General features: G+C 35.1%; 7 protein-coding genes across 10 annotated transcripts; 4 read left to right on the forward strand and 3 right to left on the reverse strand.

Moving 5' to 3' along the window:
- The first annotated feature begins 16,163 nt into the window (after positions 1-16,163).
- Positions 16,164-17,342, forward strand: LOC145090063 (putative L-type lectin-domain containing receptor kinase S.7). Its single transcript, XM_079028414.1, has one exon. The coding sequence runs from the start codon at positions 16,164-16,166 to the stop codon at positions 17,340-17,342; it is 1,179 nt and encodes a 392-aa protein (XP_078884540.1).
- Positions 17,343-23,184: 5,842 nt separating this feature from the next.
- LOC145088534 (proline transporter 3-like) lies at positions 23,185-26,420 on the forward strand. Its single transcript, XM_079026901.1, has 7 exons — positions 23,185-23,692; positions 23,968-24,192; positions 24,272-24,366; positions 24,485-24,674; positions 24,889-25,013; positions 25,105-25,320; positions 25,993-26,420. The coding sequence occupies exons 1-7, from the start codon at positions 23,587-23,589 to the stop codon at positions 26,368-26,370; spliced, it is 1,335 nt and encodes a 444-aa protein (XP_078883027.1). The 5' UTR covers positions 23,185-23,586; the 3' UTR covers positions 26,371-26,420.
- A 53-nt stretch (positions 26,421-26,473) lies between these two features.
- On the reverse strand, positions 26,474-27,683 carry LOC145088535 (uncharacterized). The gene is made up of 2 exons (XM_079026902.1): positions 27,528-27,683; positions 26,474-26,944 (listed from the first exon to the last, which is right to left on the reverse strand). Exon 2 carries the CDS (start codon positions 26,939-26,941, stop codon positions 26,708-26,710), a length of 234 nt encoding a protein of 77 aa, XP_078883028.1. The 5' UTR covers positions 26,942-26,944; positions 27,528-27,683; the 3' UTR covers positions 26,474-26,707.
- A 1,175-nt stretch (positions 27,684-28,858) lies between these two features.
- LOC145090064 (O-fucosyltransferase 19-like) lies at positions 28,859-32,378 on the reverse strand. Its single transcript, XM_079028415.1, has 8 exons — positions 32,253-32,378; positions 32,089-32,161; positions 31,926-31,999; positions 31,738-31,826; positions 31,520-31,652; positions 31,201-31,433; positions 30,592-31,068; positions 28,859-29,206 (listed from the first exon to the last, which is right to left on the reverse strand). Exons 1-8 carry the CDS (start codon positions 32,376-32,378, stop codon positions 29,005-29,007), a joined length of 1,407 nt encoding a protein of 468 aa, XP_078884541.1. The 3' UTR covers positions 28,859-29,004.
- A 20,077-nt stretch (positions 32,379-52,455) lies between these two features.
- LOC145088538 (large ribosomal subunit protein eL33y) lies at positions 52,456-53,945 on the forward strand. The gene is made up of 5 exons (XM_079026909.1): positions 52,456-52,602; positions 52,697-52,732; positions 52,834-53,062; positions 53,163-53,205; positions 53,669-53,945. The coding sequence occupies exons 1-4, from the start codon at positions 52,571-52,573 to the stop codon at positions 53,202-53,204; spliced, it is 339 nt and encodes a 112-aa protein (XP_078883035.1). The 5' UTR covers positions 52,456-52,570; the 3' UTR covers position 53,205; positions 53,669-53,945.
- An 8,614-nt stretch (positions 53,946-62,559) lies between these two features.
- LOC145088536 (putative sugar phosphate/phosphate translocator At3g11320) lies at positions 62,560-64,243 on the forward strand. The gene is made up of 4 exons (XM_079026904.1): positions 62,560-63,263; positions 63,367-63,470; positions 63,566-63,794; positions 63,874-64,243. Exons 1-4 carry the CDS (start codon positions 62,808-62,810, stop codon positions 64,021-64,023), a joined length of 939 nt encoding a protein of 312 aa, XP_078883030.1. The 5' UTR covers positions 62,560-62,807; the 3' UTR covers positions 64,024-64,243.
- A 197-nt stretch (positions 64,244-64,440) lies between these two features.
- On the reverse strand, positions 64,441-66,880 carry LOC145088537 (LIM domain-containing protein WLIM2b-like). 4 transcript variants are annotated; one of them, XM_079026908.1, is made up of 6 exons: positions 66,670-66,880; positions 65,953-66,137; positions 65,370-65,469; positions 65,243-65,277; positions 65,033-65,122; positions 64,441-64,882 (listed from the first exon to the last, which is right to left on the reverse strand). In XM_079026908.1, the coding sequence occupies exons 2-6, from the start codon at positions 66,085-66,087 to the stop codon at positions 64,640-64,642; spliced, it is 603 nt and encodes a 200-aa protein (XP_078883034.1). In that variant the 5' UTR covers positions 66,088-66,137; positions 66,670-66,880; the 3' UTR covers positions 64,441-64,639. The 4 variants fall into 4 exon arrangements, with proteins under 4 accessions (XP_078883034.1, XP_078883033.1, XP_078883031.1 ...); XM_079026907.1 differs by having other exon boundaries at positions 65,953-66,140; XM_079026905.1 differs by having other exon boundaries at positions 65,953-66,207.
- Between the last annotated feature and the right edge of the window lie 5,209 nt (positions 66,881-72,089).

The following is a 72,089-nucleotide window of genomic DNA, read 5'->3' on the forward strand; positions in this document are numbered from 1 at the left end:
CAAATTATTTATTTTATAATTATAATAATTTTAAAATATAAAAACTAATTTTCAAATTAATTTGAGTAAATATGTTAGTTTGAACGTTTATCAATGATATATATAAATTAGACTTGTTAAATATGATATTTTGATGTTTAAAAAAGATATATATGAAATACTCTTTACGATAAATTAAATTGCTTCTACCTTTTGTTCCTACCCATATAAGGTATTGACATGTAAAATATATTAATTCCTTATTCTAATCATCTCTTTTGATAAGAGAAATTAAATTATCTCCTATTTTTTTATGCCTACAAATATTCCTACCACTAACATTATGAAACGTGTCATCATTTCACCATTAAATTAAATTTGATTTGATATATTCCTATTATACTCTTAATGAGATAGTTAAAAAAATATGGAATTGTGACACTTGTAATAATGTAAGTGGATAGAAATATTTGTAGTCATAAAATGTAGGAAACAATTTAATTTTTCTTTTGATAATTAAGATTTATCAGTGGTTCTAAGTCATTATATTGATTGATTTATTTACGTGAGTGATGTTTAGGCTGTATTTAATGAGGTGTTTAAAGTAAGATTTACAAACAGTATACTATATATATATATATATATATATATATATATATATATATATATATATATATATATATATATACCAAACGGACACATACATCCGATATGATCCTACCTCATTATTCCTTACTTGATAGATCTTGATGTAGACATTAAGATTGTTGAGGAATCTGGACTATTAATATATAGTCGACAGAATATTAAAAGTAGACTAAGGTGTTGTTTGTTTTTTCTGAGGCTAAATGTATGCAGTCTGCGGACTACATCTGTAGACCTCTACAGTAGAAGAGGTGGACCAAACGTTTGCAGTCTGAAAAAAGAAGACTGTTTGTTTTTCTAATATCTGTGGGCTACTAAAATAAACTGAAATCTAAATAAACTGATTTTTTTTAAACTTCAAAGTGATTTTTTAATATTTTTATGACTTTGTTATAAATAATTAACGAATCTAGATCAACTTTTATATATTATTGTATAATAAATAAAAATAAAAATGATAACTTTGGTTGCAATGTTATAACTAAACATTATAATTAGTGATCAAATAATTTGATACATAAATTGATGGAAATAAACTTCGATTTTTTCAATTAAATCCATTAAAAATGTACCATAAATATTTTCCCGAGAAATTGACGATATTGTATTAAATAATGTTTTACAAAATTTGACAAAAAAATATAAGAATATATTATGACTTTTTTTTAATATTTAGATAAACAACTTCAACGACTATTATTGTAATAACTCTTTATTTATAAATTTGTCAAAAATATCATGTTTGTATCGTCGAACGTTTTTTTAAGTTTTGTAATTTTTTTTTCAAATTGTTTATCATTAATAAAGTTGGAAAAAATATAAATTTAAAAAAAACTTAAAAATAATAAAGATATATATGTTTTTTTAGGCTAAAAGATGTCTGAATATGTTAGAAGACTCTGGTCCATATCTACGCCAAGAAGAGGACGCGCAGACATTTTTAGGTCTATAGTCTTCAAAAAAACAAACAGTCTGCGAAGGTTAATGTATGTGTGTGGTCTGCGCGGCGCAGACAGAAGAGGTCACGCAGATCTGCAGACAAAAAACAAACACTAATTAAGAGGTTGTTTGTTTTTTTTGTTGCAGATCTGCGAAATCAGTTTTGTCTGCGTCGCGCAGACATAGGTCCTCGCAGTGTGTTTGTTTTTTCGAAGTGGGCAGACCCAAAAACGTCTGCGTGAGGTCTTCACCACACAAACATGGACTAACATCTTCTAAGTGATGGGTTTTAGTCCTAAGAACATCCTATGTGCTCATACAAACCCTAATGCTTGGATCTAGATTTCTCTATTGTACATGCAAGTTATCCAAGACTATAAACCCTAATTCTAGCATACAAGTAATCACATTAACATGAGAATAGGTTTATAATATTACCTTGATTGTTATGTAGCAATAACAATCCCAAATCTCCTTGTATTGACTTTAGAAGGCTTAGAGTCATAAGTGTCACTCCTCTAATGGTTCACAAACACCATCAGCAAGAGGATGAAGAGGAGAGAGGTTAGAGGCTGCCCAAAAACATGTGAAACCCTAGAAGGTTGCTTGTCCACGTTTTTGGTCCTTAAGGGGTCTATATATAGTGAGGCAATTAGGGTTATCTAACAAAGAAACCCTAATTTGGTTGCTTAAGCCCTAAGCAACCCATGGAGCCCTTTCCTTAAGGCATTGGACGATTTCATATGGGCTTCCCCATAGAATTCGTCCACCTTATAATAAAAGGCAATCCATGGCCGAAATTGCAATTATCTTATAATTACAATTCCAGTCCCTTAAGTTTAATCAATCTCTTTTAGTCACAAAACTAATTACCAATTAATTATTGACTAATATTAATTAAACAATATGATTTCTCCTTTAATATATTATTCCCATAATATATTAATAAATCATATTTAATCCTTTTTCTCCATAATTCATCCTATCAAGTTGCATTGGTGAAGGCAACCCAAAAGGACCATGCACCATCGGGTCAAGTACATACCAAAATAGTTATGGACTTAGACACTAATCCAACAGTCTCCCACTTGGATAAGTCTAATAACTATTATGCGTATGACTTCAGATCCTGATATGCAATCGTAGCTTTCCAAAGCCGCTGTCAACTCTGATCCTATCAGATACGCGTGTCCTTTAGATAAGGGATCATATATTCCTCCATTCTAGATATTGTATGAGATATGATTTCAAATCATTCTCTTTGTACTATATCTCGATTTCCGATTTATGACGACTGACTAATTGAACAAATCAAATTAGCCCTAGCCCGGCCGAGCATTTACGTTTGTCATCACTAAATCATCGAGGGGCCCAAAGATATCGCTTTTATCCTACTTTGGATAAAAGGAATGGATAAACTTTGATACAATGCTCGCTTGCACTCACTCACCGAATCACACAGAACAATATGTTTTATAACACCAAGTTACTAGTGCGTTTACATATTATCAATGTGCAACCGACTCGCAAGATACAACTCACACATCTCGGTTTCAAGAATATAAGATGTTATCGTCTCACCAATTACTCGTGATACAATTCACGGAGTGATCCAAGTGAGCGTGGGTTTAATCCAACGCTCAAATCATATTCATAAGCACTCATGAACGTTGCAGCAAACATTTGCTTATGTCTAATACTCTTTTAGACAATCCACACACCAATTCACGACAGTCTTCATTCATATCTACTTCCAACATATGAACGACTGTGGCCCGTTCGAATAATTCGATTATTCTTAATAAATTCAATTATTCTGGAAGTCAAAACATGCAAATGTTAAACACAAGAATAATACTAATCCCATATGGCCTCAAACCTTTGAGTATAAATAAAACACCTTTTATTTATCACCATATCGATTACTCATTATTTGTCGTTTCGGATAATCAACTTCTTACTTGAATTACAACACTTGTCCCATGCTCCTAACATGTACACAATGTTTACCTATGGTTCTCACTTTGTGAAATAGATTGCATTGAACACATTTCCAATCATACTCATTTCACAACTCCAAATCCTTTTCCATAAGTGAAAGAATATCAAATTCTTGCTACTTATAGAATATGCTAGATTCTAACATTTTATGCAATGATCCTTTCATAATGTCACTGCACCAAAGTCACAAAGACTATTGCCAATGATATTACAAAGTCCTCTAACGGAGATTGTTACAAGACAATTCCTTAGATATGATGTCTCTCACTCAAAGTACATTCCTTTGAACATCTTTTGCATAAAAGTTTCTAATCTAGACATAGATTTTCAATATTCAATTCCCAATATGGATACATTTCCATATTTTCCATATGAAAACTTATTCTTAATAGAATCTTGTCTATTCATAATAATGTCGATATGGTCCATCCAATATGGAAACATTTCCACATTTTCCATATGACAACTCATTCTTAATAGAATCTTTTCTATTCATAATAATGTTCATATGGTCCATTCAATACCATGCTTCCAACTACTCACAAGCGACCAATCCTTGTCAAACTTTGGATTGTCCTTTGATAGTTGTTAATTATTTTAGTCAAAACCAATTCTAATCCCTTTTCCCTCTAAATGTGCTCGACATTTGGAAAATTTTAGAATGGTCAAACATTAAAGCATTTGCAATCGATCCTATACTCGAAGCGTATGGGACATGACGCATAATGTTTTATTTGCTATGTTCTCAAAATTCGAATTGTGAAGAGGAATGCCGTAATCATAATCGAAATTTTAAGAACACACTATGTACCCTTGACTAAATTTATTAACATTTCTCAACCTAATCCTTTAGATTTGAAATGAAGCATAATATTCTCTCCCTTAATTATAGCAAAACAACCTTTCAACTCTTACAACTTTGCAAAGTATGACTCTTGTTTTCTATAATTAATATTGCTAACCTTGCAATACTTTCCTTAATAATCATTCAATCATAACATTTATGCTCCCACTATCATGATGATTATTATAAACATAACACTTATGCTCCCACTAGCTTCGACATGTATTCAGAAACAATTTAACTTTCAGAAAAACAATGCTTATTGAATTTCTTAAGTTCATCTTTCTAATGCTTAGTGCTTTGATAATCTTTTATCAAGGCTTCTTGAACTTATACACCTTTGCCTTAGATAGTTCATATGTGTGTCTAAACAATTGCCAAACCTCACAATTCAAATTATGGAAAGGGATACCGTAACCATAATCGAATTCGAGAATGCAATTTTACAATCACTATCTTCTTAAAATCTTTCTTAGTGAAAGCATTTCATCACAATCATTTTCATGAAGGAGGAAATCTTATGACACTTAGATTTAAATGGTGTATTTGTTTCTATCCATGTGAATTTGTCAAAACCAAAGTTTACAACAAATTCAAACTCATATGGATCGAACTTTCTTAATCTCGATTTCTTGCCTTATGGTAGCATAGCTGCCCACCACATCTTCCAAGTAGTTAAGCAGCTCACCTTTTCTTATCAATGTACTTTCCATTGATCAAGGTCCTTGCCTTTTATGCATTCAAATGAGAACTCATAGAATTCACATGCATAATTAACTTAATTGGAACAGCACAGAAACAAAATAATGTCAACACGATAGGTTGTAAACCTCAACTCGTGTGCTAGTGATGATCGGTAAGGTTTATTTGATTTGTTCTTGAAACCTTTCAAGACCATTAAGACTCCCACTGACTCCTTGACATATAAGATTCTCTTGTCAATAACCATTTCTTGACAAACAAATATTCAAGAGTTAGTGTAGCTTTTATCAAAACTCTTCATAAATTGGTCCTAGTTGGTCTTTGTCTTATCCAAGACATCACAACTTTCCACATTTGATGAATGTTACAAACCTTCTTAATACTTTTCACTCAATGTCACAATCTTAACTGTAACGCCCGCAAATCTGGGCTAGACAAATTTGAGGCAATAGGGGTCGAAAACGACTTTTCGACAAAAGATTATTTAGAATACATAATCTTAACCAAGTTGTAGAGTATGTTACAAGGTTTTCGTACATATAAAGAACGCCGAAAACCGAGTTATAACGAAGAAGTTATGACCCGTTGAAGTTTCGCGACGGAACCGACACGATACCGGGAAACGTAAATAGTGAATTTATGATAGAGCGAGATTTAGCCTTAGCGATCTAAACGAAAGTCGTAGAATATGTTAAACTAAGAACATCAATAAAAAGAACGCCCAAATCTGACTTCGTATGAGGAAGTTATGATTGTTCTAAGATTTAGCATAGCAGTGCACAGCCCGAAATCTGAATTTTAGATCGGTCAATTTTTAGCCGACGGGATCTAAATGAAAGTTGTAGTACTCGTAAATACCAACGCGTGGATATAAAGAACGTCGATAATAGAGCTCGTATGCAAAAGTTATGGATGAAGCTTAGTCCCTACTTTTCGAGCGCGGCGAATTCGATACAGTTTCGTAAATACGAGATAAAATGAGAATTAGCCAACGAGGTCTAAATGAGAGTTGAAGATCTCGTTAATAGGAACTCAACGGTAAAAAGACAGACAAAAATGGAGCTCGTATGCGAAAGTTATGGACGAAGCTTAGTCCCTACTTTTCGAGCGCGGCGAATTCGATACAGTTTTGTAAATCCGAGATAGAATGAGAATTAGCCAACGAGGTCTAAATGAAAGTTGAAGATCTCATTAATAGGAACTCAACGGTAAAAAGACAGACAAAAACGGAGCTCGTATGCAAAAGTTACGGACGAAGCTTAGAGACTACTTTACTATAAAACTCCTATAAATACAAGGGTAAACTCCTCATATTTTCTTCACACCATAAGCCTCTCTTTCTCTCTCTAACTTCTCTCTAGCCTCCCTAAACCCCTCCCAAGTCTACGGAACCTCCCTAGCACGAGAAGAAAGCCCCGGAGCGCCCGACGGCTCCGAGAAGAAAAGCTTTCGGCTTGGAAACGCTGCTCCAGCGAAGCCCGGTTTTTAATAAAAACTCGCTGTAAGTGAGCTACGCCTATACTATATTTAATATAGATTTTATTTAATTATAGTAACATTATTAGGACCTTAAAATAATTATTTGGGCTATTATTATGAGTTATATTGAGTGTTATTTAACGCTTATATAATAGTAATAATAGCTAGACTATTAATTAGTCGTGGTTAACGTTAAAAACTAAACCCTAGTGGTATTGATACTAGGTTTTGTCGAGGAAAATTGTTTTGAGATAACGAAGTGCTGTCTGAGTTCGGAATCACCACCTAATCAGGTGAGTGCATGGTCTCTTTCATCTTACACAAAGATATGAAGTATTTTAATATAAATTACGTGTTATGTGTGCATATTGTCTGAATACTTGTTGTCTATGCTGGTGAAAGATTTTTATACATGTTTTAAATGATGTAAACTGTATAAAGTATTTTATATCTACAAAATATGTTGGGTAAAACATGGGTAGATGAATGATGATGGATAAAAGCTGAAATAGAGGAACATTAGTAGTACGGACCTAGTGCCCTATAGGTATACATTGGCAGCAGTGGACCTAGTACCCTATAGATGAGCACTGGCAGCTGCGCCACAACCCGTAGATGATTTAGATCTACGGTAAACGTCCTAGCAGCTGCGCTATAAGGATAGTATCGGCAGCTGCGCCTAATAGGGAGCCTTATGACCATGACATTAGTGTTTAAAGGTCAATACCGGCAGAAGCGCCTCATAGAAAATGTCCTAATTCTGGCAGCTGAGCCTAAGTGACAATATTAGCAGCTGCGCTTGACCAATGTGTCATTGGCAACAATGGACTTCATGTTGTTTCCTTAGGATGATCCTTAGGAATGAATGAATGAGAAATAGCTGATTCTTAGGGTAGATCCTTAAGAATAAAGAAGATAATGGGGATGGGTAATTGGGTTGATTGTTTGATTGTTTAAACATAATAATTATATTATTGTGGGTTGAAAACCCTATGTACTCACCAGGTTTCCCAACCTAACCCACTCAGTTTATTTATATCACAGGTGTTGATATGAAGTGACATTACACTGAGAGATTTAAAGAGATGTAGATCACTAGTGTAAATAATTGTAAGTTCTGTTTATGCTTATGTTTCTGTATTAACGATGACATCCCAAACGTTTTAAAATGAAATAAATACGTTTCTTCGAAAATGTTTTAATAACGTATTTACCATGTTTTTCTGGGAACAAATTCCGCAACATTTTTATAAAATGAAGTACTCTGATTTTTATAAAGCATAAACAACATCGGTCTTTTCTGGCCGTGAAAATGGGGATGTCACATTAACTTTAAGACTTGTTATTGGAACGAAGTATGATTGACTTCTTGATTTAACCATTTCTTCAATCCTTGATTCCTCTTCTTAAACATACAATTGTACTAAGACTCACTTAGAGGATCAATTGAGATATGGTTCTTAATCATTAAGACCTATCATAAAGCATAAAAGGTACTCTCCCTTCTTCTTAGAATGGAGAAACTTTTATCTTTCTGCCTACTTGATTCTTCTTATTCGTTCTACTATTGATTTAAACATTTTCAATCAATTCAGAATTACACTTAATCTTGTAAGTATAATCATATTTACTAAACCTTTAGTAAATCATGACAAATATCTTTGTTACTCTTATGGTGGACTTGATCAACACGCGACTTTGTGTATTCGATCTCCAAGTCCTTCACTTGACACTTTGTCAATGAATTGGTCTAATTTCCAAATATAAAATTTCTCATTCATCGTGCAACCAAGTTGCATGATTCCAAGTTTCTGTCCAATTGAAACTTGGGCGATGAGAAACTCTCCCTATTTGGTAAATTCCCGACTTTCCATAAATAACATAATAAGAACCAAATCCATTATCAATTTTTTATATACGCCATTGCAAGGATAAATAAATAATATAAAATCAAAATTTATTTTATTGCGGAAAAATTTGTCCTTAAAATGCAATTTATTGAAAAACTATGCTAATACATCTTTCTTAGCAATCTAATTCTAACTCTAAGTAGTAGCTCAAGAATCTAATCTTCGAGAAATGTGATCGAAATCCATTCCTTCACGGTTAGATTTTGCTCACTTCTTCCCTTAAGCTTCCTTTCTTTTCTTCGATCTTACAAAACATCAATTGTAATCTTATCACATTATGTATTAAGAATCTAGAATAGAAGCTTAAAAGAGTTAGTTAATGGATTTTACCTATATTAGAGCCATACGTTTCGACTCTCCCATCTCTTAGATCTCTTAGGTAAATAGGGCAGCTTCGTCTCCAATGCCCTTTCTCTTGGCAATAAAAGCAGATTGACTCTCTTGGAACAGGACATGGAACTACTTCAGACATTGCCTTTCTCTTATGATCAAACTTTTCGATCATATCATGTCTTTCGTTGCCATTGTCTATATCCATAGAGGTCTTGAAGACAGATTCACCAATCAACTTTGCTTTTCTATTGCGCCAAACCATTGTTGATTCAGCAGCAATAAGCATATAGGTGAGATCTATAAGGGTCACGTCGCGGTTCATCATATAGTACTCTCTTACGAACTCACTATATGAGTTAGGAAGTGACTGAAGAACCCAATCAACAGCCATTTCCTCACAGACAACGGATCCCAACATTCTTAACCTATCAATGTGTGACTTCATCCCTAGGACGTGTGCACACACCGACTTTCCTTCTTTATGTTTACTTGCCAAAAGGTCTTGAGTGATCTTGAACTTTTCAAGCCTTTGAACTTGTGGGTTAGGGAGAATAATTTGAGGAGGATGAGGAAGTGAAGTATGATCTCTTGTTCCTCGATCGAATCGTGGAATATCATCTTCATGTGGAATGCTTGTTCCACGGGATTTGGGAAAACCATAGTTGTCGAACTTTGACATCTACAATACGGGAGAAAATGAATTCAAGTTAGTTGATTGAATGAGTCCTTAGCAAATCACCCAAATGAGATACTAAGGCTAGGACCCAACACAATATTCTACAACTCGGGAGAGGGATGCCGTAACCCAAATTGCAGAACATTTGAAAGTAAGTGAATAACGATTCACTAATTTCCACCACGAAAAACGAAAAAGAATTTAAGTTTTAAATCTATGAAAACTCCTAGATCCTTTGAGATTCATTGAACTTTCAATGGCATGTTTAAATCTCGATATGCCCATCTTTCCCTCTATCTTATTTTTATGATGTTATGTTATTGATATGTGCTCTATATGTATATGTATGCATTAGGATCGTTCCATGTGAACGGCCTCCCAGTTTAGGTGTTATTTGATTCGGGTGCATCCCGATCATTCGTTTCCCTTGCGCTTAGCAAGAAGTTTCATGAGCCATCAGGCGAGTTAGGTTGCCCTTTGGAGGTGGAGATTGCTGATGATCGATCGGTGCGGGCATCGATGGTATTTCGAGACTGCGTGCTGCGTTTGTTCGAGGAGCGCTACTTGGTAGATTTGGTTCCCATACCGTTGCGTGGGAACAAGGTGATTATAGGCATGGATTGGCTGAGCCCTAATGGGGCTGTGATAGATTGCGCGCAGCAGCTAGTGCGGGTCAGGACCCCAAGCGGGGGAGAGTTAGTGATTCATGGTGAGAGGCCCCAGTATGGACCCGTTGTATGTTCAGCAGCGAGGGCTAGGCACTACCTTCAGCACGGATGCGCAGGATATGTCGCGTATATGATGGATACCCGGGAGGTGGGTAAGGCGACAGTGAGCGAGGTTCCGGTGGTCCGAGACTTTGCAGATGTTTTCCCAGAGGAGCTTCCTAGGATACCTCCGGAGCGACAGGTGGAGTTCAGGATTGACCTTGTTCCTGGTGCGGCTCCGACAGTGAGCGAGGTTCCGGTGGCCCGAGCAGCAGGCTGCATTTGAGACGCTGAGACAGAGATTGTGCGAGGCGCCAATCTTAGCCCTGCCAGAGGGCGTGGAGGATTTTGTGGTTTATTGTGATGCATCCATTTCTGGGTTGGGCGCGGTACTGATGCAGAGGGGGCATGTTATTGCCTACGCTTCGAGGCAGATCAAGGCTCACGAGGCGAACTACCCGACGCATGATTTGGAGTTGGGGGCGGTGGTTTTTGCCCTCAAGATTTGGCGACATTACCTCTACGGGGTTCGATGTACCATCTACACGGACCACACGAGTTTGAGGTGCCTCATGGATCAGCCAAATCTGAACATGAGGCAGCGTCGGTGGTTGGATGTGGTGAAGGATTATGATTGCGAGATCCTTTACCACCCGGGGAAGGCCAACGTGGTGGCCGATGTGCTCAGCCGCAAGGCGGCGCCAATCAGGGACGTCTGCTTGAGGATGACCGTGGTGACTCCCCTGTTGGAGCAAATTCGGGAGGCTCAGCAGAAGGCTATCAAGGAGGAACATCGGAAGAGCGAGCGTGTGGTGGGTCAGGTTTCCTCCTTTGACTATGATAGCCGAGGATTATTGACTTTACACCGTAGGGTATGGGTGCCGTATCACGGGGGTGTGCGCCAGACTTTGATGGAGGAGGCGCACAAGTCCCGATTCTCTATTCATCCCGGGGCGACGAAGATGTATAGGGATCTTCGTCTGGATTACTGGTGGCCCTGCATGAAGCGGGATGTGGCATGGTACGTCGAACGGTGTTTGACCTGCAGGAAGGTCAAGGCCGAACATCAGAGACCGCATGGCAAGATGCAGCCGTTGGATATTCCACTGTGGAAATGGGAAGATCTCACGATGGATTTTATCACGAAGCTTCCCAGGACCGCACATGGAGTGGATTCGATTTGGGTCATCGTGGATAGATTGACCAAGAGTGCTCATTTTATTCCGATTCAAGAGAGCATATCGGCCGAGAAATTGGCCGACATCTATATCAGGGAGATTGTGGCACGACATGGGGTGCCAGTATCGGTGATCTCGGACAGGGATGTGCGTTTTACTTCCAGATTTTGGAAGAGATTCCATGACGAGTTGGGCACTCGTCTGCATTTTAGCACTGCCTTTCACCCGCAGACGGATGGTCAGAGCGAGCGGACCATCCAGACTCTGGAGGATATGCTGCGGGCGTGCGTGCTAGACTTCGGTGGTAGCTGGGATACCTATCTTCCCCTGGCCGAGTTCTCCTACAACAACAGTTATCACGCGAGTATCGACCGCTCTCCCTTCGAGATGTTGTACGGACGGAGGTGCATGACCCCGATATGCTGGGGTGAAGTTGGCCAGAGGGTCATGGGGAGCACCGAAGTGGTGCTCAAGACGACCGAGAGGATCCAGCAGGTCCGGAGCAGGCTTCAGACTGCTCAGAGTCGGCAGAAAAGTTACGCCGACAAGCGTCGATCCGACTTGGAGTTTCGAGTCGGGGATATGGTTCTCCTGAAGGTGTCGCCTTGGAAAGGCGTCATCCGATTCAGGAAGCGGGGCAAGTTGGGCCCGAGGTTCATCGGACCGTTCAGGGTTGTAGCCCGGGTGGGCAAGGTGGCGTATAGGTTGGATCTGCCAGCCGAGCTCAGCCAGATCCACAGCACTTTCCATGTCTCTCAGCTGCGAAAGTGCTTAGTGGACGATTCAGCAGTAGTGCCGTTGGAGGATATTCAGGTTGATGACAGCCTGAATTACATCGAGCGCCCAGTCGCAATCCTCGACAGGAAGTCGAAGGATTTAAGGAACAAGAGGGTGGAGCTAGTGAAGGTGCAATGTCAGCTCCGCAAGGGTTCGGAGTGGACTTGGGAGCCGGTGGACGAGATGATGGAGCACTATCCCGAGCTGTTTCAGGATCGAGCAGCAGACTTCGAGGACGAAGTCTAAAATAAGTGGGGGAGATTTGTAGCACCTGATTCCTGGTATGTATTCGTGATTATTAAATCTCTTTATTTTGCACAATTAGCCTTGGACTCGGCGAGTTGAGGGACTGACTCGCCGAGTAGAAGCGGGACTAGACGCGGGATCTACTCGGTCTTCTCGGCGAGTAGGTCCGATGGACTCGGCGAGTAGACCCTGTTTGGACTTAAACCCTAACCCGGTGTTTGCACCCTATTTAATCGATCTAACCCAGCCTCCACTTCCCTTAGCACTCCCAAAGACCTGTAGAACGAAACCCTAGCCTCCTTTGTGTCCTTATGGGTGATTGTTAACATTTTGAAGGTGATTTGGGGCTTAGGAGAAGAAGTAGAAGATTGAAGAGTGCAAGAAGGGAAGGAGATCCGGAATCTACTCTGTGAAAGGCCTCCATTCAGGTAGAAAAGACCCTAACTTGATCTTTAGCTCGTTAGTCCCCTTTTGTCCCTAAGAAAAGAGGTTTTAAGCCCTAAAAACCTAAATCTCTATGTGTTTATGGCTAATGTTCTGCAAGAACTTCGGATGTGGACCTTTTGGACTTCATAGTAGCATAAAGTCTGTGTGGTTGAGGTAGTGGAAGTCCCCAATGAGCATATGACCTCTTGTATAGCTTGGAAGTGCATGTTTGAGCTCATAGGGCCATGCATGCACGTAAAGTTTACAACTTTACGTGGTAAATGAACCCTAGGACCATGGATCTGTGGTCTGGAAGTGTTGCATGTCCTAGATCTGGCCTACTCAGGAAGTGGATCGAAGGACTCGGCGAGTTCTATGAAGATGGTCGTCGACTCGGCGAGTTGGATGAACAAACTCGGCGAGTCCTATGAAGATTGCCTGGAACTCGCCGAGTAGTTCTTCAAACTCGGCGAGTAATATGAACATCCACAGAACATGAGGGGTTTAAGCGTCAAAGGCTCAACCCTTCGTACCTGTGCATGGAATTAACTGTATAACGTAGTCCCGAAACCCCCAAACCCTCGAATGGGGTGTTTTGGTGTGGATTGGAAGCAAGCAGAGGACCTGCTCGAGGAACTCGGCGAGTTGCTCGCAGGACTCGGCGAGTTGGTACTCGAGTCGGCCCCAAAGTCCCGGATAGCGAGTCAGGGGTGACTCAGTGAGTGAAAGAGGGACCTGGTGAGTGGGACTGGATCAGCGAGAGATGGACTCGGCGAGTTGCTCTTTGGACTCGGCAAGTCCAGTCAACTGGAAGTTGACTTTGACCCGGTCTTTGACTTGGTGAGGGGTAGAAGGGTCATTTTACCCTAAGAACATCTAGCGTGTTTGACTGATCGTTTTGTGGGAATTACAGTCGAGGGACGTTAGCAGCAGCAGCAGTAGACAGCCAGTTCCCACACCGACCAACAGCCTATTCGAGGTGAGCTACCTTCCAGTAGCGGTGGGTCTAAGGCCACAATGCCGACCCACCAGTAGGAGACGTATGATAGATGATTGTCTTTGTGATATCATCTAGGTTGCTACTACCTGATATGTTATATGCTAGCATGATATGTTGTATGTGATAGTAGTCGAGTTCGGTTGTTAGGACCGAAGGGTAGTCAGACACCCCAGATACGTCTGACAGTATGTGATGATATGTTTGCATGCTGGCTTGTTATGTTATATGCGATAGAGGTAGTATGAGGGGACCAGTCCCTGTGTTCGGTTGTCAGGACCGAAGGGTAGTTCAGGCACCCCAGATATGTCTGATAGTATGTTTATGATATGATATATGTGATAGTAGCAGTAGGGGGTGGAATAGTCCCCGAGGGTCGGTTGTTAGGACCGACGGGTGGTCAGCACCCCAGAATGGCTTGACATGGGTAGTCAGCACCCCAGAATGGCTTGACACGGGTAGGACGGCACCCCAGAACGGCCGTACCGGGTAGTCAGGCACCCCAGAATAGCCTGGCAGTATGCGTGTTAATTGTTTGTATGATATGTGGTACGATGGGGGAACTCACTAAGCTTTGTGCTTACAGTTTATAGTTTTGGTTTCAGGTACCTCTTCGTCGAAGGGGAAGGAGCCGGCGCGGTAACGGCACATCATGCACACACACGGATTTCCGCACTTACGAGATTCTCTGGGATTTATACTCTGATATTATGATGATTGTATGATTTGATTTTTAGACATGGCTTACGTTTTGTTATGGTTTGATCAAACAATGTTTTTAACAATTAATGTTTCTCTAAAGTAATGTTTTTAAAATGAAATTTTTGGACGTGAAATTTGGGTCGTTACAATCGACACTCCTGCCTCGCTCCAACATCGTCTTCATCGTTCATCTTCTCCCATCAGCACCGCCGTCCGCCGCCGCCTCCTCTATGATCGCAGGCAACAGAAAACGCCTCCTCTCCCATCGCAGACGAACAACAACGCAGCGAACAAGTTTGCTTTCTTTTTTCTTCGTTTTTTTCCCGGTTCTAACATCAAATTGATGATTAATCTTGCTTGAAAACTCTCTAATGTACTGAAATATGTGGTTTAATTTTGCTGAAATTGCTTCTTGTTGTATGAATTTGTTGTTGGATATTGGAAATCCGAAAATATAGTTGAAAATAGATTTTCCTATGTAAACTTCTTATTAAATGTTGCTGGAAATCATATTCCTTGTGTATTTTGCTGGAAATTTCATGAGATTGCTGAAAATCAAGTTTTTTTGTTGCTAAAAATCAAGTTTTTTGTTGTTGAAAATATGAAAATAGTGCTGAAAATCATATTCCTTGTATATTTTGCAAGTAGTTTCATAAGATTGCTGAAAATCAAGTTTTTTGTTACTGAAAATCAAATTTGTTGTTGCTGAAAATAAGAATATAGTACTGAAAATGTGAAAATAATTTCTAGAAATTCCATAACATTGCTGAAAATTTCAATTTTGATGTTGAAAGACCCTTTTAAGTTGCAAATTGTGAATGTTGTTTATTCTTGCTGAAAAGTCTATAATCTAGTCAAATTTGTTGATTCTTTTTGCTGAAAATTGTTGTTTTTTCTTAAATTTGATGTTAGATGTTGCAGAAAATGTTGTGAATTGTTGTTTAATATTGCTGTGAAAATTGTTGTTGAAATCAAGTTTTTTTCTTGATTAAAATATGAAAAATTGTGCTGGAAATATGAAATATTGCTGTGAATGTTGTGATTTTTGTTGAAAATACTTTTTACAATACCTTATAAAATCTTATTTGTCTATGATATATTGGTTATTGTAAAACCATTTTTTTATTGTATGACTAATTTAATTGAATGCATTTTATTTTCAGTGTTGTATGATTATTATTATTAAAATTTTGTTGTTGAAAAATCATTTGAAGTTTGTAAAATAATTTTATTTAAAATTCAGTTTATTTTAGCAGCTTGCAAACGTTAAAAAACAAACAGTGTTCTTATTGTAGACTGCAGACGTTTGGTTCACCTCTTCTGCTGCAGAGGTTTGCAGATGTGGCCCGCAGACTGCATACATTTTAGCTTAAGAAAAACAAACAGCACCTAAGACTTAGTGTTTTATACGTTTAGGTCTTTTAGAAATGCTAAGGCGAAGTGTTGTCATAACTCTGAATCACTCATTTTTGTCAGGTGAGTATATATTTACTTTCAATAAAATAAAATCAACTCTTGTATTGATCTAATAAATCTGAAAATATATAGAAAAAAAAAGGTAGAAATGTCCCTAAATAAGAGATCCAAACTTTATTAAAACTAGAAAAATAAGACCAAACAACATGGACAAAATGTATAAGATACTCTTTTATTACCCATATACACGCCGTTCTAAAATAAATTACCAATACACAAAATATTGTGAGAATAACCCCAGTGCACTTTTCGATGCGAAGGGTACAACATACTCGTCTTTCTCAAAAATTAAGAATTCAGCTCTTCTCGGTATACTTTACCAATTTCAGAAGAGGAACAAGGAGAAGACCGAGAGATTCTTTGCAAAATCGCCATTGATGATGACTTGGTTTTCATTTTTAATCGTCTGTCTAATAATTCTGCATGCAGATCCTACTTTCTCGATCTCACTCCGATTTTTCAGTTCCAACTTACCAGCCGAAACCGGACATTCGCTATTAGGCGACGCTCACTTCGTCGATGGTGGACATGCTGTTCAACTCAGTCGAACAACGCCTCTAAGCTTTGGTATTATGTTACACAGCACGCCTTACAAATTCAGTTCTTCGACGTCGTTTTCCTCAAACTTCACGTTCGAGATCGGTAATGGCGTTGCGCTGGTAATCATTCCCGCTGATTTTCCTTCTAAATTTGCCAGGAACATGTCGTTTGGGCTCCAGGATGTAAATCGATTTTTCGGTATCGAGTTTGATGTAAATGTGTGTAAAATTTCATCTTCTAGGGTTAGCAACGTTTCGAAAAATAATAATGTTTTGAAGAGCGGAGTGAATTTAACGTCCTGGGTTAATTACTTTGCGATATCAAATCAGCTAGATGTTAGGGTAAGCAAATCAGGTGATTCGAGGCCTGTTGAGCCACTGATTTCGCATCACATAAATTTGGGGGAAATGTTGAATGGAAAAGAGGTTTTATTAGGTCTGGCATCAATTAACGAAAAACCTGAGCAGATTACAACTGTGTACTCATGGACCTCTGATATTAAAGATATTCCAAAATGGATGCATTCAATTCCGGTTTTTCCGCTGGATTCTTCAACACAACACCATGATGTGAAAACTTATAAGAAAAAAGTTAGTTTTCTTTCAGGGTTCATAGTTGCTACAGGCTGTGGAGCATTGGCAGCTTTGGCTTTGTTCTTCGTGTGGGCGTTTGTTGCTGATAAGCAGAAAGCTCAAGGGGAGCCTTCTGTGCACCCTGTTGATTTCAAATATGAAAAGATTGGTGTTCTTGAAGCCAACAACACTTCAGAAAGTGCTATGAAGTAGAGAGATGATGATGATCTGGTATGTTAACTCATCTTTGTTGTCTATTAGGTTCTGATTATGTAAATCTTGAATGTGGGGTTCAAAGTTTTGCTCATCTGGGAATCCGCAAACATATTTGAATTTCTGGCTGTTATGAACATTGTGCCATTTGATTAGTAAACTGTTAGGGCTCTAATGATATTTGTATTGCAATTTAAAATCATGTTTAAGTATGGAGTTTTTTTTCCTGGATTAAATGGGTGCAAGCAGATGTTCAACTGTTCTAAAAAAATGAGTGCAAGCAGATATCTCTAATTTCCAGGAAGTCTTTAAGGATTAATAAGCAATGGTAGCCATCAGAAGGGTAAATGAGTAATTTACTTTGGACAAGGACCAAATACACAATGAAATATGGCCATAAGAACGATATTTGCAATTTTTTTTGGTCAAGGGGATAAACCTCTAAGTTTTTGCTAAAGACAGGGACCAAATTTGCAGTTTACTCTTATTTTCTTATTTTGACATAGCAAATTTGAGAGTACATGGCTAATATGATGTGGATGCAGTTGTAAAAAATATTAAAGTTTGAAACTGTTCTATAAATTTTTTGACTTGTAAAAAATATTACATTTAGATTTTAGACATCATGTGTGGATAATGACATGTTATAAAAATCTGTGAACTTATGTCATATTTCTTATAATTCAAAATAGTAGATTACTTTAAGTCACAATATGTATATTTTCAAGGTGCAATGCCCTAATAAAAAGTGTTATGAAAGTATGATACTATAGTAATAAAGGAAGAGGATTGTAAATGTTTGGTGGTGGTGGCGGAGGAGGTGAGGGCGATGGCGATGGTAGAGGCCGAGGTAGTAGTGATGGTGGAGGAAAAAGAAATCACATTTGGATTACAACTTCGAAAATGTCTTCCAAAATTGGATTACAAGCAGTCTTTTTTCTCAAACGTTTTTCCGTATGATAAGGGGTCAAAAAGACATTTTGCCAAAAAACAAACACCACCTTAGTGTAATGACTAAGAAACTATTTGAGTCCTAAATCTACACCTTTTGTCCATGGTATGAATTGTACATATCCATCAACTCATGATAACAACGATAGACCAAAACCCTTTGGTGAGTAAGAAACTACTATTATTTTTATACAAAACACATTATCTAAACAAATGCTATAAACTAGTAACGAAATACATGTTTTTATTTATAAAATACCAATATTTTGTGAGCATGAAATTTCAATTGATTACCTTTTGATATTTTTTTATGCTTTGTGAAAGTTAAATATTTAATTAGTTAGTCATCAACATTAACCTAAAACAATTAAATAACTAATCGAAGATTGCTTTGAATATTAGGCCATCCAACACGGGGGACACGTCAAGCGGTGATATTTCTCTCCACCTCACAACCATCTACTTCTACACCATTGTTGGTATACTTGCAATGATCATGTTGAATATAAAGAAAAGAGAGGAAGTGAGAAGAATAGAAGATGAGAGAGCTGATCGGATGTGATCTTTCATTGTATACACCACATATGCCAACGATCATGACGCCACAACACAGCACCCCCTTGAGTGGTGTGCATTGTCATGGTGAGCATGTCATGTGGCCACAACAACCTCTCATCTTAAGTATATCGAATGACCTTACTAACAACATATCATAAGACAGATATGTGAAATACGGAAGAGTCAAAACGTGATAATGAATTGGAAACCTATTCATAACTTTGTTTTTGTGTTTAAAAAAAATCTCTCTTTTTGTGCTAACAAAATATTTCATTTACCTCTTTATTAACCCCTCTCCCAAAATTTTGAAAATAATTGTTCAAAAATATCACTAGTTATGAAAATGCTAACCATTTTGAACGTTGAAACTATTGCCAAAAGAAAAAACTAGAACTATATCCGAATAATCGATACAAATAAAACGACTCAAGCACCCTTTTTTTTTTATTCAATTGGAAATTGAATAAGTATCCTCATGTCATTTGGCATGCACTGATATGTACATAGATATGTTGTCAAGAACCCTATTTTAAAAAATGTGAGCATAATTTTTTTAGTAAGTACATCATTACATAAACAAATGGCTAATAACATTTTCTAAAAACATGTAAAACAAATAACTATTTATAAGAAATTGATTTTGAATATAAAAATAAATTATTTATAAATTTAAATAAATAAACAGAAAGAACTACCAAAATTATGTTCAATAACTATGATAAATTATTTCCAAATAGTCATTTAATTTTGTAAATAATAAATAGCTAATATTTTTGTAAAAGAAAATACAAAAATATATTTTCATTGTTGTTAGGGAAATGTGCAAAAAAATCCTTATATTTTGGTTTTATTAACAAAAAAGTCATTTATGATTTTTCTTTTTCCTTTTCTTTTGGAATTTAATTTGTGAAACTGTAAACACTTGTAAAATAACTCTTGTATTCGGTTGGTGTCGGTTTTATGGGTTAAATTGTAAAAATAAATAAATAAATAAATAAAATAAAAAATATGGATGGTTTTTTCATTAATAAGGTTAAAGTTTAAGAACTTTTTTTGGAGATTTTTTTTATATATACTAAATTTATTTGAAAAAAACATACATTTATTCATTAAATAACATAAAATAAAGATATCATCTACATCAATTTCACTAAAAACTCATATATTTTTATTAATAACCACAATAATGATAATTTATATATCATTTTTGGGATTTTTTATGATTCGTTTTAATAAATATCATTACTACAATAATAAAGATATCATCTAAATTAAATTCATAAATAGAGCTTCATAATATATGTGACCTAGAAACGCACTTACGACAAATCAACAAAAGTCCTATTAATTGTATTTAGTATGTGTTTCTATAACTATTATAACTCATATATTAGGGTTATTGTCATAAAATCTCTCATATTTACATGAAACGTATAGTTATGTTTTAAGTTCAAATTTGTGTTCATTAATGTCTCACATTTAGGTAAGTATTGTCATTTTGAGCTTTTTATCAGGTTATGAAGAGAAAGAACATTATGTGGACGATGGTGGGTAGGAGATGAAGAATGCAGAAGGTAGGTTAGAGATGGTGTTGATGGGGACTACCGGTGTTTTGTGGTGCAGATGGTGTTGTTAGTGACAAAGGGTGGTGGTGGTGATAGAGTGTAGTGGTGATGATGATGTGTAAATATGAGGGCTTTTATGACAATGGTAACTGACTAAAAGGGTACAAAACCTGATAAATGTTAAAATAATTTTTTTTTACAAATGAGACATTAATGAACACAAAAACGAACTTTTTTTGATTTGTTGTAAGAAGTGTGTGTTGGAGCCCATTTTGACGACCAGCTTGTGCAGAAGAATATTAACATCTTGAGATTTAATAATAAAATATGAAGAGCACGACATAGATGACTATCCGATAATTTTACTAGAAAAGAGAATAACAAAATATGACAATACAAAAACACTTTGTGAGAGAAATCCCACCACATTCTCTCTAACCAGAGGGCTACATTTTGGTGCACTTCCAACTACTCATCTTTATTTATAGAGAGAGGAACCTTACAATACAATAAAGAGAAATAAAATAACTTAACTATCACTCATAATTTGTAAAAAATTTCCATGCTCTAACAGTGTGTTTCTAGGACACATAGTGTGCATAATGGAGCTCTATTTATGAATAACAACTTCTGATAAACCTTTATTTTTTGAGATGTCGTTCGATTATGAAATGATCTACGGTAAATTGTAGTTTTATGATAAATGTTTTACACCCAAGACCTAAAAATTTAATAATAAAGTAGCATTTGGCCTAAAAATGTATTTATTGCGACAAATCAACAAAATCATCTTAAGTTACATAGGATATATAGATGATATCTTTATGATTGTTGTAATAATATTTGTTAAAGAGAATCACAAAAAAAAATCCAAAAATGATATATAAATTACTATTATTGTGTTATTTAATAAAAAAAAATATCTTTATTTTTAGTTTTTTAATAAAGAAATGTAATTTTTGTTCAAATAAGTTTACTATATATAAAAAAATTCCAGAAAAATCCTTAAATTAATTAATCTTATTAACGAAAAAGTCATTAATGATTTTTTTTGGCAATTTAACCCTTAAAACCAGTACTAACCGGTTATAAAGGTTATTTCGTAAGTGTTATTGGTTTCAATGATTAAATTGAAAAAAAAAAATCAAAACTGTCTTTCTGTTAATAGAGCCAAAATATATGAATTTTTTTCCTTCTTGTTATTATTATTTTAGTTATAACATGCATCGTACAATTTGAATAAATATTACTACCTCCGTCCCAAAATAATTGTCCACATTTGACTTTTCCAGCCTTTATTCTTAAAATTGGACCTTAAATAATTTTCTTTTTGATAGATAATACTTAATACAAAATATATGAATAGATTGTAATTTAAAAGTCTTTTCATTGTTATAAATTTCATCAAATAATATATAACACAAATACAAATATTTAAGGTCAAAGTTGAAGAAAAAAGACTTCAAAATTCAAAAGTGAACAATTAATTTAGGACAGAGGGAGTAATAATAATTAAGAACAATAAAACATACCAATATATTCATAAAAACTCTTTATTTTAAATTAATTCAGGATGACTATAAACAGTAGAATGTTACTAAACCAATTTATAACAATCATATAACACACTTACATAGATACACATACATCATAGTCCATAAACTCTTGAAAGAAATACACATACACCCTATAAACATTGATCAGTAATAAACTAATTTACAAAAATAAGAAAATCTACAAAATCTATCTTAATAAATGAAGATCATTTTGTCAAATGTCATCTTCTCATTAAATTTGACACGTAATTTTATAAATCTTTTGATTAAATTTAAATCCACATGTCATTTTGTGATTTTTTTGAATTAAATCAATTAATATGCCACATAATACTAAACTTGGTGTGAGACCCATGTATTACATGGGTTTATTTAAAAAAAATTAAATATAAAATTTTAACAATTTGAGAAGTTTGAATTTATAAAAAAAATAAGAAAAAATTTAAATTATTAAATTAATGAGACTTTAATACATTGAATACATTACATATATAAATCATTTCTAATAAATACCTTATATATATATATATATATATATATATATATATATATATATATATATATATATATATATATATATATATATATTACCTTACATATTAAATGTGAAATTTTAATTTAATAAAATGAAAATTACAATAAAATGACAAGTGGAAAATAAAAAATTCAAAAAATCTAGAAAATGACATGTGTACAGATGAAGGATAAGAGGTTATAGCAAAAAAAAAAATTTCATTTATTAAGGAGGATTTATATATGTAAAGTATTAAATACATTTAATGTGATAATAAATGTAAAGAATCTTAAAAGTCTTATATTAAAATACATTGATATATATTTTTTTTAATCAACCCGTCTAATACACGGGTTTTACAACTAGTTTTGTAATAATAGTTTAAAAAAGCAAAAACCAAACTATACCAAACATAACTGATCATTTCGGATCAAAAATCCATACGTTTGTGTCTTTGAGTCTGGTGTATTATGACATGTTCTTTAATATGTAACAGTGATTCTGACATTATCTTTAACTTGTTCACGTAAATCTTGACGATGCTTATGAGTTATATATCTGACCTTTACGTGCATGGATTGAGATAACTTAGAAATTTTAATTTTAATATCTGAATCATTATCAGTTGTATGAAATGATTAAATCCAATAAATAAAATAAATCAAACACATTGAGATAAAAATAGGAAAGAAGAAATGATCAGCTGTTACGATTTTTGAGGCGCCTGCATCGCTCTCAACTCTCTCAAGTTCGTTTTCTGAATCACAATTCCATTTCCATGAATAAACGCACACAAACAAACTTATTGCATATCCATAAAATGATAAAATGCTGTAGTTTGTATTTCTCGGACTACACATTGCTTCAGTGTATGTGTGTGTTTTCACACAGCTCACGGTGGCGCTAATCGGATCTCCATAATCTCCATTTCATTCGGTTTTCTGTTCAGATTTTGTTTCAATCGCACACAGTTTCTTCAATCGGAAACGTATCAAATCTGTAGTTTCGAGAGAAAACGTAGTGAAATTGGAAGAGGAAGAAGAAGAATCCGTCGACGGCGTTAATCGAAGAAGAAAACAGCGGAGTCTTGTGTGATATGAATGGACGTACAACGAGACGACGCTGTTCCCAGTGACACATGGAAGATTCACTCCGACGATCATTTAGCCATTGAAATTCCTGAAACAGCCCATAAGATCAGCAGCGGTATTCTTCTTTTCACTTTTCCCATTTCAATTGATTAATGACAGTATATGTGAAATTTCTGACTGTTTCAACTTAACCTCATTAGAGAATGATGGCTATAATTCTATAACAAGTTACATAAATTAGAACTTATTTTGGTACACATTGCCATTGATTCGAAGAGGGTCTTTTATATATATATATATATCTGAAGATCGATTGCGTCTATATAGTTTCTTGTAACTGTATTGGAAATGGAGCTAATGAGACTGATCGGTTTTGGGTTTATGATGTAGACTCATGGTTTCAAGCGGGATTTGTTCTTACGACTGGCATCAACAGTGCTTATGTGCTGGGGTACTCAGGTGCAGTCATGGTTCCTCTTGGTTGGACAGGTGGAGTTGCAGGTTTAATTTTAGCCACAATCATATCACTATACGCAAATGTCCTAATCGCAAGGCTCCATGAATTTGGTGGGAAGAGACATATCAGATACAGAGACCTTGCAGGCTTTGTGTATGGTAATCACCATTCACCAAACAAACATGAAACAATTATACATTCTTGAAAACATAACTCATAAAAATGGTGGTTTTGTAGGTCCAAAGGCTTATGCTCTTACATGGGTGTTGCAATATGTCAATCTTTTCATGATTAATGTCGGTTATATCATGTTGGCTGGTCAGGCTCTTAAGGTACTTTCCTAGGATTTATTGTGTACCCGACGCGTTATCAAATATAACGTGTCATGTACAATAATAGAATTGTATCATGGATAGTTGTTAATTAGTTGATGTTAATTTGATTTTGCAGGCTATTTATATAGTTTTCAGGGATGACAATGCGATTAGGCTCCCGTACTTCATTGCCATAGCAGGGTTGACTTGTGGCATTTTTGCAATTTCTATCCCTCATCTCTCAGCTCTAAGAATTTGGCTTGGATTTTCAACATTCTTCACTCTAGTATACATTGTGGTTGCAGTTGCTTTGTCTCTTCGTGATGGTATAATTTCCAACTCTCTGCTATTTGTGATCAAAAGTAAAATAACATGCTATCGCTAAGGTGTTCTTTTTTACTAGATTACTTAAGTTATATATGTTTTTTTTCCTTTTCCTTTTGATTTAATACATAAAGAACAACTTATCACCTTATGCTAAACATATTTTATTCAGACAACAATTTATCCATACAACACAATCTTTGCGTTGACTTATAGGAATCGAAGCTCCACCAAGGGATTATAGCATTCCGGGTACAGAAACGGGCAAGATCTTTACCACCATTGGTGCTTCTGCGAGTCTTGTCTTTGCTTTCAACACAGGAATGCTCCCGGAAATACAGGTAAAAAAAATTCAGAAATTTGTGATTTTTTTTTTTTGTTACATTTATGAAGAAGATGAACGATGTTTTTCATGTTTTTTTAATTGTGTAGGCGACTGTGAGACCACCTGTTGTTAGTAACATGATGAAGGCGCTCTACTTTCAGTTTTCTGTAGGAGTTTTGCCACTTTATGCGGTTGTGTTTATGGGGTATTGGGCTTATGGCAATGGAGCATCTTCCTATTTGCTTAACAATGTTCATGGCCCAGTTTGGGTCAAGACATTTGCCAACTTATCTGCCTTTTTTCAATCCGTTATAGCTTTGCATGTAATGTTCTCTATCTATTGTTTTTACCCGTTCTAGTTTTATAACGAGATTGAACAAGATTGGACAAGTTTTAAAAGGGCATTTACGTCTTTTGCACAAATGACAGACCGAGAAAAGTTCTTGTCCCACCTCCAATCCCAAATTCCCAATCGAGTACATGCTAAATGCAATATAACTTTTTCTTGAAAGTTTTGTACAAGCTTTTCAGGGGCATTTTTGTCTTTTGCATAGACAAGAGATCGAAAGTGACTCTTTGTCATGTCCCACCTTTTCTCCTAGTCCATTATGCATATCAAAACACAAGACATCCTGTTCTGTCATGTTTTTTACAAGCTTTCTAGGGGTATTTTCGTCTTTTGCATAGACAAGATCGAGAGTGACTCTTTACCCTTTCCCAACTTTTGCAATAGTCTAATGCATGCCAAAAACAGTACAACATATTCTATCATGCACATGCTTTCTAGGGGTATTTTTGTCTTTTGCAAAGACAAGAGATCGAACTTTCCCGCTTTATGTTCTAATCCAATGCATTTCAAGCATAGGACAACCTATTTTGTCATGTTTTATACAATCTTTTTAGTGGTGTTTTTATGTTTTGCACAGATGACTAGTAGAACGTATTTTGTCATGTCTTGCCGTGTAACATAGTTTTTTATCTGTTGTTTTCTTAAGATATTTGCAAGTCCAATGTACGAGTATTTGGACACTAAATACGGAATAAAAGGAAGTGTGGTGGGGCTTAAAAATTTGTGTTTCAGAATCATTGTTCGAGGGGGTTACATTGGCATTACAACCTTGGTATCAGCAGCATTTCCATTTCTTGGAGACTTCATGAGCTTAACAGGGGCGATTAGTACTTTCCCACTTACATTTATTCTCGCTAATCACATGTATTTAGCGGCCAAAACAAACTCACTCAATGCTTTACAAAAGTCATGGCATTGGTTCAATGTTTGTTTCTTTGGTATCATGGCTGTTGCAGCTGCTACTGCTGCTTTTAGGCTTATTGCTATTCACTCCAATACTTATCATCTTTTTGCTGATATGTAATCTTTTTAACTTATTGTAGATTTTATTATATTGCCTAGAAATGCTTTTTCATTTATTTTACTGTGTTTAGCCTGCATTGGACTGACACTGACACAGATCAATATAACGAAAACCGCAATTTCCTGCTTCACCAAAAAATGTGGATTGTCACGTAACAATAACAAAAAAGAAGAAGATTTAACACAATTAAACAAATGCTACAGCAAACTCAATACACTAACTGAAATATGGATCAAAAGCAACTATTACACAGAAAAGATTATTTGATTTTCAACAAAATCCACTCCGAGTTTTGGGTGACTAGGTCCAGCCTTGAAGAATGACTTACTTTGGATAATTATCCAGAAACTAGCTTTACCACAATGCAGAGGGAGTTGAGCATTATCAATATGACTCTTAAGTATTGGGTTGCATAAATGAGACCAATGATTTGTCCTTTGAAGGAATTTCTTTTCACCCCTGAGTATTCTTGAAAGCTCCATCCTCTAGGTGCAAGAAAACGATCTTCATTCAATACTGCTAGTGCATTTGCTATAAGCAAACACCCCTCTAATAGTGTCCACAGACCCATATCCTGTATAATAAGTGTATGTTAGTCCACTTCAAAAACTTATATTTCTCTTCATTTACAGGTGTTGTACCAAAGTTGAAGTCACTACATATATTCAAGTTTCTAGGGTTCTTCATGGCGTTATTATAGATCCAAATGACAAAACAATATGAACTGCTAGTGCTAGATCAGAAGGCATTTCTCTGTTAGATGGGAAAACATTATATGATAGTAAGTAACTTCCATATCATATCTTGAAGGAATTTTATATCTGTTGATTTACCTCCAATTATAGTAGACAATTATAGATACAACAAATGCATCCAGGCAAACATATAGCTCGATTTCGTTATTAAAATTTGAGAAGGTCAATTAAGTAGAACAATTTCTTCCACAACCGAGTTCAGTTCTGTGGAACTAGATGAAATTAGGAGATATTGCACGAACATTTTGGTTTCTCGTTGTCTGTTTAAACCCTAGCGTGATTTATCAAACTTCTAAATGTGATTCACAAAAATTTCTGCAGTTGATAGAGAAACTGAACCTTGACATGAGGTAATAATATAAACCCTAAAACATGGATTCGTTTGGAAGAATAAGAACTCACCTGGGTTAAGGAATCGAAAGATCAGGAGGAGTGGAATCGGGAGACGAACAGAGATCGATCTGATGTGTATCGCGTACACCGAGAAATGAATCTTTGAAAGAGGGTTACACCTTTAATGGTAATTTGCATTCTAGTCCTCCTGTGTTTGGCGTTTAAGAATCCGCATCCCTGATGTTTGAGGGGATGTTGAAAATAAAATAAATAAATAAAACTTTTTTTTTTTAGATAAACTCACCATGAGGTGGTTCATCATTTTAGTGAAGACACGAAGGCATCTTGCCTAGACCATGCAAACGAGTCGTGCTATTTAAGTTGAAACATTAAACGAGTTGAAAAAGTGTCGTGTAAGCCGACTTGTTTAATTATCAGTGTCTTGTTGTGTCACCAAGTTTATTTTTATGTCAAGTTTGTGTCGGGTTGTGAGATAGGTTTTAGATCTTATAAATGTTTTGTGTCATGTCGGATAGAAACATTAAACAATATGAAAACCGAAAAGAATAAAAGTTAGGAAGTGAAAATGTGAAATTCACAAAAAAAATAATAATAATAAATAAATAATAAAAAGAAATGTGGAAGAGTACGAATTTGGAATGAGGGAGAGGGAAGAGGTGAGGTCATGAGGAGGATGGAGTGGTCAAAGGACAATAGCATGTGAGAAAACATAAAAATGAAAAAAAAAATCTTGTCATAGATGATTAAGTGTTTTCCACATATAATAAATGTGTTATTTTCGAGTTATATTCTAATTGAAATTATCAATTCTAACCTTACTCTTTTAATTCACGTGTCGTGTCTTATCAACCCGTTTAATTAATTGGGTTGAAACCTATCATTCAAATCCATTTATTTTGTGTTGACTTCGTGTCGAGTCAGTGTGGCGTGTCATTTTTTGTCACTTCTAGTTTTGCCATTGGTTTACCATTTTAGTCAAAATACAGAAAGATATACCTTTGCTTTTGCAAATGACATTGCATTACCCTTTTCTAGTCATGTGTGATTGAAGCCCCCATTATTATAACTTAAAACTCCCGAATCGAGAGTAATTGACATTGCCCTTAGCTAGGTTATGGTTTAAATATATGAAGTGGAGACCACCCATATTCAAGAGAGTTTGTGATAATAATTGTTAAATAAAACCAAAGGAAAAAAAAAGTATAATCTTATATTAAAAGTAAATCTAGAATCTAGACTCTCATTTTTAAATAAAATTCGATAGTTTGCAACTTTGTATCAAAAATGTATTTATCAAAATGTATTAACGATGAAAACCTCTACAAAATTCAACCCTTAATTGCACATCCACTTTGCATCTATTCTAGAATTCTCTTGGCTCATATAAATGATATAATTATGAAGAGTCAATAACCATTTGCACTTGTGGCCCTCTTGTTTGATCCATTTTCCTTTCCGGTCTCCAGGCTGATTAAATGATCCTCTCCCCGGCTCATCTTGGATCTCTTCTTGTTAGTTTCTTGATCTAATCTATATATCTAGTGTCACAAATGCAACCAGGGAATGGATTTGCATAGAAGTTCTCTTCTCTTTTCGGTTTCACTCCGGCTACTCTACGTTGCGGACTGCTTGTTCTATTTGCATGCAACTTCTTAACTTGTAAAGAGAAATCTTCCCAACTCAAACGCCCTTCGTCCAGCTGATCCAACACCTTCACAAAGTTCCTTCTGCACCAAATACCAAATAAAAATGTCAATGCTTGAATCCTACATCAACTAAACCATGTGTCATCCACCTCTATACGTGCAACTCTCCTATTTTTATAAGATATCAAAATCAAAGACTTCAAGTACCTTATACATATCTAACATGATATTTAGAGTTTTAGATTGACGTTATTTTGTTCAACATCAAGTCTTAATGATAATGTGACTTGTGTTGCTATTCTTGTGTTAGATAGTCATTATTGGTTATGTCTCCTGAAAGCATCCACAATGCTTAATTTAATGAAATGGTAGGATGAATGCCTAATTGGTGTGTTCAATAAATTAAACTCAAACATAGTGGACTGTTAGAATAGCATGCAATTAATATTGAGTTCAATGGCCATTGAATAGTTCAAGGGAACAAAATAATTTTTTAATATAAAATAATTAACACAATAATGAATTTCTTTTTATAAAAATATATCCCATTAAACTTTCGTAGAGTTCAATGCATTTTAGGTATGAAAAATTGTAAAGTTTATAAAAAAGTAAAATGATGATGTGATAATCTATTAAACTATATAGAGTTTAATGCATTATGGATCCTCTAACATAATACAACTAACGTCTAACACCTAGATCACCGGCTCAACACACATCGCTATCTCATCATGCCTCCATCTAAAGGGACTTTTTTTACTTCTTTTTAGTTGCATCTCTTATTTAAACAAGGTATTAGTCAGGTAGACAACACCTACCAACCTAGCTTCCATATTCACATGAGAATCAAAGACTCCATATATCTAACACATTATATATCAACGGTCACTACTCCCTGGCAAGGCCGATCCAGACGGTGGGCAACCCGGGCGACCGCCCCAGGGCCCACGTCTCCAGGAGACCCAAAATTTATAGGGTATGTAGTGCATATATATATATATATATATATATATATATATATATATATATATATATATATATATATATATATATATATATATATATATATATATATAAAGTATTACCTAAATGATTTTTAAGGCCTAAAGTTGTTCAAACTCAAAGTAGCTCAAAAGATAAACAATTTAGCTTGCTTGTTATTGCTAATTGAACGCGTTTATAGTGAAGAATAAATAATATTTTTTTTTGAATCTTTATTATATTTGTCTATAATGGACCTTTTTTTTCTTTTCGCCCCGAGCCCCATATACGTTTGGACCGGCGTGCTCCCTGGTTAGATACATGGAGGCGAGTAACATCTTATTGTGTGTGTTGGAATACCACATTAGCTAGAGAGTGGTCTCACTAACACTCTTTATATTTATTATAGAAAGTCAAAGACTCCACATACGCTTTGTATTATGTAGGAATGATGCAACTTTTTATTGGGTATTACCGAAACTTACTTATCGGGATAAATCGTTTTCTCGAACCCTTTGAACATCCGGTGTCCACGGATAGCCTTAGCCATGTTTCCATCATAGGTGTACACAAAAACATCGCTCGCAAGTGCTAGTGTATAATCTAATGCAGCAAGCTGATTATGCATGTCTTTAAATGGCTTTAGCTCATCTTCGGTTGCTAAAGTAGAATGAGTTGATACATTAGGATACTTTTCCTTAAAATCTTCGAGTCCATGTTCTCCATAGATCTCACCCGCCACAATATATATCTTCGTACTAGAAGGAAATCCCATAGCCTGGAGAAAAATAGCAGACTCACGAGGCGTCAAAGGGCAATTCCCTTGTTGTCGTTTTTTCATGCTTTTGATATTCTTAACCTTCCAATGCTTTACTCCGTACCTCAGTGCTTTAAGCTCGCCGGCCTCCTTTTCAGAAAGACCATGAGTGCATCCGGTGAAAGCTAACATGTCCTTTTCAAATCTACAAAAACAATTAGAATTCACGTCACTAAAAGGTTGTTTTTAGTAACGAGTTGAACTGATTCCATTGATGTTGTTTCGAGTTTTGAAGAAAAAGATGATATATAAGTAAACTATGGATACTTTTAGATACCTCAAATGTAGAGCAAGATAATGCTCGTTGTTTTGTTTAAGTCTGTTGACTAGCTTTCTTGCAAGCTCGTTGATCTCCTTTGTGGATTTCAAGGCTTCATACATGGTTCGACACCTGAGCTTTTGGATGGAATCCGGGATGCCATTGTTAGCGAGCCGCGAATCAGTGTGAAGAAATTTAACCACTTTTTGACGCCTCAACAAGGAAAGAATCTCACCTTGATAGTAATTGGGCTGCACCAAAATTAATGATCGATTTATTGAAATCGAAATACATGTCTAAAATTTTTAATTAAATATAATCGTATATATAGACATGCCATTGACCACGAAATTGGATCCTTTTGGTGGGGTGTGATTCCTGCAACATGAGGTGGAAGTGAATCAACTATGTCGATGTCATCTTGTAGGGTTGTCGTGAACTTCTTGACGTCGAAGAGATCTTTAAAATCACTGGAAACAAATCAGTCTCAGAAAAAACAATTAATGACAAATGCTTTTGTTATGATTTATTTACAAGTGTTATTAATTATCACACCTTGGATCTGTCCAAAATGACTTGTGATCTACCGTTGGAAGAACCAAAGTCGCATCCATGAGTTTTGCAATCGCTACCATGTCACTTATCTGCGATCCGAAACACATATATTACAATGAATTAATTAAACTTTCTCAAATCTTTTGCATGAAATACATTATCTTATTGTATAATTTTTCGTTACTAACCCCCATTTTCATTTGGTTTAACCCACCATTTGCGTGAACTAGGATGTAACCATTTGTGGGAGCACTTCGATTTCCTGAGAACGAAAAACTTGCAAAATTGGTAGTGAGTTAACAGATTTTGATCTTATTAGACATGAACACGAGACGAGATTAGTTTGCATACTTGTTTCACCTCCCAAACGATCAATGCATCCATAGTGCTCATCGCTTTTGGGATTTCTCCATATGCTAGGAGCCTGTGATCAAGCAAACAAAAAACCATGATTCAAATCATAAAGGAATGGTTGATTTTATCATCAAATGCAACAAAAAAAAGTTCTAAAAAACCTGCACATTTTCAAGGTTTGTTTCGTCTAGAATTTGGCGCCTAATCACGATAGGATCTTCGTCATTAGCTACATGATCACCGTAGGTAATCATGCGAATATACTTGGTAAACATGACGATTACCATTATTAACATGAAAACTGTGAGAATGCAATTGGTCTTATTCTTCCTTGGAATTAAACATTTCAAGAAATACTTGATTCTTCTACATATCACGGAACGTCCATTTGTCGACACTTGCCATCGGTGGTTATGGTGGTAATATTCGTTAAAACAACCACCACCACCATAAGTTTCTTGCAAAGAGCCTGTTGAACCAATTATCCTTTTTTTTCTTGTCGTAATGGGCAAGGTATTACCTGAGCCCATGTCGCCGGTAGATGACATTACATCAAAATCGATATCGTAAGGCAAAATCGATGAATATTATGAGAATATCGAGTTATCAAATTTGTTGAAGATGAAAATGAATTGAATGGATAGCTTGTGTTTTTGCCCTCGTTTCTGTATTTCTCATTCAAAATTAGCAACTCCGATTTCCCTTGTTTTTCCTATGTAATGAATGCGAATTATAAGCTCAAACACTATCTTTCTCTATTTCTCACAAAACAATACTAGACCATTCGTGGACACACGTAAATTCATAAATAATAATTTCAACGGCATACCGATAGTTTCTGGCATAACTGATTTTGAACTTGGTCTTTAAGAGTTCAAACACATACAAATTTATAGCTTGTTGTTTTCTTAGAAGATGAGGGCTTGGAAGTTTTTTCATTTGTTATCTATTAAGTGTTAGTGATAATCATTAAAAGTAATATTTATAAGAAAAAAAATAAGTGGGTGTTTGGTCGAGTAGTTTAATTAGCAAAGTGTTTGTTTAGCTCAAAATGAGATAAGGTGATAAACCAAAATGAAATAACTTATCCAAGCACTTAGGGCTCTAAACGAACTAAACGTTCGGTGAATTGTCCGTAAACTGTTCAGCGGGAAGTTTATTTACCACTACAAGAAAACTTGGTAAGTTCCTACGGAAATCAGTGACAAAATTTTTCTGTGGGAAATTAGTGATGTAATTCCGACATAATTGTCACAAACATAAATACCCTGATTTTAATAATGAAAAACTGACACAATAACGACGGAAAGCAAAAGAAATTCTAGACTTGGTCTTTCTGTCGGTAATCACCGACGGATTTCCGAAATGTTTTTTTAGAAAGTAAATCAACTTTTTTTTATGGTAATATTCCAAAAATAATTCAATTATTAATTGTATAATTTTTTTATAATTAAATTAATATGCATTACCAAATAATTCAATTTACTAATTATTATAATATAACACTTATAATTAATAAGAAAATTATAAATTATCAACATAAATGCTATTTTAGAAAATAAATAATTTTTTTATTAATATTGTTATATAAATAACTTAATTGTTATTAATAATAGTAATTAATTATTAACTTTTATAATGAGAATATTATAATTATTAACCAAATAAATCAATTTTTTTTATAAGAATATCAGTACAAAAATAGTTTAATTGCTATTAATATTATTAGTAATTAATTAACTATTTATTTTTTTAATTAAAATAATATAATAATTCTTATTAATTACTATTTATCATAACTATTAATATTAGTAAATAAATAACTATTTACTTTTTTAATGAAAAAGAAGTAATTATTATTATTAATTACTATTTATCATAACCATACGTCGTTTATCTGCTTGTTTTTTCTTATACATATATTATATATGTGTAATATAAATCAACTAGACGAATGCCCGCGCGTTGCGCAGAAACACCTATATAATTGAAGTTTTTACAAATATATGTTTTTTTAAATATAACGATAACGATGTTGTTAAATTTGATATAATAATTTGTATATACTAAATTGATATAATATATTGATTATTTTGAATTATATGATAATATATACATCTATCATAACTTCAGAATCTCAATCGTTTGAATGATTTCTACCTGCGAGTTATACATGAATATAATTAAATATAATATATTGTTTAATATTATTTATAGTTGTTGTTATTGTTAATTAATTTTTTAAAATTTATCAGCTTAATGTTTTAATCTATCATTATTGATTATTTAAAACATCAAACATTACTTTTGATTTTAAAGGTAACAACATAATCATTTATATATAGTTATTTTTAACTATTGCTATTGTAAGTTATTTTAAGCTACTTATTTAGAAACTTTTAACGATTATGAAAATATATTTGGGAAATATTTTACTTAAATTGATATTATAGTTTAGTTTTTGCATTCATCACTACCATTTATCACTTTTAACTCTTTACAAAATATTCTTTCGTTTTTTTAATTGGAACTGAAATTTATATTTAAGTTCACATTGTAATATGCAGAAACACCTATATAGTTGAAGTCTTTACAAATATATATATATATATATATATATATATATATATATATATATATATATATATTAAATATAACAGTAACGTCGTTATTAAATTTGATATAATAATTCGTATACTAAATTGATATAATATATTGATTATTTTCAATTATACAATAATATGTATCTATTATAACTTCATAATCTCAACTGTTTGAATGACTTTTACCCGTGGGTTAGACATGAATAAAATTAAATATAATATATGGTTTAATGTTATTTATAGTTGTTGTTATTGTTAATTAATTTTTTAAAATTTATTTGCTTAGTGTTTTAATTTCTAATTATAATTATTTAAAACATCAAACATTGTTTTTTGATTTTAAAGGTAACAATATAATCATTTATATAGAGGTATTTATAACTATTGTTGTTGTAAGTTATTTTAAGCTACTTATTTGAAACCTTACTGATTATAAAAATATCTTTAGGAAATATTTTAATTAAGTTGAGATTAGAATTTAGTTTTTTGCATTTATCACTACAATTTATCACTTTTAACTATTTACAAAATATTCTTTGGTTTTTGAAGTGGAACTGAAATTTATATTTAAGTTGAGCCTATAATGTTATATTTTAATTAATAATTTAAGTATTTTATACAAATTGCTCAAAAATTATACATTTAAAATGATAATGGTTTACATCCAACAATATATTAAAACTAATAAATTAAGTATAATATGTTAAAAGTTAAAAAAACATAATTTTATAAGTAGAAGTAAAGATATTATTTTAATATTGAAATTTAGTTTATATATGATTACACTTTAGATTTGATATTTATTTAACCTAATTAACAAATTATAATTATTATTATAAAGAAATTGAAAAGTCATGGGAGTTTCAAATGAATGTGGTGAAAGGAAAAAAGAATGGGGGTTTCAAATGCATGAGATTCAAGAAAAAATGCTAGCTTTATAAGTATGTATGATAATGATTACTATCCATTCCGACGGACCTGTTCTAGTTTCCGACTTTTCGAGCATCATACGTCATTTTTTCCGATTTCTTTTTCTCACACACATATAATACATCAATAACCACACATTTTATAAATTATAGTTATTATACACATACATAGGATCCTGATGGTGTATACGGTTGTATGTACTAAATTTGCTATAATTTGTTCAATGTTTATTAATTGGTGTATAATAAAGGAGTGAGAAAGAGAAAGCGATAATAAACATGTTTGGTACCCGAAAACCTGAAAATTAGAATTGGAACGTTGGTCCCGAAGATGTACACGGGTGTACATATATGTATATTAGCTATAATTTATAAAATGTGTAGTTATTGATGTATCATATGTGTGTGAGGAAAAGAAATTGGAAAAAATGACGTATGGCGCTCAAAAAGTCGGAAACTAGAACATGTCCGTCAGAAATCCGTCAGTAATTACCGACGGATGATGATATTTCGTCGCTAATCGTCCGTAATTACCGACATATTTCCGACGGAAATGTTCCAACTTTCAAGTTTTCGAACTCTATACATCATTTTATCCGTTTGGTTTTTCTCACACATATATTATACATCAATTACTATATAATTACTAGATTATAACTTATTTACACATACGTACACCCACGTACAACTTCAAAACCGACGTTTCGATTCTAATTTTCAAGTTTTCGAGCAGAAAACGTCGTTTTGTCAGCTTATATATCTATCACACGTGTATTATAAATCAATTATTATACATTTATCAAATTATAGCTAATATACACATACGAACATCCGTGCACTCCATCGGGGCCCTGTTACTAATTGTTTGCTTAACATTTTTGTACATAGGATCCCGATGGTGTATACTGTTGTATATACTAAATTTGCTATGATTTGTTCAATGTTTATTAATTGGTGTATAATAATGGAGTGAGAAAGAGAAAGTGATAAGAACCATGTTTGGTCTCCGAAAACTGGAAAATTAGAATTGAAACGTCTGTCCCGAAGGTGTACGTATGTGCGTATTAGCTATAATTTTTAAAATGTGTAGTTATTGATGTATTATATGTGTGTACACAAATTCTTGTTCATTTAGTTAAACGAACAAACATGAACGATGATCTTGTTCGTCAAATTATGTTCGTGAACGTTCGTTTGTGTTGTTTGTTTACGTTCGTTCATTTAAATTCCTTTTATGTTCATATATATTCAATTGTTTTTAATTACTTTACTGTATTATATGTTCGTTTATGTTTATATATGTTCAATTATGTTTTTTTTATCTATGTTCGTTTATTTATTTTCGTTTATCATGTTAACGGACATAAACGAACGAACATGAACAATGTAATTTGGTAAACGAACAAACATGAACAAGAAAACTTTTTCGTTTATTCGTTCATTTTTGTTCATTTGTTTGGCTAACTTAAACAAACAAACATAAGCATTTGTTTGTGTTCGTTCGGTTCGTTTACAGCCCTACAAACACCCAATTGTTAAGGAGTGACTCTTTCAATTGAGAGATCATAGGTTAAAATCTTGTTGGAGACATGAGTGGTAATTTAGAAGAAAATTTGTTTGTCGTTAAAAAAACATATCAACTCGTAATAAACTTAAAAATTAAAACGAAACAACGTTTTATTTATTTGAATAAGGAGAAACTATTTTCTGCAAGCAACATCATAAAATTATTTTTTAGATTGTATGTAATAGACCAACATTTTTTTATTTCATTAAACCACTAGTGTGACATCCACAAAATACCGAGTAAAAATTTCATTTTTAAATGATTCAAACCATTCATTCATTGTTACAAAAGACGATTAGAGTCAAAGTATTCTCAAAACATCAGAGTAAAATCATAAACAGTTAACGCATAATAAATCTCCACGGGATGTAGTGCGATGAAGCCGGACCCTTCCTTTTGAAACCAAAAGTCCTAGAAACATTGTAAACATACATCGTAAGCACAAAGCTTATTAAGTTTCCCAAAATATCCCATACCATACATACATATCAGCTCGAAGCTGTAACGAGTCTATTTCACCCTCGAGTCTATTTCAACTCAATTGGTGTCTTTGAACCAAACGGGTCTACTTCAACTCAATCAGTGTTTTTCAACCAAAAGGGTCTATTTTACCCCAAATTCATATAACATATAGAAAAACAATATTCACAAAGACAACAAGCACATAATGAAGGGGTCTATTTCACCCCCACATACAAAAAGCATACAGTCATATCAGCAAGAGTCACAAAGACAGGGCTCTATCTCCAACTAACGCCACCTCGCGGCTTCCTGTAGATCCAGGAGGGTATCACAATGTTGTGTAGCCACAAACTGCCGTATATCCGTCTTTAGCATACTCAGATAACGAGTCATCTGAGACTTGACCCAATTTTCAATTCCAAAAATTTCATTTTTAATTAATTGATTTATATAAACATTTATAAGAAAACACCAGCTAATAATAACTTTTCATAAATCCACAAATCATGTCATAAAACCACTCACAAAATAAAACAATGTCAGAGTACAATCCCAAGAACTCTAATACGGAAAACCAACATGTGTGTATGATGTCCCGCTATCGTTCCAACTCCTTCCCCTTCGCTGAAGAGGTACCTGAAACCAGAACTGTAAACTATAAGCACGAAGCTTAGTGAGTTCCCCCATCGTACCACATACCATACAATCACGTAACATACATACTGCCAGACAATTCTGGGATGCCCGACCTACCCGGTACGACCATTCTGGGGTGCCGACCTACCCGTGCGGTTATTCTGGGGTGTCGTCCTACCCGTGTCAAGCTATTATGGGGTGTTGACCTACCCGTGTCAAGCCATTCTGGGATGCTGACCTACCTGTCGGTCCTAACATCCGAACTTGGGGACTATTCCCTTCCTACTACCGCTATCACATATAACATACCATGCCAGCATGTAAACATATAATCACATACTGTCAGACATATCTGGGGTGCCTGACCTACCCTTCGGTCCTAACAACCGAACCCTACTGCTATCACATATAACATATCGTGTAGCAGCAAACCTAGATGATATCATAAAGACAATCATCTAACATACAACTCCTACTGGTGGGCCGACATTGTGGCCGTAGACCCACCGCTACTGGAAGGTAACTCACCTCGATCAAGTAGTTGCTGTCAAACTGAGTGGGAAGTCTCTTCCTGCTGCCGCTCCGGAAATCCTCCAGCTACAAACCCCACAAAACACTCAGTCGGAACTGATATCTACTCTTAGGGTAAAATGACTTTTTTACCCCCAAACAAGTCCAAGTCAAAGTCAACTTCAAGTTGACCCGACTCGTCGAGTTGGGCCGTCAACTCGCCGAGTCCCTCATCCTTTACTCGTCCTTATCCACGTCCCGACTCGTCGAGTTTGGCTTCGCCTCGACGAGTTCCTCTCTTATATGAACATTGCATTAAACTCATCCGACTCACCGAGTTGTATGAACAACTCGTCGAGTTCACCTTCATCCGACGAACAAGTCTGACCTCGACTCACCGAGTTGTATGAACAACTCGTCGAGTTCATCTTCAATCTTAAGGATATTGCCTTGGACTCGCTGAGTCCAGTATTGACCAATTCTATACAGTCGATTTAAATGAGATCTAACACACCAAAACCATAGATCTGGCCTCCTAATGTCCACTTTATACGTAAAGTTCCAAACTTGATGCACATGCATGGGTTTTTTAGCTCAAAAATCCACATAAAGTGTCCTACAATGTGCATAGGGCTCTCATGGCCCTAAAGTTGGCACCTTTATGCCATGAGACCCCTCTTAAGGTCCATATCTGAAGTCAAAACCCACCCAACACTTCCAATTCCGTAACATGACTTAGCAATCCAAAGAGATCCCAAGTTAAAGATGAATAAACACATAGATGAGTCAAGACGGGGGCATTATACCTTGAAGCTGCTGAAAATGAAGTAAAATCCCTGGAGTTATTGGCCCTAACTCAAGTTCCAAGCTCCTTCCTTTCTTCCAGGCTTTACAACCACACAAGAACACCAAAAATGGCCTCAACAAAGCACAAATGACTAGGGTTTCAATGAGAAGTGTTTTGGGAGCATAAGGGACAATATGGTCGTCATATCATTGCTTAAATAGGGTGCAAAACCTCGGATTAGGGTTTTTGTCCGAACAGTTCCTAGTCACTGAGTCCGGGACCTGACTCGCCGAGTTCATCACTTAAGTCCCACGTTCCATCCCGCTTCTACTCGGTGAGTTGGTCCTTCAACTCGCCGAGTCCAAGGCCAAAATGTGAAATATATATATAAATAGCTAATGGAGGAAATACGTACCAAGAACCATGTGCTACAAGACCGTTCTGATGCAAACTCCGGGCAAAACATAGCCCTATCAGTGAGCATCCGGGTAATCTCCATCACAGACTCCTCATCCCGTCTCAATGTCAAAAACTCTTGAGCAAGCCGCTCTCGTTCCACGCGAGGAACGTAGCGGGTGCGAAACATATCCCAGAACTGCTCCCAAGTAATATCAGCCCGCTGACCATCAGAATATGAACCTGTCGTCAATCTCCACCAGTCCTTTGCCCCGAGCCTAAGCAGGTTCAGAGCGCACCAGACCTTCTTGTCAGCAAGACATGAGCACGTGAAGAAACAGTCCTCCACGTCAGACAACCACCGTGTAACTTTGATCTCATCCTGAGTACCCTCAAATGTCGGGGGCTTCGTATTATTGAAGTCCCGGTACTGGAAAGCCCTACCGGCTCCTCCTTCAACCCCTTCCGCAGTTACAGCCGAAGTGGCTGCAGCGGCTGTTGTCTCTGCCAGAGCTGCATATCGCTCATCAAAATACTCGACCATCGCGGTCTTGATCGACCCAAACATCTCTGGTAACTGCGCTCGGAAAGCCGTAGTGACCTCATCGTGCAAAATCTCCCGGATCCTGGCATCCAGCTCTTCAGTCCCTATCCGAACCATGGGCTCAGGTGCTACCGGCACCTCTGACCCTCCATCTCTTGATCCTGACCCTTATCCGGATCCCGATCCTGATCCGGACTAAGCAGCAAAACGTCTCGTCACCACCATACTGAAAAGTACACTCAAGACATCAAATAAACAACGTAATATCGGGAGAACAAAACCCACAAACCCTAGGGGTTGTGATTTCCTTGCTACACGTATGGGTCTTGTGCTTCCAGTAGTGCGGGCCTATACTACCTTCCACACCTACCCATATTTGTCTCAAGTATCACCACAACGCCCTAATACTATACTCAACATAATGCGCGCTCAACCCTCACTACCAGGGGACATCGTCTATCTCACAATTGATCCCACAGCTTTGCACAACTCACACCTCCATGGAACTTCCATCAACCCCTGCATCGCTAGTGTATGCTAGCCGCGCATAACGCTGGACCCGATAAACTTTCGAATATCCAATCCTACCCTAAGGTCGAATCAGACATTTTTAGACTATAAGATCTTGACTATACACAGTCATGATGCATACACTAAACTTATACAGTTATGATGTCAATTCCATATACAAGAAACCCTAGGCTAATAGGTATCATATAATAAGGCAAATCTATCATGTGATTCCTGAAGATCCCTAGCCTAGCATTAGCATGTTGTTCTAACATATCAGAATATATAATAACTGTATGGTATTTTGGGGTTTACTTACAGGCTTCGGCTGATCGTACCCTCTGCATCCTCCATCCTTTATTTTGAAAACCATTTTTAAAACTTACTTTCCGAAAATCTCTCTGATTTGAGACTGGATTCACATGAGTGTTCCTCCAATTCACTCAAACCAAGGCTCTGATACTAACTTGTAACATCCATAAATTTTACACCAAATTTAAACTTTTTCGATTATAATAAAAATCAAATATTATTGTTTAAAAAATGTTTTCAAATCAATATCCATCAGAGTGTCCCAAAATCATAACGTAAGGATGAGGAGCGGTACGGTCACGCCTTCGCCTTGCCATGATCTCCTGAAGTACCTGAAACAATAAACTGAAACTGTAAGCCCGAGGGCTTAGTGAGCTACCCCCAAAATACCAATACCACACTGAAAAATCCATATCAGTAACAATCTATCAATCAATGAACATGCATACTGGCCATCGGCCTGACTGGACCGCCCTACTGGGCCTACAGTTTATCTGAATCTATCCCGAGCCTTCAACATGACTGGTCCGCCTTGTGGGTCTACAGTCTCCCCGGACTGCTTATAGGGTATGTTGGCCTTCAACACAAAGTAGGACCGCCTCAACCCAACCAACAAGCAAATAACCATGTGCGCATAACTATCATATATTGGCATATACAAACATCAAACATATCTATCACACTGATCATCAATCATAGAATTCTCTCGTAACTAGAGTACCGACCTAGCAGGTACTAATCCTTGCGGGTCATAAGATCATAACATACTATCAACCCTGATTCCGATCTAACAGATCATAACCACATATAGCATATCATAACATCAACAACTAAAGGGTCGGCCTTGGTGTCGTAGACCCTATTGATATAGAGAGGATAACTCACCTTACAAATGTCGACTTGGAAGATACACTCCAATTCACGGATCACCCGACGCAGGCTCCACCACCTATGATCATAGTATAATATACTCATAAGTCCTTAGCCCTATAAGGTACTCCATAACCCACCAGTCAACCCCTGGTCAAAGTCAAAATCCTCAGTCAAGGTCAACAGTCCATGTTGACCCCAACTCGCCGAGTACCCTCGGTTACTCGCCGAGTTCCTTGAAGCACAATCCAACTCGCCGAGTCATCGGGGTGACTCGTCGAGTTCCTTCGATTTTCATTCAAACTTTAAGGCCACCCATCGAGTTCCTTTCTTGAATCTCAACATATACACATGCATACATATTCTAGAGAAAACTCATCCGACTCGCCGAGTTGTTCTTCAACTCGTCGAGTCTTATGGTAATCTTCATCGGACTCGCCGATTTTTTCATCCAACTCGTCGAGTTCACGCCCATCTTCATGTGACTCGCCGAGTCAACCTTGCGACTCGCCGAGTCCATTCAGTCCTCTTTCCATACAAACTTGTTTTGAGCCATGCAACGGCTCCAAATCACAGATCCAAGCTTCTACGACATGCTTGTCATGTAAAGTTGCAAGCTTTACGTGCATGCATGGCTTTAAAGGATCTAAATGCCAAATCTAAGCTCTTAATGGGGCTTCATGCCCAATAGGGACCTCAATCACGACCAAAATTGTAACTTTATGCTTTTAGAATCCAAGGAGGGTCTAGATCTGAAGTTACAACTTCAGATCTAGCTCATAGCTCATCATACCAACTTGAAAATCCATAAAAAGCTCTAGAACTCAACAAAAGGGAAAAAGGGAGGTAAGGATGGCACTTTGATACCTCCAAAGGATGCTAGATGAGGTAAATCCTGCATCCCACGCCTTCCTTGCTTCAATTCCTTTGCACTCCTAGCTTTCTTCCTCCAAGATTCTCTTTCTAAGCTTCAAACACCACACCAAGGCACCCACGCACGTATAAGGACTCTCAGGACTCTTTAGAATTATAAAGAGGCCCAAAGGAGGCTGAGGTCCCTTTATATAGGGGTGCAAACCCCGGGATTTAGGGTTTCCTCTGCCAGCTCCTACTCGTCGAGTCCCAATATGGACTCGTCGAGTAGGTCACTTAACACGCGATCCCATCCCACTGCTACTCGACGAGTAGGTCAACCAACTCGTCGAGTAGAGCTTAACCCAATAAATCTTATTTAAGGAATACCTGAGAATCGGGGCGTTACAGTTTGTGCATATGGGTTGAAACATTAATGAGAAGATTGGGTTGGTGTGCCAATCAAATGGGCCAAATGGCCCACTTAGCAGAATTCATGCGGTACGCGTGTGCTCTAGAACTTGTCCACGTGTCCTATAAATGGTCCGCGTGTACCCGCCAATCGTCCGCGTGTAACATGCAGTGAAAAAATCGGGTTTTGTGCTTTTGCCTCTATTTTGGGATGGTTGGTGGTTCACTTTTGGTAGAACCTTAGATCCGATTTTTTTGACTTTTCTCTGGAGTTTGGAGCTAGAAGAACACCAAGAACATTGTAAAGAACATCATCCTTTTTCACTCTTAAATCTTGCTACATGTTTGGTACTATCTATTTTTATTTTAGTTTCTTGAGTTTAGCCATGCTAGGCTAAACTTCTTTTGGTTGACTTGGATGTAATTTCTTGAATGATTTTGTTATTTTGAAGAACTCCATGAACTTGTGTTGAATATCTATGATTATATTTTCTATGAAAACTTCCTCATGTTTATATATCTCTAGTCATGAATATTGATATGTGAATGTTATTTTTGTTGGTTAAATTCTTGGCTAAGTAATGGGTCTTCAATTTAACAAGCAACAATTAGTTTAAATGTTTGTTTTCATTTCATTTAGACTAAGAAAATATTTTCTCCATAGTAGTAATGAAAACAATAGATTACTCTTTGGATTTGGTGACTCTTAAAACCTAATGCTAATTGATTTTCACAAAATTGCATGCTTCATTAGTTTTGTGACTTTGATTTGGGAATGTGCTATGAGCTTCTCTAGTCATTTTAATAAAAAAGAAGAGTTGAGGCAAGTTATGCTTATAAATTGCTATAGCCGAGTTAGATTATAAACACAAGTATTGCACCTTGGTATTCTCATGATTATTTAACTAAATGTTCAAGTAATGAAAGTCCAAAGTCAACCATCTTTCTTTTATTGATTTTACATCAAACTTTTCTTTTGTTGATTTGTGTTTTTAAATCTTAGTGCAATTCTAGTTTTCAATTAAACATCTCAAAATATCAAAATCCCCCAATTTTATTTTTATTTTAGTTTTACAAGTGTTTATACAACAAGATTATCATAGAGTTAGAAAACTGAACCAATCTCCGTGGATTCAACCCCTTTACTGCTATACACTATTTTTGTGTAAAAGATTTAGGGTTATAAATTTTGTTGGCCTCGACAACCATCAATTGAATTCTTTTAATGTGGAGTCTAAAATAGATCATAATACGATATTTATCCATGTTCTAACTAGCTTTTTTAATAAAACAATGTTAATGGATGACAATCGTCGGAGATTATGATCATTTGGAATTTTTTAAAGTTTAGTTCGTATTTAGACGTTCTTTTTCATTTTATCCGTAACACTCTAAAAATTTCAACCAATTTAAACTTTTCAAAAACAACCCAGTTTCATAAAGTTATTAAAAAAGGTTTTCAATACAATTACTATCAGAGTCTTCCCAGAACCACATCATAAAACATAATCATGGGGAGCGGTACGATCACGCCTTTGCCTTGCCACAGTCTCTTGAAGAACCTGAAAAACATTAAACCACAACTGTAAGCCCGAAAAGCTTAATGAGATATCCCCAAAATACCAACCATATATACCATACACGCACAACATGCCATATCAAAACAGAACACAGAACAACCATGCACGTCGGGTCTACTGTGTGACTAGTCCACCGCACCGGCCTTCAGTCCACCTGGTCCACCCTCCGAGTCTAGCCATATACATCGAGTCTACAGTGTGATTGGTCCGCCTGCACCGGGCCTTCAATCCACCTGGTCCAATCTCTGAGTCTACAGTATGACTGGTCCGCCCGCATTGGGCCTTCAGTCGGCCTGGTCCACTCTCCGAGCCTCGGCATGTCTGGTCCGCCCTCTTGGGGCCTACAGCCTATCCGGACCGCTCGCTGGGCATTCGGGATAACCGGTCCGCCCTGGGTATGTTGTCCTATAGCACAAAGCAGGACCCGCCTCAACCCAACCCCAGTCCAACAACCATGTGCACATAAACATTCAATCATATAACAATTCACATCCAATCAAACCGATCTAGCAGATCACATAGCATAACATCATCCTAACCAGGATACCGACCTAACCGGTCACTAGCATATACCCTCCTAACTACCAGGATGCAAACATAGCAAACCAATAACATAATAACGATACCCGAATCATAATCCAATAAAGGGTCGGCCTTGGTGTCGTAGACCCTGTCGATATAGTGAGGATAACTCACTTCGCAACTGCCGACTGAAAAGATAAGACCGAGCTGCTTCGACCACTGACACGATCTCCACCACTAGCCACACCAACACTGAACTCAAAGCAAATGCCAACAATTACCAAAATGCCCCTAGAAGTCAACTGGTCAACCCTTGGTCAAAGTCAAAGTCAACCTCCTGATTAACTCTACTCGCCGAGTCAACCCGCTGACTCGTCGAGTCCCCATGCTCAGAACTTCCCAATCCGCGACTCAACTCGCCGAGTCGCCCCAAGACTCGCCGAGTCCAACAGACTCTGAGTCCTTTCTCACTTAACTCACCGAGTCATCCCTTGACTCACCGATTCACAGCTTAACCAGAGAAAGGTTAGGACCTCACGACCAGACTCGCCGAGTCCAAGAACATACTCGCTGAGTCCAAGGCTATCTTCAACCAACTCGCCAAGTTGTTCTTCCAACTCGTCGAGTTCCTGCCCACCTTCATGCAACTCGCCGAGTACACCCATGTGACTCGCCGAGTGCCACTAGCTCTTAACCCATACAGAGGCTTTCCAAGCCATGCAGGGTCTCAAATCCATAGATCTACTCTTATACAAGCCATCCATCACGTAAAGTGGCAAACTTTACGTGAATCTAAGTAGATCTAAGCATATAACACTCTAGGGTTAGGGTTTGGGACAAGATGGCTTCACCAATCACTCAAGAACAGGGACTTTAATGCACTCTAGACCTTCTCCATTCCAGATCTGAGGTAGCAACCTCGGATCTAACCTCCAAACTCAAAATATCACAAGCTATGCTTTCCAAAAACTCCAAAATGATGAATCTAGATGAATAACAGCCCAAGAAACGAAATAATACCTCAAAAGAAAGCTCCAACAGAAGAGAAATCCAAATCCTTGCAAAGCTCCTTGCTCCAAGCCTCTTAACTCTCCGAGATCTCTTCCACAAACACTCCTCCAAGGTTCAAATGCTCTCAAACCACTCATAAACGCGCATTAGGGTTTTCTGGACTTCGAGGGAGAGTAAGGAGGCTGGGGAGAGGGTATAATGTCCTTTATATAGGGCTCATCCCCAGAAATTAGGGTTTTCTCCACACAGCACCAACTCGCCGAGTCCAGCCGCCGACTCGCCGAGTTGGCCACTTAACACGCGACCAGAATCGCGACCCTACTCGCCGAGTTGCCCATTCACATTTTCGCTTTGAACCCTGAACTTGCACTCCTGAACTCGGGATGTTACATTATCATTTTTTACTCTATTATGATATTTTGATGCAAAATTGATTTTAATATCTTATTATGATGTAAGTCCAATTCATGTTGAAATTTTGGCTCGACCTTGGATAAGGATTCATGTGAAAAAAGAGTGGACGAAAAAAAGAAAAAATATAAATAGGTAAATAATTAATATATTAAACTATATTTTTTTTTATTTAACTTATTTAGTCGATATGTCTTAAACATCATAAGATGCACATATTAGGTGTTTAAGTCGTTATACATATTAAGTAACAAAAACAAGCCTTTATTTTGATCATGTTAGCCTCTCTGTTCTGTTATTGCTATTAGGGGTATTATAGTAATTTAATTATTGATTAGTTAGCAGTCGTTATTTTGATAGAGTAGTTTGTATATGTAGTTATTGTTATCTTCTTTGTAATCAGTTAATTAATACAATGAAGATTGAAAATCATTTCTTCTCTCTCAAGTTCTTAATTGTTTACATGATATCAGATTAACGATCCAATCTTCAATTTCTTTCCGCATTTATCTACAATCATTCTTCTTTTCACTCTATTTCATCTTCAATCGATTTTTTTTTTTAAATTGATTGTTTCAATCATGTCAGGAGAATCCACAATTGACTTAATTTCTGTTTCTAATCCATTTTACCTTGGATCCTCTGATAATCCAAGTAATGTTCTTGTCACTAATGTCTCTAATGGCGTTGGTTTCAACGCATGGAAACGAGCAATGATTATGGCTATGTCTGCAAAGAACAAGCTAGGTCTTGTTGATGGCTCGATTTCTTAACATGCGTCTAATTCTCGTACTTATCCTACTTGGTTTCGTGCAAATTCCATGGTTATAAGCTGAATTTTAAATTCACTTCACAAAAATATCGCAGATAGCATTCTTTTTCTTCAAACTACATCTCATATCTGGAGTGAATTGAATCAATGTTATTAACATTCCAGTGGAGCATTGATTTACCAGATTCAACAATAACTATATTCAATGTCTCAAGACTCAGATGATTTTCCTACTTACTTCACCAAGCTTATGAAGATATGGGATGAGTTACGTGTGATACAAGATCTTCCAACATGTTCATGTAGTGCAACAACTGTTCTTAATAAGTTTCTTGAAGATCAAAAGCTTATTCAGCTTCTAATGGGGCTTAATGACTTATATAAAATCATATGAGGTCAGATTCTTATGATGAAACCCTTGCCTACGTTGTCTACTGCTTATGCCTTACTCATTCAAGAAGAACATCAAAGAGAAATCAATGTATCTCCTGCCTTTAACAGTGATGCAATTGCTATGAATGTCTCTACTAATTCCAATTCCCAGTCTTCTAAGAATAATCTCACCTGTTACCCACTGCAAGAAGACAGGTCATACAAAGTCCCAATGCTATAGGCTTGTTGGATTTCCCTCCACATTCAAGTTCACAAAAGGAAGAAAATATGAGTCTTCCGCTGTTCATAATGTTAGTTCCACATCTAACATCAATTTTTCTCCTGAGCAATATCAACAACTTCTTCAACTCCTGAATACAACATCAATCAACAACAATTCTTCGTCATCTCAGGTCAATTATGTCGTTACTGAAGGATCTCTTAATCCTAATGGTACATCCTTTTCTTTTGAACATTTTGTGCAAATGCTTATAAGTCCTTGCATCTTCTTCAAACACATAGTTCTTGGATTATAGATTCAGGAGCCACTGACCACATTTGTTCTAATCAATATTTCTTTGTTTCTCTCACAAAACTTATTCGGCCTCAATCTCTCGTGCTTCCTAATGGTCAGGGCACTTTTATCAATTACATTGGTGATGTTGAAATTCATGATTCCATAACACTTCATGGAGTTTTATATGTTCCTGAATTCAAGTATAACCTTGTGTCTATTCCTAAGCTCACTTCTCATCTTAAGACTTTTGCAATTTTCACTAATGAAAATTGTCTTCTGCAGGAACCTTGCTTGAAAAGTAATTTTGCTCTTGGCATACTTGGAAAAAGAATCAATGATCTATATGTGTTTGAACATCATCAACTTAAGCAGTCTTTAGTTTATAATTTCTCTGTTTTTCTTTCTTCTTTGTCTTGTCAAACGTCTGTATTCACTCTTTTTTTTAATGTTCAAACAATGTTGTGGCATAATAGACTATGTCATGTTCCTTTAGCCAAACTGAAAGAACTTTCTCTTGTTTCTTCAAAATATAATGACATGAATATTGATTCGTGTCTTGTTTGTGCTAAATCTAAACAACACAAATTACCATTTCCTATCATTGATACTATATCCAAAAATCCTTTTGACTTGATCCATGTTGATGTTTGGGGACCTTATAAACATGCTACATATGATGGTTTTAAGTATTTTATCACCATTGTTGATGATCACAGTAGGCATACATGGGTACACTTGATGTCACATAAACATTATGCCTTGCATCTTATCAAATCTTTTGTAAAGATGGTCAAGACACAATTTCATACAATGGTCAAAGTTATCAGAACTGATAATGCTATGGAGTTGGGATTAAGTTCAGAAGGCATTTCATTTTTTCAAGATAATGGTATTTTACATTAGAAATCTACTCCCTACAATCCTCAACGAAATGGAGTTGTTGAGAGAAAACATCAACACATTTTAGCCACCTCCAGAGCTCTTTATTTTCAGTCATGAAATTGGTATTGCTTACTGGGGTCATTGTGTCAAGAATGCAATTCATTTAATCAATAAAATGCCTTCCAAAGTTCTAGATGGTCAAATTCCTTTTCAAAATTTGCATAAAGAACAACCTTCATTTGATAAACTAAGAAGTTTTGGTTGTTTGTGTTATGTTTCACCATTACCTTAAGGAAGAGATAAATTCATGCCACGTGCCAATCCATGCATTTTGATTGGTTATCCTCCTGTTCAAAAGGCATACAAAGTTTTATATTTGGTAACCAAATCTATTTCGATTTCAAGAGATGTCAAATTCTTTGAGAATAATTTCTCATTACACTCATCAGATCGTTCTATATCATTTCCTGACCCAAATTCTTTCATTCTCATTCCTATTTCTGATCTTGTTCTTCAAAATCCCGATTTTACCCTTGATCCCAATTTTGTCCCGGTTTTGATAATAATGTTTCTCCAGCTACTTCTTCCTTACCTGATTCACCTGTTCAAGAACTCTTATTAAGGAGAACAACCAGAATATCTCAGCCACATATTCATCTTCAATATTGTATTTGTAATTTTGTTGTTACAGATGCATCTTCTTCTTGTTCTCACACTCTCACCAATTTATGTATTGGTCTTTATTCCTAGATTCAAAGTGTTTCTTTAGCCGTTACCAAAACCTCATCTCATTTTCCACACATGGAAATTGAACTTGCTTTTTATCATGAAGCTAAAGGTAAGCCTCAGTAGGAAGAAGCTATGAGAAAATAGTTACTAGCTTTAAATGAAAATCACACCTGGGAAATTGTAAAACTGCCAAAAGGGAAGAAACCAATTGCTTGCAAATGGGTATTCAAAATCAAATACAAAGCAGATGGTATTGTAGAAAGACATACAACGAGGCTAGCAGCAAAGGGTTTTACTCAAAAACAGGGGATAGGCTACAATAAAACCTTTTCACCAGTTGTAAAGTTCACCAGTGTTAGATGCATGGTTTCTATAGTCATGAAAAGGGGTTGGAATGTACATCAATTTGATGTAAATAATGCATTTCTGCATGGGGATCTTTATGAAGAAGTCTACATGAGGCCTCCACCCGATCTTTCTCTTTCCTCTTCTTCACTTGTTTGCAAACTTAAAAAATCATTGTATGGTTTAAAGCAAGCATCAAGACAGTGGTATGATAAGCTTTCCTTTACTCTTGTTCTTAAAGGATATCACAGGTCATCAAATGATTATTCACTTTTCATAAAGAAAACTCCTAACAACATAGTCATTGTTGCCATATATGTTGATGATATATTGGTCACAGGAGACGATGACATAGAGATTAAATCGCTCAAGGATTCACTTCATAATCAATTTCAAATCAATGATTTGGGTTACATTCATTATTTTTTGGGCATAAAGTTTAATACAATTGCAAACGGAATGGTGATTAATCAACAAAAGTACGTCAACGAAATTCTTTCTGCTTATTAAATGCAAGAACAATATATCACTACCACTCCTTTACAACCGAAACTTCATTTATTGCCTTTAATGGAAGAACCTATGCCAGATCCTACTATATACAGACAACTCATTGCGAAATTTAATTTTATTCTTCATACGCGACTAGATTTGGCATCCTCAATTCATTATTTGAGTCAATTTAGCCAAACTCCATGTCAAGCTCATTACAATGCTGCCATGCATGTATACAATATCTTAAAGGCACTATAACACTAGGGTTATTTTTCAATAAAAATCCTTTTTTTAACATTGAAGATTTCTATGATTCTGATTGGGCATCATGCCCAATCACAAGAAGAAATGTTAGTGGTTTCTTTATTCTTTTTGGGGATACTCCTATTTCATGGAAGTCAAATAATCAAGTTAGTGTCTCCTTATCATCTGCTGAAGCAGAATACAGGTCTATGAGGCGCGTGTGTGTAGAATCAGTGTGGCTAATCCGTCTCTTATCTGAATTACAAGTGGACAATATTACCCCTATTCCTCTCAAGTGTGATAATCAAGCTGCCATTTACATTGCAGCTAATCCTATATACCATGAAAGAACAAAACATATTGAACTCGACTACCATTTTGTTCGAGAGAAGCTTCAAGCTAGTATGATTTCTTTGTTTCATGTTTCTACTCAACAACAGTTGGCTGATGTCTTTACCAAACCTCTCTATGGACCAATACATCAAGATGCAACAAACAAACTTGGGTTACTTCCATACCCACTAATTGGAGGGGGGGGGGGGTTAGTTTCTCTGTTATGTTATTGTTGTTAGGGGTATTATAGTAATTTAATTACTAATTAGTTAGCAATCCTTATTTTGATAGAGTAGTCTATATATATATATATATATATATATATATATATATATATATATATATATATATATATATATATATATTATATAGTCCTTGTTATCTTCTTTGTAATCAGTTAATCAATACAATGAAGATTGAAAATCATTTCTTCTCTCTCAAGTTCTTAATTGTTTACAAATCATTCTAACTTTCGGTTTCTTATATTTTCAGGTTCAATTCAGTTTGTCGGGTCCGATTTCAACTTTTTTCATACACTTAATGATAAACTAATAACACCTTTAATTGCTGATTCTTGAAAAAATTATTTCGAAACAAGAAATGTATAACGATAAGTAAATTTAACATACATTTTGTCAAAGGAAATAAGGAAGCATGATATTTTATGGGGTCAAACGTCAAAGAATAATAATCTGGGCTAAGCAACCTTGAAAGTTGAAACCCAACCATCTTCAAGCCCACAAAATTACATCCAAAGCCCTAACTTTGCTCCCGAATAATCCACATCTATAAAAGTATAAATCATCGTCTCGTATGAGATCTAGGGTTTTATTTTTTCTTATCAGTGCAGGCGGTCGGTAAGTTTCTGCTCAAGGAAAATGGTGAAGGGTCGTCAAGGGGAAAGAGTCAGGTATAATGCTATTCTTTTCTGTGAACCCTAGTCTCCTAATCACATTCAAAATCTGTTCGGAACATATTCGCTTACTTATCATTTTCAATTTCAGACTCTACACCAGAGGAACGATTCTGGGCTACAAGAGGTAAAGTAAAGTTCATCTTCTAAATAATATCGATAAGATTGTTCAATGAAATTGTTATTGAAATCGTAAGTTTGTTGACTTTTTCTCATGTTTTGGTTCAGGTCGAAGTCGAACCAGTACCCAAATACATCGTTGGTTCAAATTGAAGGAGTTAACACGAAAGAGGAGGTAGGATGGTATCAAGGGAAACGCATGGCGTACGTGTACAAGGCAAAGGTGAAGAAGAACGGATCACATTACAGATGCATTTGGGGAAAGGTTACTAGGCCTCATGGTAACACTGGTATTGTGCGTGCTAAGTTCACGTCTAATCTTCCTCCCAAATCCATGGTAATTCACACTTATAAATCAGAAATGAAACATATTTACAGCATTTTAAATGATTTCTGGTGTCAGAATTTGATAAATGCTTGTCTCTTTCGTTTTGCAGGGATCTAGGGTTAGAGTGTTTATGTACCCAAGCAATATTTAAGGTATTTTATGCTTTTTCTTCTTCATTCTGCTTTTACTTGTTAGAAATATGTTATTCAATTGATTGTTTATGAATCGAGGGGATGAAAACCTGTAAATTAAGTCTTCTATTCATCATTTTGCTACATTCTAGCTAGTTGATTCTCTTGTCTAGTAAGCTGACAAATAGAAATAAGTTGACCCACAATCATTTTAGGTTTATAAATCATTATCCCCTTTAAACATATGATTCCTTAGACATGTATGTGTATGATCTCTATGCATACACAAAAATGTCAACCAACACAATTGATAGAACATTTGCACATGCTGAATATATTGATAAGTTGTAGCTACTACAGTGTGTAGTATCTCTATGAAATGTTGTTGCCAATAGAGAGGTTGTTATATTCTTGATTTGCAACTACAATGCTTGCTTGAAGTTTTACTTGATTGTGATTCCTTGTAATCTCTTTGTGCTTGCAGGTTTATTCAACATTGGTATGAGGATGTTGCTGCTTTTATTTTCATTGTTCTTGTAGTAGTTTTTTGATGGTTTGTGATGGAAGCTTTTATTTTTTTATATGGAAAAACATGTCTAGAGCATTACAATGTCTTCTACCTTTTCTTAAAGATTGCAAGACTACATGTTCAAATGAATTTCATCATTATATACAATGCATGTAATGATCAAATTCTAATAGGATCTAGTTTTGGACCAAGGTAAAATTGTTTAAATCAAGTTGAAGTTTGATGGTTTTCACTCGCAAGAGCCTACCAAATTGAAATAATTGTTATATTGATATCATTTTTCAATTCTATATCTACTATACAAACGACAACAAAACTTGATACATAAAAAAAACAAATCTTTGTTAACAATTATAAAATCATTGTATAAGATTACTACTCATGATGAATTGAAGCTCTGTCTTTATTAAGCCATCATTGATGTTTGGCATAGAGCTCGATGGATGAATTGTTTAAGCTTTGATTTTGTGTTGAAAGGAATAATTATTAAGGCTATGTGTTGGATCTATGAACTTATATTTGATATTACCTTCGCTTTGGATTTATAAATTGATATTTGAGATCAGCTTTACACCGTAGGAAATACTAAAGAGTTTACAATTTATACAATAATCTTTGGGAAGCTACATCCGATCCTATAGTATAATCCTAGGTACAATCTTGCTACAATGATGGCTCAAACTAATGATTACTGTCATTATCTATTATTGTTATTGTTGCAAAATAATTTAATAATTACCAACACCAAGGTTTTATATAAAGGTTTCATAAAAATGGAATGGTAATTATATTTCCATGTTAACAAGATGCTTGGGTTGATAGTTTTATTCTAATTTTCTTAGAAATAAAATCTTGATGTTTGATTGTGTTTTTTCTCCCAAAAATAAAGTTTTCTTAAAACATATTGGCACGACCTAATAATGTTGTGACCGTGTTAACTGAATTAATGAAGACCATGCCATCTCTTAGACCGCCTATTGTGATTGAAGGGTGCCTCTTTGATACATAATGTCATTAATGTGTTGTTTAAGTATGATGGTAATATAGTAAGAGAACATGACTCGTTGTGAAGGAGAACATCGCATGGGAATGCATGACTGAAAGGGAGCTATTATCGTTTTCGTTTCTTTGATGAGCCCATGTTATGATGAAACGTTTGTAGGAGACCAACATTGGGTCATACATTAATATGGTTGTCACTTAGGCTATATGATCATGGGGACCTTACAAGTATAATTTGATTGTGGCATGTTTTTGTACACTTGTATGTGTGGTTTGCAACTTTATATACATGCAAATATATAACTATACAATATGTATAAATCATGTATACATTAAGTATTAATGTAACTATAAAAGAAGCTTATGAGTTTTTGATAAGAAGTCAAAATGACTACAAGAATAAAAATCGAGTATAGTGATTCTTATTTATGAAAATAAAGATGATGCACAAGCTTGTGGGAACTATAGATGTATTAAGTTAGTCACAGCCTAAAACTATAGGAGTGAGTACTATAGGCAAAGTTAAAAAAGCATCATGATTGTTTCATAAAACCAATTCGGTTTCATGTCTGTGAGGTCAACAATCAATAACTGATGCGGTCCATCTCCTTAGACATATTTGGGAGAAATATAGAGAAAGAAGTATGGATCTTCATATGTTGTTTATCAACTTGGAAAAAGGCATATTATAGTGTATATCAAGAGACGATTTACTAGACCTTAGAAACTAGAGAGGACCCGGGGAGATATGACATGGATATACGCGATATATATTGTAGGTTAAGACTTGGGTTCGTATCCCAGTCGGTTTAGTGACATAAAGTCCTTTTTAGTTAAAATTGGGCTCCATTAGAGTTCGACCGTCATTTTTTTCCATGTTCTTGTTTTATTGTTCATATTGTGTTTCCTTGTTTGCCTTATTTAGCATGTTTTCGCATTCATATGCTCGTTCCATGTTTTTCTCATGTGCTAAAAACTAAACCAACAAATCTATCACAACATCAACAGATCTTTTATTAATAAGATCCAGTTGGTTTTCAGGAACTTACAAACCAAAACCTCACTACATAACACTCACCCTCGAACAAAATAGACTACAAGAACAGATTACAAAGTTTTCCATCTAAAACATTCAATCAGAACAAACGAGACAAGATTCAACTAAAACCCTAATCTGAAGAAGACGAAGATGAGACAACGAAGAGACTTGATCAACTCGATTAAGTGTTTGCTAATCTGAACACTAACCATATATATACATCCGGTTCAACCCATTAACCATACCCGTAATATATAGATCTGCGCATGCTTCCAAGTTCTTTTAAATCAGCTTTAATACCTGCACTATTAACATAATACACAATACACCCAAAACTAAAAACACTAATTTTTAACTCTATAGTTTTACAATTATGACTCAAGTAAAGCAATCTTTTCTCAATGTTAATCTTGCTCATAAACATACACTTTTAACACCCCCTCTCAAGATAAACATTGAGAATGAATTACTCAATTTTAAACGGATCATATAATCCCAATTCAGAACATAAGAAATCATGTTGTTTTGAAGACAAAGCTTTAGTAAAAATATCAGCTCTTTGAAGTTCTGAATTTATTTTAACAATTTTTAAAATTCCTTTTGACACTCTATCTCGAACAAAATGAACATCAACTTCAAAATGCTTAGTTTTTTCATGAAACACAGGATTAAGAGCCAGTTTAATAGCAGAATCATTATCACAAAAAACATTTACTGGAAACAAATTTTTAACTCCCAAATCATAATAAAGTTTTATAATCCACATAATTTCACAAGTAACTGAAGCCAAAGCCCTATATTCAGATTCTGTAGAGGACCTGGAAACAGTATCTTGTTTTTTACTTTTCCAAGAAATTAATGAATCTCCAAAATACACACAATAACCAGTAACAGATCTCCTGGATGTAATACATTTAGCCCAATCAGCATCCACATATGCACACAAACTAGACTTTTGATTTTTTAAAAAACTAATACCTCTACCCGGATTTTGTTTCAGATATCTTAACACACGCATAGCAATATCCAAATGAGATTTTCTTGGAGAATACATAAATTAACTGAGAGTTTGAACAGTAAAGGAAATACCAGGTCTAGTTATGGTTAAATAAATCAACTTGCCTATAAGTTTTTGATATTCTGTTATATTACTCAGTAAAAAATCCTTTTCATCAACTCCTTTTCCAGATATATTAAAATTCAAATCTAAAGGAGTTTTAACTGGTTTACAAGCTAATTTCCCAAATTCATGAATTAATTCCAAACAATATTTACGTTGAGATAGACAAATTCCATTATCTTTATCAAACACCTCAATTCCTAAAAAGAACTTTAACTTCCCTAAGTCTTTAATTAAATATTTAGACTTTAAAAAATCTTTTACTTTAGTAATTTCAAGCTCACAATTTCCTGTTATAACAATATCATCAACATATACAAGTAAAATAACAACAGTATCACCTGTATTTTTAACAAATAATGAGTAATCATTTATGCTTTGAACAAAACCAAATTCAAACAAAGAAGAACACAACTTTTCATTCCATTTCCTAGGCGCCTGCTTCAAACCATATAATGATTTTAACAATTTACAAACACGTGTATCACCAGGAGTATGATACCTTTGAGGAAGAGTCGTATAAACATCCTCATCAAGATTACCATAAAGAAAAGCATTATTAACATCAAGTTGAAACAATTTCCAGGAATAATTGACAGCTAAAGAAACAACAACCCTAACAGTAACCATTTTAGCTACAAGAGAAAAAGTCTCCTCGTAATCTATACCTTCCTTTTGACTATATCCTTTAGCTACAAGTCTAGCTTTATATCTTTCTACTTCACCATTAGATTTGTATTTAATTTTATACACCCACTTACACCCAATGGGTTTACGATTAGTGGGTAAACTTGTAATTTCCCATGTTTTATTTCGATATAAAGCTTCCATTTCCTCATTCATTGCAGTTATCCAATTTGAATCAGTAGAAGCTTCAAAAAAATTCTTAGGTTCAACTGTTTTATTTAAATTTGAAACAAAACAAAAATTTTCAGGACTCAATCTTGCATAATTTATAGTTTTTTCAATACCATATTTGTATTTTCCCTCAACAACATAATCACTAAATCTAAGTGGCATCCTGGACTCTCTATTAGACCTTCTAACAGAACTACTACTAGATGGTTCAGAACTTTCAAAAACATTTCCCTCAGAAATATCAGAAATACCTGAACCAACCTCCTGAGACTGAGACTCTTGTGCCATGCCATCCTGGCTACTATCACTAGCAACCTCAGGAGAAAAAGTTGCACTAGCACCATCAGTCTGGTGGCTAATCTCAGGAGTTTCAGACATAGGAACTTCATCCATATAGGATGATTGAACAATTTCATCATAGGGACTAGAAGGCAAAGGGTCATTAACAAAAAAATCATTAAAGAATGAAAACAAATTTTCATTAATTAAATCCTTCTTCATTTTATACGGAAACACATCCTCATAAAACACTACATCCCTAGAAAAGAAAACAGAAGAATTATCAAGATTATACAGCTTATAGCCTTTCTTTTCATTAGAATAACCAATAAAAATACATTTTTCAGATCTTTCAACAAACTTATCTGAAATATTTTGCTTAACAGAAAAACATAAACATCCAAAAACTCTCAAATTCTCAAACTTAGGTAAACACTTATAAATCATTTCAAAAGGAGACTTCCTTTTTAAGACTGAAGTAGGAAGCCTATTTATTAAAAACACAGCAGTCAAAATTGACTCACCCCAAAAATTAAGAGGTAGACCAGATTGAAATAATAGAGACCTGGCTACATTTAAGAGATGTCTATGCTTCCTCTCCACAACACCATTCTGTTGTGGAGTATAAGTACAAGTAGTTTGATGTAAAATACCATTTTTATCAAAGAAATCTTTAAACTGTGAATTAACAAACTCAGTACCATTATCAGATCTAACAACCTTAAGACTTGAATTAAAATGATTTTTCAAAAAATTATAAAACACAGAAAACCAATAAAAAACTTCAGATTTAGATTTTAACAAATATACCCAAACACCTCTGGTGAAGTCATCCATAATTGTTAGAAAGTATTTGAAACCATCAGTGGTAGCAACTCTATAAGGTCCCCAAACATCTATATGTATCAAATCACCTAAAGAAGTACTCTTATGTTCACTCAAATGAAAGGAATTCCTAGACTGCTTAGCTTTGTGACAGACATCACAAGGAGGAAGAGACTCAGTTCCAAAAGACAAAACATGTTTAAGAGAATTTAAAGACTGAATAGCAGGATGACCCAACCTATTATGTCAAGTTACTTTGGAAACATAACAATCAATCCTACTCAGAGAAGCCATATTACCTGAAGAGTAAGAGTCTTCAAGATAATACAACCCTCCTGACTCACTACTAGTCCCCACAGTCACCTTGGACTGTGAATCCTGAACAACACATTTAAATTCATCAAACACAAGCTGACATTTATTATCCTTACAAAGTTTGTGAACAGAAAGTAAGTTTACATTAAATTCAGGAACAACAAAAACATCAGACAAAACAACCGAATTAGACAGTCTCATATTTCCAATTTTATTAATCCTAGCAGATGACCCGTTAGGATGATCCACTCTAAGATCTAGTTTTGAAACATCAACAATATTATTAAGCTTAAAATCATTTTTGGTCATATGATGATTCGCACCAGAATCAATAATCCATTTATTATTGGTAGATACAAAAGAACTACAACAAATACCTGCCATATTTGCAGACACTTCACTTGTTGAAGGCTTCTCATTAATAAGACTGAGAAACTTGTTATATTGCTCACTTGTGAGAAAAAACTTTTCAGACGAACTGTTAGTCTTAATATCCAAATCAGAAGAAACATAATTATTAGAAGACATTGAATTATTAGAAGAAAGTGTCTTATTAGGATTTTGAGATTCATTTTTGAACTTAAAATCTTTAGGAAAACCAATGAGCTTATAACACCTTTCGATAGTATGTCCCTTAAGACCACAATTCTTACACTGAAGATTAGAATTTCCACGAAACTTATTTCGTTTTTGATCATTAAATTTACCAACAAAAGCAGTAGCTTGAGACTTAGTAGAAGTTTGTGAAACAGAACCTCCCTTCTGATGTGATTCTTCACGAGAAACAATAGAAAAAACAGTTTTCACATTAGGGAGAGGTTCTGTTAACAAAATGTGACTTTTAACCTGACTGAATGTATCATCTAACCCTGAAAAAAACTGCATAAGTTTCATTAATTTTGAATGGTTAACAAAATCAGTTGAGGCTTCACATGTACACTCAGACAGGTTAATTAATCCTTCCAACTCCTTCCACAAAGCATCAAGCTTACTGTAGTACTCAGAGACAGACAAACCATTCTGAGTAAGTGAATTTATTTTTTTGATGTACATTGAAAATAACAGAACTATCAGCCTTAGAGTAAGTTTCACTTAACTCAGACCAGATATCAGAAGCATTATCACTACAGGCATGATTAGCATACAAAGATTCAGAAATAGAACCAAGAATCCAAGAACATACAACAACATTAACACGTTCCCATTTGTGAATCTTAGTTTCATCCTCACTAGGTTTAGGAAAAGTTTTATCAACATACCTAACTTATTCCTTCCTTTCAGGGCCCTAGTCATAGAAAATTTCCATATTCTATAATTCTCAGTTCCAATTAGTTTAAAACTAATAACAGAAACAACTCCATTATCAGAAGGATGTAAAAATAATGGATCATCAAAATCATATCGTTCTGGACTTTTAGATCCAGATCCAGATCCAGACGGAGTTTCCCCAACCATGACTGATACAGTTTACAGAAAATCAAGGTTGTGTTCTCTTGAATATGACTAAACTAAACCAGATTCTGATCTCTTTCAAGAAGCAGACAAGCTAGTGTAATCACAAGACCACAACCCCAATAAAAAAACTGTAAGAGTCACAACACAGCAAGATGAACAAACAATAACACAGAAGAACCCAATAAAATAACCTGAACAAACAAAGATCAAGCGTGCGAAAAACTTACAGAACTCCACCAACAACGCTCTGCAAGCTGCAATGTAGTTTACTGTTAGATCTACACAAATATAATCTAACACTGAAGAAGACAAGCATTCAAATGCCAGAAACCACCAAACACCTCAGATTGCACCGTTTGCAATCTTAACGTTGACCGTCGCTTGACGTTGGGTGTCAGAAAACAAGAAGTTAACCCTACCGTTATAGTCAAGCGATCGTTTACTCTTAAGATTGACAGTGTCTGAGAGAGTTTAAACCGTCGTTTTTATGAACAACGTGAAATCCACCTTAAATCAACAGGTTGAAGCAACCGATCGAACAGAGGACACAAAACTATCAAGAAAACTCAAGAACAAAAAACGAGATCTGAAAACCCTAACTCAAAAAACGAGAAATCAACGAACGACGCAGGAATAACCCCGCTCTGATACCATGCTAAAAACTAAACCAACAAATCTATCACAACATCAACAGATCTTTTATTAATAAGATCCAGTTGGTTTTCAGGAACTTACAAACCAAAACCTCACTACATAACACTCACCCTCAAACAAAATAGACTACAAGAACAGATTACAAAGTTTTCCATCTAAAACATTCAATCAGAACAAACGAGACAAGATTCAACTAAAACCCTAATATGAAGAAGACGAAGATGAGACAACGAAGAGACTTGATCAACTCGATTAAGTGTTTGCTAATCTGAACACTAACCATATATATACATCCGGTTCAACCCATTAACCATACCCGTAATATATAGATCCACGCATGCTTCCAAGTTCTTTTAAATCAGCTTCAATACCTGCACTATTAACATAATACACAATACACCCAAAACTAAAAACACTAATTTTTAACTCTATAGTTTTACAATTATGACTCAAGTAAAGCAACCTTTTCTCAATGTTAATCTTGCTCATAAACATACACTTTTAACATCATGTTTTACCTTACTCCTAACTTTGACATGTTTTTCCTTCTTAGCATCATCTACAGGTCATCACGACGAACATGTCAAAGGTTATCAGTCAATCTTCAAGACAAATTGTCGGCATTTTACCTCCCCTTACCCAATAAACGGATTTACAAAGTATGTTGTTGTGTCAAAATGACTATATACATAGGCTGTTACACAAGACAAATATGATAGTTTACAAAAATAGAAAATATAGTAGTTACAAATTTGGTTGAGTTTATGAAATCATCTCAAATTGGTTTTTATGTTTCATTTCTTTGTAAATTTAGTTAATTTGGCGACAGAATGCAAACATTAACAAAATAACATAAGATAAAATTAATTAATAAGTTTTAATGAAGTGGTGAGATTTTGTTCCCTTCAAACGAAATAACAGTGTTAGAGTATCACTAGAGATGAGTACACTAGATCAATTACCGAGCTCGAATCCCAATACCTAAACCCGAACTGATTCCAAAGATTCAACAAGGTGCTCAGTTCCCACTTTCACCTGAAATTGGGATCGAGTACTATCGCGTTCTATTCCATCATTTTCCCCAAAATACTGATCCCAAATCGAATTTAGCAAATATTCGGTTGAACGTTTCACGAATGATTTGCTGAATGTCTGATTGTTTACATCCCTAGATGTAGCTGTGTAGGTGTTAAAACAGTTAATATTATAAACAAATAAACAATATTATATTATAATACATAATATTTATACAATTAATAGAAAAATAATAGTTCTAACTTCTAACTTCTATCTTCTAATATTTCTCTCTCTCAATCGGAGCATAATCGTCGTCAGTCCTCAAAACGCGACCCACCACCCTCTCCTACTCTATCCTTCTCACGTTTTCACTTCCTTATTTTTCATTTCATTTCATCTTCTTTTCTCTCTCTTGGCCCCCTGATGTTTTCTCCTCCAGTTTCATTGCGCTCTGTGCACTAGTTAGTAATTACACAAAGAGGAACACAGCAACCGATTATACTCTCCTTTTTGCTGTTTCCAATTCCCAAATGTCGGCAATAAAGAGCCCACCATCGAGCAAATTGTTTACGTTAGGGCTCGTATCAGCATGGTACTCATCGAACATTGGTGTGTTGTTACTCAACAAATACTTGCTAAGCAATTACGGATTCAAGTACCCAATATTTCTTACAATGTGTCACATGTCCTCCTGCGCTTTGCTCAGCTACATCGCCATTGCATGGATGAAAATAGTCCCTTTGCAGACCATCCGATCTCGTGTTCAATTCGTTAAAATCTCTGCTTTGAGTCTAATCTTCTGTGCCTCCGTTGTCAGTGGTAATATCTCGCTTAGGTATTTGCCTGTATCGTTTAATCAAGCAATTGGCGCTACGACGCCATTTTTCACGGCGGTGTTTGCGTACCTCATGACTTTAAAGAGTGAAGATTGGCTTACGTATATCACCCTCATTCCTGTTGTCACCGGCGTTGTTATCGCCAGTGGGGTATGTTTTCATCTCTATTCTTTTCAATTCGATAAGAAACTACTGAAATTAGTCAAATCAGCTCCGATTTTAAGTATGTTCTTTTGCTAATTTCACTTCTTAGGGCGAGCCAAGTTTCAATCTGTTTGGATTCATAATGTGTGTTGGTGCGACAGCTGCCAGAGCACTCAAAACCGTGGTACAAGGGATATTGCTTACTTCTGAAGGGTAAACATTTCTTCATTACCATAATCTATCAAGGTCCATTGATTTGTATCAAGGCTGTTATATCTGACGAGTAAATACGTCTTATTTTGCTTAAGTGAGAAGCTGAACTCCATGAATCTCCTTCTGTACATGGCTCCTATTGCTGTCATACTCCTGCTTCCAGCAACAATGTACATGGAAGAGAATGTGGTTGGCATAACAATAGCACTCGCTAGACAAGATTTTGGGATCATTTGGCTCTTGATTTTCAACTCTTCACTTGCTTACTTTGTGAATTTAACCAATTTTTTGGTCACAAAACATACAAGCGCCCTTACACTTCAGGTTAGGATCATCGAGTCATTGACACTTACAAAAGTTTATAAAAATTTTCATCTTTTTATAATTGGTTTGATTGGTTCAGGTCCTTGGAAATGCAAAGGGAGCAGTAGCAGTAGTTGTCTCAATATTAATTTTTAGGAATCCGGTTTCTGTGACTGGGATGGCTGGCTACACACTCACAGTTCTTGGTGTTATTCTCTATGGAGAAGTTAAGAAACGTAGCTCCAAATGAGAAAATGTTACTGTTTTTAACTTTTAACTTAAGCTGAGTTGACTCGTTTTTTGCTTCTGCATTCAAGGGCACCGCATTGATAGGAACAATTTTGGCAAGGAAGCCCTTAGGCTAACACATCTCTAGACTTGCCCCTATTAGAGAAAATTCTTCTTTTATTAGTTTTTGTTACATTCTTTATGGAAAAGAGTTGTAGAATTAATCCCACAAAACTACATCATATCAAGTTTGTAGTGATTTATCTGTTTAAAAACTTTTCAAAATCCCAAGATTAGGGTGTGTTGGATACCCCCTTTCCATGATTATATCTATCCAATAGTTGTTTCTGGGGTGGTATCTTTGAAACCATAAGAAACACGCAAGAAAAAAGAGAGTTTTGAGTGTATGGGAAATAGTAAGTGGCAACTAAATTTCAAGTACAGAGGAAGTAGTATGTTTAGATAAATATGGGCACCCATGGAACCAACCAATCAAACAAAAGGAAGTCAATAAGTCGAAAGGAAAGCTTACTCATCAAACGACAATAAAAGACAAACACAAGCAAAACAAGCCGAAAACTTTGTTGGAAAATGGTAAGTAGAAGATGAACATCATGAATTTGTAGGTGTTTCAAACTTCAAACTTCTGGGATAGAAGCTGCAGCTGCTGTTGCTGCTGCTGCTGATGCTGCTGATGCTCGCTTAATGGATGCAGACTTGATGAGATGATTGTAGCTCCCCTTCTCCTTGAAGAGCTGTGAGAAATGATGCTTGCAATACAAAATCCCCTCCAATGCTGCATAGTTTGATGGAGATAAAGAACAGCCTCCATGGGAGCACTTGAAACAAGACTTGTGGTATGATTCATTCTCCACTGTTACCTGAATTAAATAACAAATACCAATCAGAATATTAAAAAAAAGGACAAATGCCAACAGCCAACATGTGGGAGGTAATCACAATGTAAACCTGATACCTCATACCTTACTTATGGATTTTTAAGCATGAAATGAATAAGCCTTATAACATACCTTCTCGAGAGGATAAGCAGTTTTGCCACAAGTAGCACATTTCTCTTGAGTCCCCGAAAACATGCCAGCAGCTTTGCTTGGTGACTTTGTCTACACATATAATCATATAATTAGGTGTTGTTTCTTTTTCACCATTTAACCCGTAAACATCATTTAATGAGAAAAAAAAATCATGGCCTAATATTTATGTTAAAAAGACCGAAATTTTACCAGCATTGGAGATAACTTCTCAGCCGCCTTTGCAGCTGTAAAAAAAAACCCGACAACCCGTCAAAGATTCAAACTAAAAATGATCAAAAGAACCTACAAAAAGCAAATGAGGATGAAAAAAGCATACGTGATTGGAAGTTTTTGTTGAAATTTCCACTCTCCTTGAAGAGCTGCTCAAAGTGAGGCTTGCAGTAGAGCACACCTTCCATTGATGAGTAATTGCTCAACTGAAATGTAACTATAATTACTTACTATGCCATTATACCTTTAGTCTAAAATCGTTGCAATGTCATTCAAATCCAAAACAATTTTCATTGGTATTAGATTTTAAAACAGGTTAGACTTGCATTCTTGATTTATCTTTTTATTTCCACAATTTCGTATAAACTCATCAATTCTTGCTGCATTTTATAAGAATGATAAATAGTTTGCAAAGAAAAGTCAACTATAACTGTTCTGAAAGTCAACCATTTTTGATTATCAATAAACTACGTAGTTGTGCCCATTTCATTATCTTAATTCATAATGGACAAGCATATCACAAGGAATGTTAATTAAAATAATGTTCCCTGAACAAATATCTTAGATCTACAGGCGCCATTAATGATTATCAACACAATTTACATAAATTCCAAAACTAATTATCGTACAATTAAAATATAGATCATATGAAATAAACATTATAAGAAAATTATTCATCATCATCATACCTTAAGGGTACCTTTGCAATGGCTACACTTGAAGCAAGATTTATGATAATCAATACCATCAGCAGACAAAAGCTCCACTGGGTAAACAGTCTTCCCACAAGCCTTGCATTTTTGCTGTGTTCCGGTAAAAGACATAATTGCCCTTTTCCCCTATGGATCTGATCTCGATCTTTTCCTCTACCTCCCTACTGTCAACAACCAATCAGATGTGAAACCTTTATACCCTTTTCAATTCAATTCAATCTGAACCAACACCTGTAAAAGAAAATCCTAAAGGCTTTCAACTTTACCAATCCGATCTGATAGAAAAATGAACATAAATTGCTGAAAAGATCTGAGATTTTGAAACCCCATCCTAATTAAAGTTGCGTTTGTTTCAAAGAAAAGTCGGGCTTGTTGAAATCATCAGTTTCTAGAAAAATATGAACATTAATTGTTGAAAACTGAAAAGAACCTACTATTTCGAAACCCCATCATATCAAAGTTGCTTCTAGCTTTAGAAATGACTGGGGTTATGTTGGAATCGTCAATTTTAAGAACAACATGAACATCAATAGCAGAAAAGATCTACTATTTTGAAATCCCATCATAATCAAATTTGCTTTATATTTTAAAAAAAAGTTGGGTTTGGTCGTATCATCAATCTCGAGAAAGCACTACGAACATAAACTGCTGGATGTTATATCTTTTGAAAGAAAGATTAGATTGGTAACATACCTGTGATAAATTCAGATAGTTTTGTTGAAATTTGAGTTGGATTTGTCGATCGAAGTCAAAATCCTTCTGTTTTCAGAGGTCAAATTGTAGGGAATGTCTGAGAAGGATAGACGCAGCGGAAAGAAATGGGTTTTTTTGGGGAACTGTGTGATATTTATATATATATCAACCAATGCTGGGGAAGAGATGTGCTTTTTGCAAGCGTTAGTGGATGGAGCGAAGATGATGATAATGAAATAGATGAAAGATTCTTGACTGATTTACAAAATTGGTCCCTTATGTATCTCCAACATGCAGAAGTTTCCTATTTTACTTCAGTTTACACATATAGGTCATACGGATCTTTGGATATACTCATATACCCATTGGTACAAAAGTAATACTAGTATCTAATTTTGATGGATTTATTAACTTTTATTAGTTAGTTAATAAATAATCTCTAAGACTCTAACTGCTATGGAATACGGATACAAAATATTTGTAAGATCAATAATACAGGGCCAGTTTTGTAATTTCCACTATTTCTTTGCTGGAAACGCATTGGCTCATGTTTGGCTGTTTGTCGCCATTTCATTTAACGTATGCTGACCAAACACTCTCCTTTTTCTACTTTTATTTTCTTTTCCATAAAAAATAAAGGAAAAAACGTATTATTTTATTTTTAATATTCAAGAAAGAGACTGTCATAATCTGGGTAGAACCCGTAGAAGAAGAACTTTTAACCATAAAATGCTTTACATTGTTGATTATTCCTTTTGTATCATAATAATTAAAAAAAAACAAAGAAATATATTATTTTGGTTTATAAATCCTTTTATAAACTAATGATAAAATTACAATTGGTCTCTTTGGTTTTGGTTTGTCAAAACTTACATAGAGCGACAACTATCAAAATGTCTATGCATTGCCCCTATAGTTTCAACTTTTTTGCGTGTTTTGGTCATTGTTTTCTATTCTTCTTAACTTATTTTGGACTTTTTTTTTCATGTTCTTTTAACTAATTAAATTAGAAAAAAAATGTGTTGACCTACCCTAAACCTAACCCCTTCCTCCCGTTGTTCATTGTTCCTTATTCCGGTCAATTTCCCAGCAAAACCCGCAACCTCCGATGCTCTCCCTTCCAACACCATAGGTGACTCCTTATGACCATCCCTTTAAAGAAATTAGAAACCTAGATGACTATCATATTTACAATTAGAAACCCTTTGACCAAGATGAATCAAATACAAATTTAGGTAATCTTAGGTTAATAAACCAAAATATAGGTTTTCTATACCCAAATAAGATGAATTAGTTGCAAGTTTCTGAACCCAAATATAACCTCCATCAACACGAAGAAAGGGGAATTAACAAGGAGAAGGAGTACTAGGTGGTGCCACATGATTTTATGGTGAATGTGAGATATTTACCTATCGAAATTGGTTCTAGATAAAAGAGACGATGATGGTCGGAGACAATGAAGATGATGGAGGTGATGGTTAGAGACAACGAAGGTGATGGTCGAAGTTGTTGGAAGGTGATGACTAAAGACGATATTGGCCGGAAGTGAGATTGAGATGAATAAGAGAAAACACGAGGCAACAACATCGTTAGCTATGATGTTGATGTTGGTCAGTAGTAGAGGTGGCTCCAACAATCATAAATCTTGTTGTCGATAAAAGAGTTTGGTGATACTTGTCTTATAAGGGAATAAAAATGATAGAATGTCGATAGTTTTAAGGATTTCTATTGGTGAGTAAGTGAATTTGGGGATAGGTGGTGTTTATCTAACTATTTCTTTAATAAAATTAATTTATATGTAATATAATTTAATAAGGATACAATAGTAATTTAATTTAATTATGGAACAAAATGAAATTATATGACCAACCATACAAGAAATTGAAACAACAAAGAAAACCACCTATAAGTTTTTTTTACTTATAGTCAACCAACCAGTTCATCAAACCACAGGGACCAATGGTGTAAGTTTGTCTAAATTAAATACAAATTTATACAAATGGTCCTTATAATTCATAAAAGAGACCACAATAGTCCATGTGGAAATTTTGTTTAGTTGATGGTCTTTGAGATTTTAAACTTTTGCACCGTAAAGCTTTATACTTCATTAAAAAAGCAAGGGTAAAGTAAGGGTTATGTTCATGAAAAATTACTTATGTATCATTTCTTAAGTTTTTTGAGTTTTTAAAATGATATATAATTAAAAAAGAAAAGACAAATCTTTATCTATCTATCTATCTATCTCACACAAACATGACATAACACCATACCAAAATCATCACCATAATAATAATGAAATAACCCTTCTTGCCTCTCCATAATAGTAGTAAAACAACCCTTCTTTGCACGTCAATTCCTCTATAAGTTTCTTCTGTTTATGTAGTTTCCACACAATGTCTTTATGTAACATGCTCCCTAATTCTACCGTTGATGTGAGTAATTCCGAAAAGCGTGTTGCAAGTTCTTGTTATGAAGTCGTGTAAATTGTTTTGCCACAAATCTCATATATGTATCCCATCCGCCCAAGTTGGAATCATGACACCACCATTGCTCTAGTGGCTAGGAGAAGGGTGTGTGGCACAATCATAAATGGACGGCTTAGCCTATTGTTATAGATAAGTTCTCAACCTTGAAAAATTAAGAAAACCGCTACGATCGCTGTACAATTCATTTTTAAAAAAGTTTGAAGTCTAGAAATTGTATATTGATAATCTCATATATACTTAACCCTTACTTTTTAAGGGAGTTAACCATAAATACTTACGGTGCAAGATTTTCAAATTTTAGGGACCACCGGTGTAACAAACTTCTCATTGGGACATCTATTGTCTCTTTTTGTAAACCACATATACTATTTTTGTCCTTTGTTTAAATTAAATATAATAGTTTAATTTGACATAACTTTATTATATATATATATATATATATATATATATATATATATATATATATATATATATATATATATATATATATATATATATATATTAAGAGCAAAGAGTATTATTATATTAGATTACTTGTCTTCAACAAAATCAACATTAATGGAATTTCTTAACTGGATTTTATTTATTTGTTTATTTACGAGTCTAAGGACAAACATGGCCAGATTACAAACTTGCAATTTCTTTACAGCTCAAACTATTAGAATATTCAAACAAAATATTTCCCACGAAAAAAAACTGCATACATTTGAACTCATTTTAAATACGGGAGAGATTAATATTTTAATTACTAAAATCTAAACTAATTTCTATTATGATGTAGAAATAATACATAAGTAGGTGTGAAACCGGTGTATTTCACAAGTTGATTAAAATTTTTTTATATGAAGATATAAACACTAAGTATTTTTTTAAAGAAAACATTAAATATTAAATTGTAAACATTAACTATTTTTTAAAATAAAATTTTAAAATATATACAAACAAAATCATGAATAAAATAAATAATTCAATTTATACTAATAAAACAAACTACAAAAAATTAATTATATTTTGACTATATAACCTTTTTTTAGTTTGTCAATAAAAACAACAAAGTTTAATTATTTTTTTTATATAGACTATACAATGAACTTTGAAATAAACATGCCAATTTTGAAGTATATATATCGAAGGAAACATAATAAAATTTGAAAATATAAGAAAACAAATTAATAACACATTAATTACTTTTTATAACCTAAAAATTAGATAGTTAATTAAAAAAATAAAAAATTACCACAAAATGACAAGTGAAAATTAATTTATAAGAATTAACAACAAAATTACATGTATCAAAATGAATGAAAATATGACATGTGGTAAAAAAAAAATTCATTTCTTAGTATGGAAACTATCTAATGACAAAAGGTTTTATAAATTACTTAACAAAAAAGACGTTTTGACAATATTAGCAAACTTATAAAACTGCGTATGGTTAATATCATAAGATTACGGTAGCTAGCTAATTGATAATTTTTGGTCGTGAAAAACTGCTTATGTGGCATTCTTCTTGTAATAGTCTAGTCTGCCATATGAAATATCCTAGAATTGTGGCTTCTAGTCCTTAAAAACTAAATTGAAAATAATAAACCTTAAAATATAAATGCAGAAATCTTTGTGTTATTGTTATCCAGTCTCAACATTTCATCCGAGGCCTTACGATTTCTTGACTGTGGGGATGTTAATGTATATGTATGCAGCACGTTTATATATTATATATAACTATATAAGTATGTTTCCATAATCGTTATTGAACCAAAGGCTTTCGTTCATAAGGGGGTAATTAACAAGGAAAACAATGTTTGTTGGATAAAAAAATATCGGATTAAAGCCACAAAAGGAATTAATGGGGCCCGTACGGGTAATGATATTATGCTCCGCACGTCATATTCCTTAATTGTAGCCAAACTTCAATGGGGTCTCAACTTTACCCCAATATGTAGGTGGGTTAAATCCGTTAAAAAAATGAAGGTGGTTAAATAACCATAAAATGGGGATGAAAATATAAAGTTGTTAGGATCATTCTAATGAATAAAGTTGGATAAAGTTTGAAAAAAAAGAAGTTCAAAAATAACCAACGTCATATTACTTTATAAAGTGGGGATGGAGGTCAGTGCAACACGTGCGGGAAGCAGTACGACGAACAATCTCTGCTGACATAACCAATCATGCCACACTTGTCACAATCTGAACCCCTAGATCGACAAACTTCATCGTACTGCTTCCTGCACGTGCTGCACTGATATCGGCCTTGCTGGCATTTCACTCGTTGATTAAAAGTCTTGGGTCTCCTCTGGTTTCCTCTTCCTGAGGTGCTCCAATTTAATCTCCTGCTCTCAGCTCTAGCTATCATGTTCTCCAAAGCCCGACAAGCTGAAAAGCTAACAACTTATGGATATCATCTCGCAACATATCATGGTACCTTCTCTTCTTCATCTCCTCATCTGCGGCATACCGCGAGACAAAAAGATGCCCCTCCTTAAACGTAAAGGTGTTCTCCGCCACAATCTCTGTTGTCTAGCGGAGGTCCTGAAACTCCTTCGCCAACTGCTGCACCCCGATAGTTGGCACAAACTCTGCCCTAAACCGGGTCACAAACTCATCCTAAGTCATCATCTCAATGGAATCGCCTCCCAAAACGAAGTCCACTTCCTCCCACCAATCTCGGACCCTGTCTCTCATAAAACAAGAAGCAATCTGACCTTCGACCCCTCAGGGTAGAAGCTCGTCCACAAAGCGTTCACCATGTCCGCTAAACACCTCCTACTAGCAATGGGGTCCTTCTCCCCAAAGAGCTCGAGAACTCCACAAGCATGAAACTCATGGAAGGAAAGAGTGTGAGCCCCTACAATTAGGGATAAGCATATGGACCGGGGAACCGACCGAAACTGGTACCGGAACCGGAACCCGATGGAACCGATCGGTCCGACACCG

Source organism: Lactuca serriola, chromosome 2, assembly GCF_051521515.1.
Source record: "Lactuca serriola cultivar US96UC23 chromosome 2, Lser_US96UC23_V15, whole genome shotgun sequence".
Taxonomy (NCBI): domain Eukaryota; kingdom Viridiplantae; phylum Streptophyta; class Magnoliopsida; order Asterales; family Asteraceae; genus Lactuca; species Lactuca serriola.

Coding starts and splice junctions, on each gene's coding strand:
- LOC145088538 (XM_079026909.1), top strand. CDS start 52,571: ATGGTGAAGGGTCGTCAAGGGGAAAGAGTCAG. Junction 52,603..52,696: donor CGTCAAGGGGAAAGAGTCAG/GTATAATGCTAT, acceptor TTTCAATTTCAG/ACTCTACACCAGAGGAACGA. Junction 53,063..53,162: donor ATCTTCCTCCCAAATCCATG/GTAATTCACACT, acceptor TTCGTTTTGCAG/GGATCTAGGGTTAGAGTGTT.
- LOC145088536 (XM_079026904.1), top strand. CDS start 62,808: ATGTCGGCAATAAAGAGCCCACCATCGAGCAAATTGTTTACGTTAGGG. Junction 63,264..63,366: donor GCGTTGTTATCGCCAGTGGG/GTATGTTTTCAT, acceptor TTCACTTCTTAG/GGCGAGCCAAGTTTCAATCT. Junction 63,795..63,873: donor CAAGCGCCCTTACACTTCAG/GTTAGGATCATC, acceptor TGATTGGTTCAG/GTCCTTGGAAATGCAAAGGG.
- LOC145090063 (XM_079028414.1), top strand. CDS start 16,164: ATGGACAAAATGTATAAGATACTCTTTTATTACCCATATACACGCCGT.
- LOC145088537 (XM_079026908.1), bottom strand. CDS start 66,087: ATGTCTTTTACCGGAACACAGCAAAAATGCAAGGCTTGTGGGAAGACT. Junction 65,123..65,242: donor AGAAGTTATCTCCAATGCTG/GTAAAATTTCGG, acceptor TTATATGTGTAG/ACAAAGTCACCAAGCAAAGC. Junction 64,883..65,032: donor CTGCTTATCCTCTCGAGAAG/GTATGTTATAAG, acceptor TATTTAATTCAG/GTAACAGTGGAGAATGAATC.
- LOC145088534 (XM_079026901.1), top strand. CDS start 23,587: ATGGACGTACAACGAGACGACGCTGTTCCCAGTGACACATGGAAGATT. Junction 23,693..23,967: donor AGCCCATAAGATCAGCAGCG/GTATTCTTCTTT, acceptor TTTATGATGTAG/ACTCATGGTTTCAAGCGGGA. Junction 24,193..24,271: donor CCTTGCAGGCTTTGTGTATG/GTAATCACCATT, acceptor GTGGTTTTGTAG/GTCCAAAGGCTTATGCTCTT.
- LOC145088535 (XM_079026902.1), bottom strand. CDS start 26,941: ATGGGTCTGTGGACACTATTAGAGGGGTGTTTGCTTATAGCAAATGCA.
- LOC145090064 (XM_079028415.1), bottom strand. CDS start 32,378: ATGGTAATCGTCATGTTTACCAAGTATATTCGCATGATTACCTACGGT. Junction 32,000..32,088: donor TCGTTTGGGAGGTGAAACAA/GTATGCAAACTA, acceptor TTTCGTTCTCAG/GAAATCGAAGTGCTCCCACA. Junction 31,827..31,925: donor TAAACCAAATGAAAATGGGG/GTTAGTAACGAA, acceptor TTCGGATCGCAG/ATAAGTGACATGGTAGCGAT.